Here is a 62,548-nt window from a genome sequence, read left to right as displayed (position 1 = left end):
TTTACGTCAAGGTGGGTTTTGCGCAGTGCTTACTGTAGATGCTGAGGACCTTTGTAACAAGAATGTGTCTATTAAAACCACTGGAAGGACTTGAGCAAGGAACTGAAAGCACAGAAAGTTATTCAGGAGACTTGAATACAATAAAATGACTGTTGTCTGCCAAAAAAGCAGAAAGCCTCTGCACATTGTTGTGAGTGGATGACTACAATTCCATGCTGAGAGTTTATGCAACCATTTATCTCTTATGAAATGAATTGTATTGTTTGCATGTTTGAAACGAGTTGCCTATATAAGTATACGAGTTTGAAATAGAAGCTAAATGTATTGCATCTCATATGTCCTTAATCCCTAGCAGTTCTTTACAAGCATCTAACAACCAGTGCTTGACAGATTTGTCAGTCACACTATTTAGTATTTCTGTTTATATGTCCAATATATTTTTGTACCACTGCAGTCTTGGCAACTCATGAACACACTCGAGCTGTAGAAGGCACAGTCCATGTACCTTGAGTTATTTTTAATAAATCCCCAACCAGGCAGTTTGATATTTCTCAAATCCATGCTTCAAATGCCATTTCATATAAAGACCAACATTTATCTCATTTATGATGGTTTAAATTTGATTAATGCTGAATGATGTGTGAATGAATAGCTCAACCTACATCAGTACTCTCTGTGGGTAGTGAAACAGCAACTTTAAATCCCTCTTACCCAAGTAATAGCCTGAAAAGCCATTAGAGCATGACTCCTGAGAGATGAACAAGACAGAAGCATTATGCCTGCACCTTTTCCGGAAGGTGAGAACAATACCAGGCTATTTTCACTCTGACAAGCCATATTAGTCGTGCCAGCTTTTGCCTGGCGGCAACTCCTGCGTGATATCTGTCTGGGACATTTTGTTTCCAGTCACAGTAGCTGATTCTTTGATTGAAAACATTGAATGCTGAGAGGGTGTTATCCCTGTTTGGAGTTTCTGATCCTGGATGTCTGAGGCGACTGCTGCACACTTTCATCCCCTGCTGCAACAGTTGATCCCTGGATCTTTGTGGAAAACAGAGTGGATTGCATTAGTGAGATGGAAACCTGAAAAGGTCAGGGATGTGTGCTTGCTATAACCCCTCCTTGAGAATACTTTTCCAGGTGTGTAACTGTTTCATGCATCAATTCATAGGTGTTAACACAGGTCTAGTTTTCTAACGTTTCATGTGTCATCGAGTTGGTGGCATTCACATTTACAGATTTTTTTCATGTCTCTTTTGTCAGTGGTGTGTAAAATGCTGAAAATTAGATCAAGCCCTAATGAATTACTAATAGGCACCAAGAGAGCCCATTAACAAAGCCCCAGATGGATGAAAATCAACCGTGCGTGTCCGCTTTTTGTTTACACTTCCATGTGTGGCTTGGAGTGGCCCTTCACTTATTATACTTCATGGACACCAAAGATGGAGATGTCTTTGCAAAACAGAAAAAGTTTATTGGAGGCTTTCCTGTATCAGATCATGAAGCCTTGTGAGTCTTCTTCTATTCTCCAGTCTCTCTCTCTCTCTCTCTCTGCAGGCCAACCCTTGGCACAGACTATTCCACTGGGGAAAGTCACTTTTTACAAGCGTTGCCAAGATTTCTATTTGATGGCCAAAATGTGTAGGCAGACAGATGCATCCGTCCACATTCTGTCTATTCCTCTATTTCAAACTTTCTCTCCGAGGTCTCTATCAGTTTTTGTCTCCCTCTCTTTCTCTCTCTCTATCTCTAATACACCCACATGCAAGCACACACACATATTGAGCTGTTTTCTCATCGTTCACACTGAGAAATGCCCTGTAAGGACGTCCTTATCCTGCAAACCAGACACTGCTGGATGCTCTGTAATAACAACTCCAGCCGTCCACCATCCAATCAGCCTGACTCACTGCTGTGTGTGTGTGTGTGTGTGTGTGTGTGTGTGTGTGTGTGTGTGTGTGTGTGTGTGTGTGTGTGTGTGTGTGTGTGTGTGTGTGTGTGTGTGTGTGTGTGTGTGTGTGTGTGTGTGTGTGTGTGTGTGTGTGTGTGTGTGTGTGTGCGTGCGTGTGTGTGTGATTTTGTATTTGTTGTTGTGTGTCTGTGAATATGCATGATTTACTCTTAAGATCTTAGACCACAAAGAACAGAAAGTATTTATATTCCTGACAAGAACAAAGACATAAACACCTCACACATTTAAAAAAAATGTTTTATTTATTTAAGCTCTTGTTATTTTTCAGGGGCTATTATTTAAAAAATAAATAAGCATTATATTTATTTCATAAATAATGCTGTAGACATTGGCATAACTGTTCTGAGAACTATAAATACAATTACAAAAATAGAACTTGTATTTTATAATAATAAGTGCTGGGAACATGTCAAACTGTTTGACTCTTGGCAAACTGCAAAGGCATTTCAGCTTCTCAATGTTCGTTTGGTTTATAATTTTGCTGAAGTAAGAACTTTCTTCTCTGTTGTATTTTGAAGTTTAACCTATTTTAATGATGGGCTGCCATTTTGACTGCAGAAAGTAGTTGGAAACACTTCACTATGTTTTCTTGGCAGATCTGTATGCCTATACACGATATTGTCATACTCTTAGGAATTACCACTTAAATTGAGTTGATGTGCAAGTCACGTCAGTAATTCTATAATTGTTGTAAGGTTATGCACAATTTTTTCATAATGCTAAAATATGATTTGTAACTTCCATATTATTGCAATATGTTACTTTGGTCAATACAGTAATGATAAAGGACAATGATACTTCCACAGAAGTAAGTGACACTGGTGACTTGGCACAAATAGAATGGTTATCAATTTTATATAAACAGTCTATGTATATGACCACAGAACATTATATTACTGACAATACACTACATTGTTTTAATGGTGAACATATTTCCATGCCATTTTCTAAAGTATTACCATTGTAGACACAAGTTACAGATGGCTGTCACAACAGTGTGCAGCTCCAGAAGTAAGCTTGCCTGACTGCATTTGCTCGAAGGGGTGATTTGCGGGCATCCGTCAGCACTAACTGGAAGTGACAGTGTGCAGAGAGGTCCTAATTACTGTCTCACTTGACTAATTGTCGTCAGTGAAGAATGTATTCCCACTGAGGTCCCCGGGATCTCAATGACAGCACTTCTCAAGACATATAGGCCAGCACTGACTCGGGCATGCATTTATGTTCGAGGCATTTGCTGAAGCAAAGCCACAAGTGGGAAATGTAAATATGTTGATCTCCAAACTGCCTGGGTCACTAGGCTTAAGTGAAGCCTGCATGGTGGGGAGCATTTGGACACACGCTGTTAATGCTGAGAAAAAGAGGTCGTTTATAGGTTTGTTTTTTGAGTGCAAAAGGGAGAAGTGTGTGTGTGTTGTTGTAGGGCCCTTCTTCAACTTGCCAACATGTAAAGACATCCTTAGCTACAGTCACTCTGACACAATGGGCTGATGAAGTGAGACCATTGTTGGCTTTCTGGAGCCAACCATGTTAGTATACACTTTTAGAATTCAGAATAATGCAGTAGAGTTGAGCCTTTAGTACAGGGTGACTGAATTGAATGAATGTCTTCTCTTTCAGGGTCTTACCATTCAAAGTGCATCAGCTTCTCGTTTCCATGGTTTCCCTCCCTGTGCCAATGCTATCTTTCCACCATGTCTGCCTGTGCGAGAGAGTGAACGAGGGTGGGAGAGAGGGAGAAACTGAGAGAGAGAGAATGACAGAAGGCTTTTAGCAGTGGTTATCTCTCCTTTGCATAAAGTCCCCTTTGCATTACCCAGTGCATGAATGGTCTCTGAATAAACACACCAGCCAGCTCATGTGGAAGCCTCCCTGGGTTACAAGCAAGTGGGTGTGTATAAAGTAATCTAATTTGTGGTCTCCTTCAAAAACGACACGGTTTGATCACAAGTAGAAAAAAAGGAAAACATCTCCCAAATGGTATTTTCCTATTTGTCACAACAAGCTAAAGGAGCAAGAGTCATTTTGACATCATAATGTAGAAATTCACCGTTCCCATCACCTCCAATTTTCTAACTGATTTACAAACTCAGTAATGTTACACTGACTGGCTTACCCGGCAGTGAATCGTTAAACTAATCTACAAACAAAAAAATGGAGACGTGAAGAATAGCTGATTTTTTTATCCTCACATGCCCAATGCTGAGGCACAGACAGAGAACAACGGTGTACATCAATATTAGAAAATTAAGTCGGAACAATTTGTGACAACCCTAATTCTATTCTGCAAATTACATTTGGGGAACATTGAATGTAGGGGCACCTGAGGGATTTTCGTGGTGCAGTACCTTAGCATTCAGCCAGAGGGTGCTGTGACTTTAAGAGGAAACCAGCATGCCTGTCAGCTGATGTCTTCTCCCTGAGCTCAATAAGCATTCCTTTCATGCTGTGTGAAGCTCTGCTGACTTATACGGGAACCCTGAATTTCTCCATAATTATGCTAATGGTCCAGATGGTGGCATGATGAGTGCCATTCTCTTTGATATTCTCACACTGCAGATTGCTGGTGTGCAGACCCACGCAAACTGACACACGTTCAAAGTCAGTGTTCGCACCTACTTGATCCCATGTAATTACTTTGTATTTCTTTTAGCTGACAAGCGTCCTCTTCACTATTAAATGCATTCACTTTTACAGTATTTGTGAACGGGGATTTGACAGTTCCGATGCATAATGGAGTATCACTCCAATAGCAGAGAGGGAATGTGTTAGTCATCTTGTACACACGTTTACTCTAATTTTTCACTATTTTGCATGCAGTCCAATTAAGACAAACCACACAGGCAGTTACCAGCATTGTAAAAAGAGAAATAGACCATGATATATGCATTGTCACTCAAAATATCTATTTAAATACACTATAAGGCCATGCAGGAATATTGTAGTGACTTTCAAAGTATTTCTACACACAGTCAATCCATTCACACTTTAGTCACACAATGACTGTGTTCATCCAGGCTTTGGACTCTGGTGCGCTGATCAAAGCCTTCCTTTCACGTCTCCGTTGGGATTAAATAGCCCTCTTGGGGGGCGGGTGCACCACTGTACATAGCTCCAGCTGATGCACTGGCCCATGAAGAGCTGCTCATTGGGGGTGGACGCTGATAAGGTTCATGTAGTGTTGAATCAATATCATGTAGACCCACGCTAAAGCTGCAGATATCCATCTTCTCGGCGCATTGCCTCCTATAGGATACAGCCTCAATTGAACTCGCTAATCAGATAGAAAGGCGGTAGGCCCATTTAAAATCTCGAGAGGATATCTTTCCCCGTGAAATATAAGCAACAGCGGAGCTTTGCGTGCATGCCACACACACCTTCATATCGGAGGATGGCTCTCACTCGAGAATAGTCTGTTGCTGGAAGGCTTTCATGTCTAAAGTGGAGTTATTTGCATAGGTTAAATATTCGCTTTTCAGCAGCCTCTGTCGATATGACGGATTTACTGTTCTGCCAATTTTAATTCCTTTCATCCCACTCCTCCCACATTTCTGAAAAGATGGTGGAAATGGTTGAAAGGTTGTTGCTTGAAATCCCTTAAAAGAGGTTTAGAAAGGAAATATAATGACAGAACACAATGTATCCTACTGTACGGGTGTAAGGGAAAAATAAAATCAGTGCAATGATATCCTGCAGGCATGAGATTATATCGCTATGTGCAGTGTGTGCATAGTTATTTCTGTATGAGCCTGTAAAGGAAAGTGCCTCTCGAATTAGCCAAAGCTTAAGCATCCTCCAGTGGGAACAATAAATCATTGCTGGCTGTTTACCCTGAGAAACATTACTTACAGTAGACTCCCATTCCTTTCTGCGGCTGACATGCAGGTTTACCATCAGTCCATGGTGCTGAAAAGACAATCGGCCATAATAAACAAGACAAAAATATGTTGTTAAATAGAGGTTGCACTTTTTACATGTCACTTCATAAGCAAGATGCCATTTGATCAATATCACAATAACTGTATTTCCCTCAATGTATGGATGCATCATGCTTTGTTTTGTTACTAAATCCGTATTGTGAACTGCAAGTAAGGCTTCACGTTGAAGTTAATGTTGTTGCAGTTACAATATTGCATCTTTACTGACAACTCTCTGAATGCATGCGAGCTTGGTGCAAGTTATGGGGGTAGCAGAGAAACTACAGCCTGCAATAAAGTTTCCCATCCTCCCTCCCCATTATTCTCTCTGTCCCGTCGTTCATCTCCCTCTCTTTTTCCATCCTCCCTCTTTTTATCTCTATCTATCTGTATATCTATCTCCCTCCTTCTCCCCCCACTCGCTCTCTCTGTCTTTCTCTGGTGCGTGCTCACAACACTAACCTTGGCTCGACGTCAGAGCCTGTGCAGCAGTGCAGTATAATGGGAGCGCAAGCTACCCAGAGCGCCTCATAGGGGGCTGTATATCGCTGCTGTATCCTCTGCTTGGCGCTCTCTAGCCCCTCTCCAACCCTCTCCAGTACCTCACCTACAGCCCATGCTCGTGCTCCCCCCTCCCCACTGGATCCGTACCCTTCGACATGGATGTCCCGCCGTCCCTCGACCCGGAGGATTGTTGTTTCTTGGCGCAGTGAAAGAGGAGAAGGAGAAGGGGAAGGAGAAGGAATCATGCCGGGACTGCTAATGGATTTAGGGAAAGCGCAAGTGACCATGCCGTGATCTTGCGCATCCAGGGCCGCCGTCACCCTGCCTTGCCCAACGAGCGTAGAAGAATTTCGGGGGAATCGAACCCGCGCACCGGGGGGATTAAACCACTGTGCATTTTTTAAAAACAACATGAAGATTACCTCCCATCATCTGATGATAAGCAGTCTCGTTTTCAGGTCCAACCTCAGGCTGATCCCGCTTCTGCTGCTGTTTCTTGGTTACTCTCGCGGGATGCCACACGTTTTAAGATTTGGTAAGATATATGTTTGTTTGTTTGTTTGTTTGTTTGTTTGTTTGTTTGTTTGTTTGTTTGTTTGTTTGTTTATTTGTATTGTATCTTCTGCAACGATGAAGTGCCCGTAGGATTGTCGACAGCGAGTGAATGAATCACGGGATGCAGAAGCAGTATAGAGACATGTTATACTCTCGCCTTTTAATAGTTTAACAATTTCAACCCTTCTCTAAACAAATTTACATTCAATCAATTACTGTGGCATCTTTTATTTTTGAAGTATTTTTACCGAGTGCATATTATCATTAATCGTGTATTATACGAACCTTAAACACAGTGTTACAGTAACTTTATAATCCCCTGCAGCCATGCAACCTTAATGAAGCAGTTCTCTATATGCAACAGTTTATAGATACGGGCAGATGAAACTCGTAAAGAATTAGCTGCTCACATCTCTTCTCAAGACTTGTATCTCCACGGCCCTTTAAACTGCTGACACCCAGCATGTCCTCTGCAGTAAATGTTTACATGTAAACATTACACCCGGAGTGCTGATCAATCACTCTGTCCTGTCAAGGGCTGATCGATACGCAGGGAAGTGCTTTTCATCCTTAATCCCACTGAACTGCTATTCAATGGGAATCCCCGAGATTTTGCTTATTTACCGTTATTGCCAGATTAAATTTATAGTTCCGGTTCAGCGGCTGAGTCACGTTATAAACCACAGCAACAGTTAAAGGTATTAACCGAAAATCTTCTGTGGAGCTTATAAACCTAACGATTGATTAGACATTTCTCTCAACACCGCCTCGAGGAAAGATTATAGCCACAGCCAATTGTGCTTATTAAATAAGTGCTTCAACATGTTGCCATTGCTCCAATCATAACTTTAAAATAGTGCTATTGCTGCCGTGTATTCATGCACTCATATCACTGGATCAGCGTCCTGCGGTTTCGCCTGTTTCTTAATAAGATCCTGTGTTTCACCGCTTTCTGTTGAATGCAAACAGCATATTGGAGTGACAGAGGACCCCCACACCCCCACCCTGCCAGCGGATGTCATCAAATGTTGACAACACATCCTCACAATCCTTAAATTCCCCCGAGGATCCTGTTTAAGAGTCAGACCGCGTCCGCGTGAGCCGCCGCTATGGCAACGGGATGTGCTTGCTTGTCTTCCTGCTGCATCCTCAGCCGCCCGACGAGCCACTTCCGTCTCACACGTTGTCTGACAGACGCCGGTCGTCTTTTCACCAATGATTGAGATCCCCGTATAGAAGCATTTGACACGAACATTTCCAAGCCGTCACCACTTGAATATAGCCTACCTCGCCATGATAGCCAAGGAATCCGGCATTAGTAGCACGACAGACACAACCATGCAAGATAAAAGGTGATTCATGTCACTGCAATCTCTTTCCTCTAAAGTAACGCTCATGTTTGATTTTGACGGTGTTCTTGTGGCAGTGAAATGGCCGTGGCGTCTCGAATGAGGCTCAAAAGGCGAGTCTCTGTCCTTTGTGCTGAATTAGCTCTTGTTCAGAACCACGGACAGAGACCCTGGCAGTGCAGTCTGCTGCCTGTTGCTCAACCAAAAAACGTTTTTAATAAGCTAGAATGAGTCCTGTAAGAGCTTGGGTTTTGTACAGCATATCTCTTTAAGTCTAGTAGCAGCCACTTCACATATTTGCTGTTGTAATACTGCTCCATTTCGTGTAGTGCAATTCATTCTCTTTAGAAAAATATATATTTTCATCTCTCTGTTTTCATTTAAAGGAGCAGAGTTTCCACAAAAGTAGATGAAGATAGATTTTATGAGTGGGATATTTTTATCAGGAAAGAAAAATGTATGTCAGTGTGTGCAAGTGTAAGAGAAATACAAAAATGCCCTGAGAGAAGACGTAGCACATTGGTTCTTTACCCCGTGCATTTCCTGTCCTGCAGGAGATGATTGCTCAGCAGATAATCCCAGCTGCTCCCGGCTAAATGAGGAGGTCAGCTCCCCCGGGGCGGTCTGTTCCTCCTGCCCCATCTCCCATTCTGCCCTGACAGGCGGCTCACATTGTACAACCGCTGTTCTCCTGTCAGGCTGAGACCTTTACATACACACAAACATGCACACACTCATTGTAACACCAAAGCATAGTCATCCCTTTGTATTCACGGCATCGGCCCCTCCATGTAGAGCGACAAGTGTCAGAGAGTGTTGTGGCCACCAGCTGCAGGCAGCCATGCTGAACTAACACACGCACAAATGACATATCACGTTCAATGTTCCTCATTTATAAATATGATATGCAATGCATGTACTTTGATACAGAAATTGTCCCGGTGCAGCCATTACAAAGTGAAATAAGACGAGATAAGATTCTCTTTTTAGAATACGTTTTTACTTTCCTTTCGGGAACACTGAAAGAGACTTTGTTCAAATCCCAGAATAAAAGTATTTTTGTATTATTGCCACTTTGGTTTTCTCTCGTAGTCCACCTCAACAATGTAGGCCAAATACAAAGCTGTTAAATTTCCACTTCAAACATGGAAATTAACAGCTTTGTTGAGTGGAATGAAAAACCGAATTTGCAAACTGAACTATGGTTGACCAATTTAATTTGTTCCCCCTCAGTTCTCCTAGATGACTTGTTAGAATTCAGTGAAGTGGAAATTCAGGGTTGCATTCAAGTCATTAGCATTATTTGTCAGCTAACTGTTAGGCTAAGATGAAAGCTGCTCATTTTACATCATTCCATACAAAAAGCGCAACATGTTCAGGATCTTATTTGGTAGTGCTCGTAACAAATACTCACAAGCAATGAGTCATCACATCTGCCTTTCTATCAAAGCTATTTTGGTTTGAAAAAAAGGCCTCAGGAAGAATTTAGGCAGAAGCAGAATCAACAATGAAATAGGGAGACAGTGTTTTAATTCTGATGACCGTAGTGCGACTGAGTGATGGCATTATCACCGCCATCTTCAATCCGCATTGGCAGACGCAGTATATCCCCGGGCTGTCAACATGCTGCTGGAAGCATTGTGGACTCAGAGAGGTTCATTTGGTTTGTTTGTGTCCTGGTTATATTTGTATTTCCCTCAACACTCTGGGAATATTTATGACCAAAGCACAACATTGTTTTTCATTTTGAAAGGAAGCTTTCTTCCCCCAGTCCTCTGGCAAAAGACACTTCTCCTCTGGTGAAAGCTATGTTTATGTAAATACTTCCACAATGTTGTGCACCGATAAAGGCGCTTTATTACACACACTCATTTCCTTCCCTCATCAGTGCTGTGGTGGCGACATTACAGTGTCGTCAGGAACGAGCAAGGCAAAGCGAACAAATTCAAGGGGAGTTTGTCGTTAATTGACTTTATTTGCTTTTGCTTTCCCGCCAGCGTGAATTATCATCATGGAGTTTAGTTTGGGATTGCAGGAATTAAGGATAACACCCTGTGCCCTGGCCCACTGCCAGCCCGTTCACAGCAAACACATTTAAATAGGCACAAAGCTGCTTAAAATATTCATGTGTCACTTGGCCGCTCTGTAGCTTATAGAAATATGAAACCATCTCCTCTCTACTGGCAAATGATTTCCACGGTTTAAAAATACCAACCGTGGGTTTCAAGAACAAAAAGGAGATCTGTCTTACATTAGCATGCAGAACCACACATCGGCTCGAAACAGGGAACTATCTAGATGGATTTTTTAAAACATGTTTACATTCCTGAGACTTTGAAGGTCTTGCTGTCATGCCTCGGTTACAAAAGGCTCAATGGTGATTAATTCAGGGGACAAATTTCTTGGTATTTTGTAATGGGAAATATCTGTGAGGTATGAAATTAGTTTTCTGGTTAGCATTTAGTAAATCTCAGATTTACCAGCTGTATTGGAAAAGATTATTTGCATGAAGGAGGCTTTAGATGATTGACCTTGTTTGCAGGGCAACCCGTTCTAGCTGCCTCTTAATGTTTCTTATAAAAATAAATCTAATACATCTGATTCCTATTCTGCTACTGCCTTGTGAAAGGTTTGATCTCTGCATTTGGTTTTATTATTCACTGCCTTTCACTCCTTGTCCTTGTCAATCAGGCTCTTCCCTGCGTATCAGGAGAGTTAGGGGTTGTATGTGCAATTGTTCTGAGAACGTGTCCCTTGAGAAGAGCCCTGCAGCATTGCTGCCTGGTCGTCTGGCTCAGAGCTGACTGAAGGTCAGGGCTGGAACGCTCACAGTGAATAACATTTTTTTGCATACACATGTGGAGATGTCCTTCTCACAATCCCACCAGGGGAGATGGAAGAAAATTTGAAGTCAATGAGAAGTGCAAGAAAAACAAGAGTGTTTGTTAGAGAGGGGGGAAACAGAGAGATATAGAGGAGGAGGAGGAGGGGGGGTGTAAAGTGTGAGCGAGAAGAAAAATAGTGAGTGTTGGAGCCAGCAGATATCAAGTAAAGATAGATTAGTTTGCCTCTGAGCAGTCCACTCTCAGCCCACTCTCAGTTCTGGTCTTTTATTACTGTTTTCTGATGGCTTTTGTGAAGAGAGACAGAATGGACACTGGAGTGTGTTGTGGAAATGTAGTGGGAGGCCAGGAGTCATGAGCTGCAGCTCTGAGTACATGCCAGCAGTATACTAATAGAAGGACAGGACTACAAATCTGCAGGAAATAGCTTTTGCAACAAAGATGGTTATACAAATATCCTCATAGGTAACAACGTAGTACCTTGGCGAACTAAACCCACAACAATTGTATTAGGATCTAGTGCATTTATCTATATTGTCTCATTACATAGTTGGCTGTCTCCACTCACAGTAGACTGACAAATGTTGGGAATCAATACAAATCAATGTGGTTGTATTGTATTGCTAAGGGGAACAATGAGAAAGAGAAGAAACTGGCAGCAGTGCACATACCCAGAGCCAAGTCCCCCCCCCCCCCCCCCCCCCCCGTCGTGTGTATCTATCACAGGTTACCATCTGTGAGAATGCAAACACGTAAACAAAAACAAAAAAACACCAAATGTGTACCATAAGAACGATATGTGGGAATACATGTACAATACATGTTACTGTGCATTTTTTAACGCCATACACAGTCACTAGCTTTTCTAATGCCAACATTATCATATTTTTATTATAGATCTGACACAATCCAAAGCCCATTTTCTCTCTGTGTGATATACATTCTGAGTTGTGGTGCTTTAAACGGTGTGATATATCTGCTGCAATATCGCGCAACTGTTTGCATCATGTGTAGGAGTTACTTGTATCTTCATCGGAGCTTGCCTCTTGTAATTAACTATGAAGTGTTTCCGTCATAAAAAAAAGCAACATGGCTTGTCAGTGGTTTGCTATGGAAGCTGGGGAGAGTTCCGATTGGGAGTAAATGGTTACTGTGGTTTTGCTGTAATTATGTATACATGTAGGAAGTCATTAGTTGGATGTACTCTTAGTTGTTAATATCACTTCATGCATGCAGCGTTATATACATGTTATAGTGTTTCTTAATGTGTTCCGGTGAAGAAAAGCAATCTCCTGTGAATTCCGAGCGCGCAGTGGGAGGCACATTCACCGTAAATGAAAGCACTGATGTCCAAACTACATGGGATTCAGAAGTCAATCGATTACAGAAAGCCCTCCTGTGTTGCTGTGATCAGGTTAGGATGTGGTGATTCACCTTCATCTCCAGCCAGCTGAATAAAGGAGGAAGAGGAGGAGGGTTAGCGACTGACTGAAAGAGAGAAGGCAGAATGCCGGCTGCCATTGACAGCACAGCCGGTCGGATGTACGAACGTTTCTCTGTGTGAACCAAGGACACGGGGGGAAATTGTCTCTGTGGGAGGACGTATTGAGGCAGGCTTACCTAACATCATGTGCTTTGAATCAGCATGACACTCTATTGTCCGTGATCCACCAGGGCTATGCAAAACCTCTCCTCCTCCCCCCCCCCCCCCCCCCCCCCCCTACAACGTTGAATTTCCTCTTTCTGTCCTTCCTCTCCTTTCACTTAGCGTTTCTGATTGTTTGTTTGGCTTCCTCTGAATCTTTCCTGCAATCTTTTTGTTCTAAAGGCATTTTAGCAAACAAAGGTGAGAAGAGAGAACATATATAAACAGGAAAGAAAGCCTTTGTGTTTTCGTATGCTAGTGCAAACAGAGAAGAGGACAAATGTGGTGTCTATACAGTAGAGTGGTTAAAAAGCTTTAATGATGAACTGCATTTCTTGGCTGCAGTAGGCTCCGTCTCATGTTAGCCGCCCACACTCGAAACATCGCACTTCCTTATTTGTTTGATATGACCGTCCAATCCCTCTCCCATACGCAAAGCATTGTGGCGGACTGGAACAGACTTTGATTGATTTTCCCATCTTGTGCAATCTGTTTTAAGATGTTGACATAATGAAGCCAATCGCCTCCATTTCTCTCGCACACCTACCGCTGAGATACACCCAGTGCCCGTCCATCACTGTTGGAACATGACAAAAGGAACTGAATTAATTTCTTACGCAGCAGGGTGTGAACGAAAGTGAGAAATTGTGAAATAAACAGCAGACTGCAGATCAGAAGAAACATTAGAACATAGCTCTTGATTTCCCGCCAATTTCACCTCTATTGTCTTTTTACATTCATCCTCAATAGAGCTGTTCTTGTTTATTGGGGACAAAATTAGCAAGATTGTTTGCGGAACTTCGCAAAGCCTCTGGCAATTTTCCGTCTCAAAAAGTCAGTGCTCATTGTGCTTTCTCTCTGCTACCGTGCAAATGTTTGTGTATGTTTCTAAAATAAGCAAGAACAATCGACACACCTTTGCAGCTGACCGTATGTTATTGACTTGTACCTGTAGCTCTGATTATCAGCTCGCTTGTGTACTGCAGTGGCTGATGGGAGGCTGATGAACCCAAACCAGGAGTTGACATTTTGCTGCCCTGTGTCTGGAGGAGGAGGGGGGGGGGGGGCTGCAGGTGTCCGTTCAGGTCTAATAGGCCATCCATCCAGTCATTTAATTGAGTGTCTTTTATCTGCCTCCAGTGACCTCTTTTATTCTCCATTTCTTTCTCCCTGTGTTTCCTTCGCTCACCTGCCCCACCATTCCTCCCTTTCCTTCTTCCTTTCTCTGTCTCTAAACTATCTCTCTTTTGGTTATCTATCTACACATTCAGTCATCTGCATATGCCACACAGCTGACTTTGACATTAGACATCCCAGCCAACCATTTTTATTTTTAAACATATTCTACGTGCTACAGGAAGGTGCACTTTCAGCATGAGTTCAATATGCAGAATCCAAACGAAATGTCCACTTCCTCATTCCATTCTCTGCGTTTCTTTCCCCTTTGTCCTCTGCTGTCCTCCTCTCCATGTCTCCTTTGTCTCTCCCCGGCTCTCCTAATCCTTCTCCTCTACTTTGTTCTGTCTCACTACTGTAGCATCAAGTCTAGCTTCCCCTCTTCCCCAGGTCTCAGTGTCCTTGCACACAAAGGCACACATTCTCATATGGCCTACACTTTCCAACCCTTTTGAATTTCAAAGCAAAAAGCCTTTCAGTCTCAGGTTTATTGAACTTTCCCCCGCCCTGGAACAGTGCTGCAATGCAATGCTAAAGTGTTCCACGGATTAAAACCATCCCTTATACTGTCTCCTATTAACCTGCATATTCTTTTTGTATACGTACATGGATTTTATGAGACAATATAGATGCCATATGAATTCACCGGGGAGAAGTAACTCTATTTAATGCACTGCAAACCACTAGCAACGAGTGTGTGTGAGTTTGTGAAAAAATTATTGCCCTGTCTACTGTGTATATGTTTATTTTACTTTATATATTTATAGCATATACTAAAGTTAGGGTTTACCAGCTTCTCATAGCCTATCCGGAAATAATAACCACCTTCAGTGCAAGTATCTCTACATTTATGAAGATTAGAAATGATTATAATCAGATTACTGAAATCCTGTAAAACACCTTTCCCCTCGACATGGCTCTGCTGTGAGCATTAAAGAGCCGGCTCCTGAATTAATTCTCGACCTTTGGTTCCAATGGAGATAACATCTGACCTTCTACAAGAAAGACAGTCTAATTTTACAGCCATTTTGTTCAAAATTACGTGGGAAAGAGTGTAATACAGGGCCATTTTGATGAGCAGGGGAACAGTGAGAATGAGAATGAGAGCGACGAAAGGGAGCAAAGAAGAAGATAGTCTCGTCTAATTTGCTGCAACCTAATTTGCAAAATTAGAAATGAAACTTCTCTTATCCTTATTCCAAGGTCGGCTGTGTATAATACATGCAAAATGATGCAGAGGAATTGTAAGGTTATCCTCCCACCACTCGTTTTGTGGTATTTTGATGCGAGGAATGGTGTCTTTTTGGCAAGTATCCCGAGAGACAGTTGGAAATCCCTTTACTTTCGGAGAGTTAGTCTTAAGACCCGTAGATTACTGTTAGTCAAGTTCTCATCAATATTTATTTTGGTGAGCGATACAGCTTGAGGGTCGAGAGTACCCAGGGACGCTTGAGACACTAATAATGTGTTTTTAACACAATGGGGAAAGTGATGCATAGTCACAATGTTCTTGAGGATCGACTCCTGCCTGTTTTCGCCTGTAGTGGATAATTAGCATCTCTCACACGTGCTTAGGCTTGATTAAAACTCAGTTTACAGTGAGCAGTGCTGTGAGGGCGCCATCTGTCACTTGCCGAGGCCACCATGAGACGTACTTTAGTCAGTGGGAGAGAGGAAGGCGGTGTGTGACTCTTTGATAAAGGAGAGAAAAAGATGCGAAATGGAAAGAGAAAACGACAGAGACGGGTGAGGTATGAAGCATGAGGAAGCGTTGTGTACAGAAGCCGGTCCCACTCTCTCCCCACGGCCTGTTTATGAGAGACAAATCACATCTTTTTTTTTTTGTGTTGGCTAGGAAAAGCTCCTGACTGCAGTTTTGGGATTTGTGTTATTTACTTGAACTTTTATGACCTTGTGACGGCAGTTTTGGGAATACTCGTGTTTGTACTTGGAAGTCAGATGTGAGGTGTGAAAGCTCCAAGGCTCATAAAACCCACGGTGTGTGAAAGTCATATTTTCTCCCTTTTTATTAAACACTTTCCACCCAAAAACAATGTTTTCATGCCACATCTTCAATATATCAGCATGGCTTGGTGCATATGTGTTGTGTTGATGACCAACATTAATTGATTGCATTAACATATTGCATGGTATTGTGGTTAGCACGATAACATTGGCAGTTATACATTAAAAGGCTTGTTTACCTGTTATTTGTATTCATCTTGTTTCCATTGCCGTGTTTTATTTCATACCCTGTTAAACATGGTTAGGTGAGGAAGATGCGTTCAAAATGAAAAAAAAATATTAAAAGAAGATTAGCCTCGGTATCTGTCAGATAGATTGGGAAAACATTTCCAAAGTGACCCGCCGAGAGACATAAAATAGAGACAATTGGAAACTCTTTGCTTGCAAGAGTTACAATATTTATTGAAGTTTGACTGCTCTTCCTCAGGCATTGCTGAACGAGGCTTCAGTCTGTCTTCCGCTCCGTGTACGAGTGTTGATTTATGTGCATCACAAGCTTTGATAGATATTCTTACTCTTTACAAGCGAGGAGCTTACAGTATTCTTTATGTTGTGACGGGTGTATCAACGCATGGAAAACGTTTGACAGTAACAATAAGAAAGACATTTTGGAACAACATTTATTATATTTTCATTTCCGCACAGACAAAAACGCATCAATCTTCCGCCAAGGAAATGATGTGATATATTAATTGCATTTTTGAAAAGATAATTAATTGAACTAGTATATTTATTGCATGCTCATATCTTGACTTGCAATGAAGCTCATGTTAGTATTTTCAGGTAGTAGTGAATGAGTTTGTAATGAATTCAACACATGCACCTGTTTCTCAAAAAACAGGAAAAGAACATTGCTCCAAATTGAGCAAAGTAGATACTTTAGTAAACCATAGTTGTGACGGTATTATGTTTTGTAAGTAATTGCGGGAACAGCCTGCTATTTCTGTATAATGTGTGTTTGATGATACTACAGAACTGCCATTGCATTTGACTCTAGCTGCACTCCTGTGTTCCTTTAAGGAGCACATATAGTCTCAAGAGCTTGGTGTGTGTATGCATGTACATCTGTGTGTGTGTAGGCGAGCGAGTGCGATTAGCTATATCTTATTTTCACAGAGCTAAGTATTTCTTTTCAGTGGCATTCACAATTTGAGAGCAGTGGAGAGGTTGGAAACTGTGAGACAGAAGTCATTTGGGACCTCAGCAATTCAAGGCCTGTGAAAGTGTACTCACAGTTTGGCACAATTAGTACCAAAAGGGGTCCCTGCTTGACAAATTAGCACACAAAATGTCACCCGGTAGTTTAGCACATTCACAATGAGTCCTTGCAAATTAGCACATATTTTGAGGAGGGAGCTGGCACATTATAATGAATAGAGAGAGAGCCTCGCAAATTAGCACATCTGTTGCCAGCGCTCAGAATTAATACATGTTATATGATCACTGGTTTCCTACTTGGAAGTGGGTCAGGGACGGGGCTGGTGGCACACATTCCTAATTGAAGACTGTGTGTGCTCGTTATAAGAGATTGATTAAATTGACCTTTTTGGAAAAGATAGAGCTAATTGTTATTGGTGTAACTAAACTTAAGTATGTGTGAATGCCGCACCCGCATTTTCACAAAGACTCAGTTGTTTCTTACCTGACAGATTTATTTAGGCTCAATCTCAGGGGTGCGTGATGGTACGCACAGTTTGTGCGAGTGTGTGAGTCAGCCTGGGGCTTAGCGTCGAGCGGTGGCAGGTGACAGTCCAGTCCAGTGTCAAGAGGCTTTAGGGTGACAGGAGTGTTTCTATCCCTGGGGAAAAAACACACAACGAGCAGAACAAGTGAGATAACAACGACTAAACTGTTGTTCATGTAAGCTGCTTTCTGTTGGTATCATGTTCAATTTCCATAACTCTAATGGAATTATTTATTAAGTTACTAATCAGTCACTTTTTATTGACTGCTTTTGTGCGTTTTTACAAGAAGTTTTTATAGCTTGGTCTTTCATGCAATACCTCAATTACAAGTATTTTATTCTATGCTATAGTATTTTTACACTATTGTTTTTATTCTCATTTCTCTAATAAGATTCAAGATGGAGTTTGTCTCTCCTTTTTTAACTTTTCCTCAAGTATATTCTTAGAAAAAAACAAATCTGATTTTACCAAGTTCACTGCTTCCCTTATCTTGCTTTGTGAGATTGTATCTGCTCTTATCACTACTAAAGCAATGGTGAGCAGACTGTATTAGATGGTCAGATTTCCTGGGGATTTTCTGCGTGAGAGAAAATTGGCCCTTGTGCAACACTGGAAGGTCAGTCTACCACTGGGGGATCTTCAGATTAATGACCAGGTGCAGTGACTCTCTGTAGGCCTTCATGCATCATGTCCCATTCACCGCCAAACATGTCAGGGAGCGTTCCCTTTGGGGAATCTCTGGGATATTTACGGAGTGTTTTCATCACTTTTGCCTCCTACCTATTGGCTCTGAGCACCTCTGCTCACCAGCTGAATGACGGAGGGAGACAGAAGCAGGCCAGGGGTCCTGGGTGTGGTGGGTGGAGGTATTAAAGACTATCTTCCCTTCTTACCTGGGCCGATTGCACCGTGACATGGTTTGCTCGCTGGTTGCCATGGCACCCACCCTACAGCCCACCACTATCCCGGCAGCTGCTGGTCATTAGTCACAGAGACAGCCCTTCCTCAACCAATCAGCTGCTCAGTCTCCAAAACGGCCGATGCCTCTCAGCCATAGCATAGATGCATGAGTCTCCATGGCAACTTATCTGACTACCATCTCCCGGCATACAAGAGCATCCTTGAGTAGAGGGGGCTGATTGTGTTTTCATACATGGCTTAGTAAGTAAGCCCTTTCTTTGAGTAGTAGTATACACTCACCCTGCTAGTAATCACAGCGCAGTGAAGAGACGGAAATATCCTGTCAGTTTCCATCTTTCAGAGCAGCATGTATAATATATATTTACCAGAAGTAATACAAATCACAGATCACCGCTGCAACGATTCTTAAGGTTTTTTCTTCATTACTCTTGTTTGTAATGTATGAATGATTTCTATTAACAGAAACTCATTTTAAATGGAGTGAATTTCTATCAGAAATAAAGCAAAATGACTAAGTTACTTTACAGTGATCAATGCAAAATGTGCTTGGTTAACTGAGAACAAATATTAAAAGGGAGTCAAATCCCCCCCCCTCCCACACACACACACACACACGCACACACACACACACACACACACACACACACACACACACACACACACACACACACACACACACACACACACACACACACACACACACACACACCCGTCTTTTCATTTCCACTTTCTGTTCAAGCTTTCTCTCTCACACACACACACACACACACACACACACACACACACACACACACACACACACACACACACACACACACGGAGAGACAGAGGCACTCAGATCAGCGGCAGGCCTGTTTTCTCGTCAGGGTGATTATCCAGCTCATAACTCACTCAGAGCTTTCATTTGCACTATAATTCACACCATTCCCAACGATGGCACCACTATAATTCACACACACACACACACTGATTATCTCAGCTGTAACTCACACACCTGCAATCAGACGGACCACAACACAGAGTATTGAGAAGAGGATGGATGGACAGAAGATAACAGCAATAAATATACGCAACAACCAAAACAAGTGTGTGCGCGTACTTTCCAAAATCTAGTTTCGGAAAGAAATCTCAATTGGGTTTTTATTATTCAGCGAAAACGATACTGGAGATGCATTCTCATCCTATCAGAGCCTAGTGTTCTGTAATGTAATGCATGGAATCCCCTTGGAAATAAATTGTGAATCTTTTTGGACTTAATGTAATATCCCTGTTCAGTGTTCTCAAAGGTATGTGATTAGTTTAAAATCATTTTTGGGTATTTCTCTTTCCTGTTAGTGTCCCTAACCCTAAATGGTCTACAAAGAATAAAATCCTAAAGCACCCTCTCGAAGGAGTTTCCCCCCCCCGACGACAATGCCTCCATTGGACTCCTATGTTCACTTCCATAACATAATGACATCTATGTAACACTCACGCTTCTATTGGCTAGTGCTCCCACACATTGTACGTGGTAGATATTGGGGCAGGACATCTCTGAGTGGTTGACCAATCACAACAAAGCCAGCCAGCTAACCAATCAGAGCAGACTGGGCATTAAAGCATGGAGACAGGTCACAGAAGAGGAGCAAAATACAAATATAAACCTGAGCATCAGCATACTAGGGCCCCTTTAAACCAGCCCCTCCACTCCATACAGTGTGCCAAAGAAATTATGAGCATAACTTAATACCCTTATGCCCATTTTACAAACCTGATGATCAGGCTGATGGCAGTCTGCTCCCTCGAGGCAAAAGGGTAATCATTATCTTTCGGGTCGGACTGACATGATTCCAATCATCTTTAATGGTGATTCTCGGTTATTCATTCTTTTGCAGATTAATGTGAAGTTTCAGACGGATGAAATGCCATGAATAGAAGCATGTTCACATCACATATAGCAGGAGGACTCACACATGAAAACCTAATTATTTTCACTCAAAGGCGCACAAAACATCTACTAACGTGCGTTTACAGATTTACTCTCGACTCCCGCTGCGACATACGTCTCTCTCCGCCTAATTTCACCTTTCATTTTTGTACTGGGGTATAAGAGCTCCCACATGAAGTAAAGAAGCACAAAGTCTGGGTGTGCTCTGGTGACAGTGATGAAGCTCAACTTAATGACATCTTTTTTTCCTACTGCACTCCTCCTCTATCACTCCCTGTCATTGCCAACCGCTATTAATAGCTGCTGTCTGCTTCTGTTACAGCTCTCACTCTTTCTCCACTCGTTCTGTCTTCTTTGCTTTCAGACTTACTTTTCCCTCACTTTCTGTAATCGATAAACAGGCTTTCAACTTTTTTCCGTTTGGATTTCGTCAAACCGACTCCCTGTCCTCCGAGAGGATGGGAGATGGACCGCTGAACTCTGCTCGGAGCTGCTCTCACAACCCCCTTTCATCTTTCCTCCCCTCATCCATTCTCTTTTAAGTTTGATTTCTGCAAAGCTTTCTCAGGATTTAGTCCATCCTCAAAGGTGTACCAGCCTTCGTAATGTGGGTTTGCCCTTTTTTTGTATTATGTTTATTTGGAAAGTTGAAAGTAGTTGCTAGAGTCTACAGCTGTCTCCGCTGTTTGGCATATAAATATTCTCTTTGAAAATGTTATAGTACACACTCTGGCATACTGCACCACCCACAACATAGCTTCACCTCTTTCTAATGATGAATGTGTAGAAATGATCTTATCATTCTCAATGACCCCATTTATAGTTGAAATGAAGTATGATGCAGCTTGTAGAAGAATCCAATAAAAAACATTTGTTTTATTAAAGGCAAGGCAAGTTTATTTATAGAGCACTTTTCAACACAAGGCAATTCAAAGTGCTTTACAACAATGAAAGACATTAAGAGCATAACACACATTAGAAACATTAAAAAGCAAAGATAATGAAACATCAATAACAGAGGTATGAATAAAAGTCACAGTGCAGTGTAAGAAGTGAATAGTTCAATTAAATAAAAGTCAAACTATGTATATTTAATTGTAACTGTAATATGCATTTTTGGCGACCGGCCAATAAATGCAGGTAAATTATGTCTCGACATAATAATAAATGATATAATTGCCTTGGTGGAAGTAGATGGACAATTCAAAGAAACTTTAATTGTCTTAAAATTGAAACAATTGAATGGAGCTATTATTGTTGACAACAACTTACTCTGCATTAGTAATTATATTATCTGTGCAGTGCTGTGAAATAGTTTTTTAATTCATTTTGTTTAGAGACTTTGATAATTAGTAAGCGTTGCGACTCACATATATCCAAAAGGTAACAAGATATCTCAGGGCGGTCACGGCATGATCCTCCCTTCAGGAGGCCCTCCGATTAACAATCAACCAAAGTAACAGACAAGTATGATGCAGAGATAATCATTGGAACTTCTGAGACGACTTGTTTTTAATGAGGGTAATTAAAAGCTTCCTGATGTTTTATCTTTATTCCTGCGTTGATTTGCCTTCTCCTTTCTCCGTGTCAACGTTTCTGATCCTGTCTCTCTTTCTATACCTCAATAAATATCTTACAGATTTCTCCCATGGCTCTCTTTCTCCTTTCCGATACCTTTTTGTCTTGTTGCCCCTTATTTCTCTGCTCAATCTGCTATCGCTTGTCTTTGTTCTCTCATTTGAGAGTTGCTGAAATCAATGGGACAAAGTGGAAGAGTGAACCTTTCTGTCAAGGCTGAGCGAGGGAGTTGAAGCAGGGCACTCACCCCTGAACTCACCCCCCGATGTAACTAATTGCCTATAATTACACCGACAATTGCTACAGAATGCAAATCATCTGCGATCGAAACGCCTAATCGGCACTGTAAATCAGTTTCATATGATCGTCTGAGCCGTGGAAAGCGTTCAACAATAACTCCTTTGAAGAAGAAAAAGTGCCACACAGCTTGAGCTGTTATTGACTGCATCATATCGATCATTTACTTAAATGTCATTTGTACTGAGGAATTTATTGTGATTTTAAGAGAAAGAATTCAAAAGTCATTTTCTGAACTGTTTATTTTTTTCTTAACCACATTTTTCTCTATTTTTCTTTCTTAGGAGGAATATTTGAATCCACTGAGAGCGGCCCTTCCGGAGCAGAGGAATTAGCCTTTAAATTTGCCTTGAACACAATCAACAGGAACCGCACCTTGCTTCCCAACACCACGCTGACCTATGACATCCAGAGAATAAACATCTTCGACAGCTTTGAGGCCTCCAGGAAAGGTAAGTCCGGAGATACGAGGACATTTTAAAAAAAAAGCCTCATTATGAGTGCTATTTTTCTATGTCATGGATTTATTTGTCAAGATCGATTGTTTTGGATGTATAAAGAAATGTCAGGAATTAAGAAATACAAGTCTTTTCATAGGGCTCCAATGCATTTAAGAAATGTATGGAATGTAAGCAATAGAAATTACAACATTTCTTTAAAAAAAATTGCCAAATCTGGTTTACATCATTCTGTAAATGAATAATTAAATGTTTGCTATTGACAGTGTGCTGTAATAGCTGACAGATTATGTGGGGTGAACATTAACTACCAAAGACTGGAGACAAACACAAAAATCAGTCTCTATTTACTGTCCACAATTTTATTGAGGTCTGAAAGGGATTGACTGTACTGGAATCACTGTACTCTGACACCATCTGGGCATTGAATTTCCAAGCCGGATTGACAATAAATTAATAAAATAGAATTTCACATGTACAAAGATCTTTATTTCTATTGCCTTGTAATATTAATGTTATCCGTGTCTTCTTCCATTCTGCCTTTGCTGACACAGTAGTGTTTTTGGCACATTACAAACAGTTTAAAACCACATAACTGTGTATCGCATCATCCATATGCTGTCCTTGCAAACCAAACGGCTCCGCCTCCCTTGGGTAGTGACCATTATGAAGCATCTGTTCTGATTGTTTGAGGTGACATGTGGACACACACTGAAAACAAAAACATTTAGAAAACAGTAAAAATGAAAAGTCCAACATTGAAACACTAAGCTAACTTGCTGCTTTTTCTGCTTGTTCTCTTTCCAGCATGTGATCAGCTTTCCCTCGGTGTGGCGGCCATTTTTGGCCCCTCACACAGTTCCTCTGCCAACGCAGTCCAGTCCATCTGCAATGCTTTGGGAGTGCCCCACGTCCAGACCAAGTGGAAGCATCAAATCTCAGACAACCGGGACTCGTACTATGTCAGCCTGTACCCCGACTTCTCGTCCCTCAGCAGAGCCATCCTCGACCTGGTGCACTTCTTCAAGTGGAAAACCGTTACCGTGGTGTACGACGACAGCACAGGTACAGGTACAGTCGGTGTCTGTCTTCCTCCTTCTGTAGTGCTTCTGTTTTGCATGCCAAGTGTGTCCGTTTTGTTTTTTTTAAACCTGGCTCCTTTGGCCCTTAAAATGTCCAGAAAAAAACAAGAGGTACAAGGTGAGCTACAAAAAAGCTGCACTGCTGCTCAGAGTTCACTGAGTGCTTTGTAACCTGTCAAGTTAATTCAGAAATCAATAGCTTACTGTTCTGCCTTAGTCCTGCAGGTGCTGCCCACGTCAGTCTTCCAGGAGAGTGAGCAGCAACATTGAAAAAAAGAGACCACATTTCCCAGAATGACCCAGTGTCCCTTCAGATTAATGCAAACCCGAATTGCAGTATGGCAGCGCTGGCAACAGACGTTAATAACATGCACAGACACTTGATCTCTGAGGGTGACGATTAAATGTGTCTGTGAGTCATTTCGTCTATCCTCTGACTTTGTGGAGTGGCTCATAATATGCATTTTAAAAGACGTGTCACATTTTTGCCGGAGCGCGGTGATATTTTCATGAGGCGAAGTGTAATCGCTCCAGAGAACATAACAATATTCTAATGCTCATTCGCAATTTACGAGCTACTTGGCATGATGTGGTTGACGCTTTAATGTAGGTAAATTAGACAGGGTTGAAAGGGGGCTTACATTTTTAGACAGGTTGCATAATGAATTCACTTCCTACTCAGAGCAAATGGTTATTGTATAGTTGACATCTTAAATGTTGCCACTGAATAGAAATCTAAATGCCCTTCTCTCTTCCTTTTACTGTCACTTGTTGCCTTCTCCATCATTCCTATTGCAGAGATTTCAGGAAACAACCATTCCTTCAGCATGCTAGTGCCCGTACGCTAACCTCGGACTGTATCCCAATGACTCGTCTCACTTGCCACATTATTCTGACTCATCACCTTGACCTACTTCTTGCCTTGGAGCTCCGAACGTTAACACCCTGATTCTCCAACAAAACTGCCCCAGTGAGATGTCAGGGGTGACCTCTCGCCTCTTTCTCTGTCAGAGAGGAGCGGCGTGGGCCTCCTCTGTGGAGCATTTTCACCCGACGCCCTGAAAAGTGTGACAGCTGAATAGCCGCGTAGCTTCCCCCCCCCCTCCCCTCCTCTCCCCTCCCCTCCCCTCCGCTTCCACCTGGTCCCAGACTGTAATCACACAGCTTCATGCTCCAGGGCCCCGCTCTGCTGATTGGAGCCTATCTGACGGCTGGCAGGGAAAACTATCGGAGGAGATAAAATATTCACACACAGCCGTTAGAAGATCCAGAGGGAAAGTCTTAAGGCATTAGCCAGAGCCCACAAACATCTACCCTGACAGTGTTTCCCAAACGTTGAGCTCCCTTGACATATTTTTTTTTTCTTGCTTAACACCTCCCAAAGTGTCGGTACGAACAAAAACAGGGAAACGCGGACATGCCCTAGAGAAGGGATCTATTGGGATTACCTGCAAAGCTCTAGGTGGTTCAGTATTCCTCCCTACAATGGGACAATTCACAACAAGACCTGCATGTTCCTATTTCACACCAATCTTTGTATATGCCTCAGGGAGACCCAGCCCCACTCACAGTAAGACCATTAAACTGCTCACACAGCACTTCATTTCAAAATAAAAAATAGGCTGAGCTATCTTTAAGTGGTTCCATGAAAAAGAGAAAAAAAAAATCCTATCTCTCTCTAGTCCCCTCTCAAACTATCCTCCCTGCTCAATCCATTTTTATACCCATGACAAGTAATCATCTCTCCCATCAATCCAGCCTCTTTCATCCCAGCACTCTGGAGTTCTTTACTGAGGGAGAAACTCATTGTAATCTCATCGCAGTATCTCCCGGAGAGCTTTCTACCTGAATGTGTGGCCGAGAAATGAAAGGTGAAGATTGTAGCTCAATATGTGACGGAGGCGCCGGGCTCCCTACGGGCAAGTACAAGCTGGGCAAACAGAGGCCCTCTCATCAGAGCACATCTGAAGTGTGTGTGAGAGAGAGTGGAGAGGCACGATTGACAGCAGCTTTCCATCAGGATAAAAATGAACCTATTCCATGCTGCTCTGTGGTATCGTGGAGGACGAGAGCGAATCAGCATTTGGGAGGCTTCTGTGCGATTGGAAGTCTCTGTAGGAGGGTGCAGATTGTGGTTCTTTGCATTTTTCTGTTTTGTTATAAAAAAGAGTGCTGGGTTGGTGTTAAATTCTCTTGATAGGTGCTGGAGCAGTCTGTTTGCCTGCCAAGCTTGAGTGGGAGGATCAATAGACGGTGGATTAGGAAGGCATGCATATGAGCCTTTTCCTGCTGTGAAAACCTGAATCCAGTTGTTTATTGTGGCCTCCTCAGCATCGGAGATACTTCAAAATGGCAGCAGATCAAACCCATTGAAGCTGCGTCTTTCAAATTCATTTGTTCACGCTATATGTGTCCTCTTTGTCTGCAGGTCTTATTCGACTGCAGGAGCTGATCAAGGCACCGTCACGATACAACATTCGTTTGAAGATCCGACAGCTGCCCACCGAGACCAAGGATGCCAAGCCACTTCTGAAGGAGATGAAGAAGGCAAAGGAGTTCCATGTCATCTTTGATTGTGGACATGAGATGGCTGCCTGGATCCTAAAACAGGTATGGGTATTGAGCCACGATAGGGTAATCTATGGAGTTGAAGTGTTGGATTAATCCATGATAGTTATTTTTGATAAAGTGTGTAAAATATATAAATGGAACACGAATATTTCAATATTTCAAAAAAGTAAAATAAAATACCAAGTGAGTTTGAAAATTATTAAAAGTCAACTCATTATCATCAACAGCCACTTAATTGTTCTAATTGCAATAATAACAGAGTTTAATACGGTTTTATTCAAAAGTCATTTCTATATTCACGATGTCTCCTTTGCTATTGCCACTCTTTATGACACCACCCTCTTACCTATCAACCAATCACATGCCTCCAGCTCAAAACCCCGATTCTAGATCTAACCATTTAGCACCTCTGGAGCAACACCATTTCCAATGTGATATTGAAGAAGGTAATCCACTTAAAGGTGAGAGGCGACTATTGACAACTCCATCGGCATGAAAGATGACAGTTTGAGATAAAAGGTGACATGGAGTGTGATTGGAAAAAAAAATCCAATATGAAATAAAAACACCTTTTGAAATCGTCTATAATTAAATAAAAATGATTCCCAATCTTGTTACCAAACTGAAGGAATAACATATACTATTAATATACTTTTGTTTCAATTTTCAAGATTAAAAGACTTTGTTTTACACATTTAATTAATATAATTGTTTATTTCACAATGTCTTTATTATGTATTGTGTACTCCATCCAATTTACCTTTAGGTTCAATATTTAAACCGAAATGTTAGATAAGGATATGAACCAGTCTGCTACATGTATTAATAGGATGGTTGAAATCATTTGTAAAATTCATTGAGTTATTAAATAATAATAGTTAAATGTTAGGTTTTCTCCTTGTGAAAACATAGACTCAGCACTAAATACATAGACTCATAGTTAATTGATTATGTATAAGCACTAAAATAATAAGCCAATACAGTATCTGTTCCCCTTTATTGCTCATTCTCTCTGAAAGCACTGAAGCAAATTATTTGGATACCTACTTTCTGCTCCATCTTTAATCTCTTTGTAGAATATTAGATCTCTCCAACTGTCCCTCCATAATGGAAGCTCTTCGCCGCACAATAAAGGTTTTTTAATTAGAAAATCTAACTCTGCTCACAGGCATGTTAAATTCGTTTTACAGAGGCGCGTTACTTCTGAGAATAGTCTGGGTTTTCTTTTACTGAAAAGAAGTATTCTCTGAAGCGTATCGCACTGCTTGAATTCTCTATACAGCTGTGTGTCTACGCGAAGCAACAAGAATGATTATTTATTGATGGTGAATACTAGGCAGAGGAAACCATGAACTGTATGTCAGCAGCTCAACTCAGTTCCTTCTCCAACACATGTCCTACCATTGTTTTAAAGGTAGAGTGAACTGTCCAATTACTGCTATGTTTTATTGTATTCGTGATGGTTATACAGTGTAATAATGATTCTACTTATTATCAATTACCAATCCCACCATTTAAGGATGTCAGACTATACAGGTTCAATAAAAGCTTGATAAAGAATTACATTTAATTACATTAATCTTTACATTTGTATTTACTACCCGATGTTATTTTCTCCCTGTAGGCCCTGGCCATGGGTATGATGACAGAGTACTACCATTATATTTTTACTACCCTGGTGAGTACGCTGCCATTTCTGCTTTTATGTTGACAAATTGCTATTATATAGGATATGTCATTTTTTTTGCGGAGCCTTATTTACTTAAAAATGTGTTCAACTGTACTTTCCCTTGGCGTCTTGCACTGCTTGAGCGAAATTACATCCAGGTGTCTCAAAAGCAGTTTATTCTTCTTCTCTGAAAATCAAATTAAATATGACTCACCCAGGAGCGTGTCAAAATAAAAATAAAACATTAATTTGTTCTTGTGTGTAAAGCCTTGTGGACCTGAACTACAACCTGCATTTGTGATAATAGACGGCCTTGAGCTCACTCATTGTAGTTGGTTACAAACAAACTCCTCGCATATTGAAGTTGTGAAAGTTTACCTCAAGTTTATTTCCTGAATACAGCACATACCTTTGCCCCCCAATGCGGCTGTCCACAAACCTGAAAGTAGGAAACACAAGCAGTTGGATATATTTTATTCTGACTCTGGCAGCGCGATTGAAGTTCTCCCAAGTTCTTTGATCTAGCCACTACAAAGATTGCTTGCTACACTGCAGATGAACAGCAGCAAATCTTCGCAGAGCCCAGAGAACAGAAGACTGAGAGCTAGGATAATAGCCCTGAGCAGATGACTGGCACCCATTTGGTCCATTATAGCTAACAAACACACTTCACGCTGTGTTGTTTGGCTCACAATTGGAAAGTCTGAAGGAAAGGTTGGAGAAAGCTGACCTGAAAAAGACATTTGACAGTGCACAGGGCCTGCAACTATCTATCTCTTGTGCATCCACGGACGAACCTGGCTGGATGAAAGGGGAGTGAGTGGAAGCAGGTATGTCATTGGGAAAGAAAAGAGAATAGTGATTATAGGCTTCTGTCAGTGGCATGCTGCTGCTTGTCGGGTGGAAACATGCCTACTTTAACATCAGCCAGTGTTTGGCCGGATAGAGGCCACTATGCCGGCCAAAGCTGCTGTATACTGGGACCGAGCCATCCATGCTGGTTTCGGAAAAGGACAGCAAACATTGACCGTGGCACGGCCATTGTGAGTTCATCACCTGCTGTCGCTCTGTCAACTGTGTCGTCGCATCCCAAAGACATCTGCCTGGTGAGATGCCAGGCATGCTGTATGCAGGACGATTGGGTTGTCCTTTCCCTTCCACATGATAGATGGCAGTCCACCAAAAGCCGGCCTGTAACCTTGCAAGCCTTTCCTTCATCAAGGCTGCTGCCTCAGCATGAGATAATACAGCTCTTGAAATACCTTCAACTGCACTCTTCTGCTCCCTCTTGCTAAAGCTGCAACTCAAATGGCTGCTCTTAATTATTGAGGACAGATGAGATTAGTATTCAGTGCAGAAAAAGTTGAGGAATTAATTATTGTTGGCAGCTTGAACACATCTAGATTTTCATCTTTATGTATCCAGGACCTTTTTGCCCTCGACATGGAGCCGTATCGTTTTAGTGGAGTCAACATGACCGGGTTCCGCATCCTCAACACAGAAAACTCTCAGGTGTCGTCCATCATCGAGAAGTGGTCAATGGAGCGGCTACAAGCCCCCCCCAAACCCGACTCAGGCCTGCTGGATGGATTCATGACGGTAGGCTCAAACCTTTTTATGCTGCTTACGTAATGCAAATGTTATGCTGTGTTTGCAGAAAACATGCTCATAGCTGCACTCCATTCCTTCATGTCCAAATGACCAAATCAATCTGAAGCCATATGTAACGTAATGGCACCTTTGGGGGGGGGGAGGGGGTTTATGCTACAGTCACTTCAGTGAACATAAAAAAATGATCTTCACAATGCAAGGTGACTGTTCATTACAAAAAAAAAAGGTTTTGAACTATGCTGTTTTTGAAGAGAATAAATTAGCGCCTACTGTCAATCACAGGTTCCATGGCGCAGAGCTCCTGGGGCGGGGGGCATGGGGGCGGGGCATAGGGGGGGGCATGGTGGCAGCATCAACGCCCTCTGCTTGGTGCTTTGGGGCTGGTGCCCATAGGTCTAAATGCTCAGTAATGAGGCAGTGTGAATGATAATAGCCGTTTATCTGCCCTCCTGCCTCTCACAGCTCTCCTCTGGGAGCGTGGCCAGAATATGACAATCTGTCAGTGTTCATGCAGAGAGGGGGAACAAATTGGATGGAAATTATGGCCTTGGTTTTTTAGGATGGCATCCAAAAAATCCTAGGATAAGGTGATTTGAAAGTGAAAAAGGGAATGGAGCTCTTCATGGACATTCAAGGTCCCTGTCTGGGTGTGGGTGTTGTTGTAAACAGTGGATTTACCGCACCTCCCTCACAAAGTCTTCCTTGCCGGAAAACATATTTTTTCCCCCCGCTTTCAGTCAGCCTTTTTTTCTTCTTGCCAGCTGGCATCAGATATCTGTGTAATGAAAGACATGTCCTTTCATCAAAGACTTAAGCACAGTGGTGTTTCTTCAAATATCAGTCACAGCAGTAATTCACACTTACATGTGATGAAATGAAAACACACAGGAGGAATCAATGTGTTTTTTCTTTTAGTTTCCAATTAAGGCCCTGCAAATATACAGCAGTTTGGTACGGATTGCAGGAACAATACAGTACAAGCAGTATCGACAAATAATAGTATGTGTATCCTTTCTCCCGAATGTGCACAAACGTTGCTGTATGTATGCAGAAAGATTAATGCAGCGCACAGAGAGGTTAAAACCCCTTAATTATTTTTTTTTCCTCCGCCGGAAATTAATGGATATTAGCAGAGAACGTTGAATTGATTAATTAGCATTGCATGAATCATTTTGTCAGATCCTATGCTACATATTGACATATCGCACTGGACTAGAACCACCGTAAAATAATGAAAAATGGTTCCGAAGGCTCATGCAGGCTTGATAAAGTACTTCATTAGAGTGCTCTTTTTATAAATCCCGGCTCGGATGTGCTTTATACTTTAGAGTGTTTCGCCCTAAGAGGATTCCTAATAAAGCGTCATTTGAGAAATAGAAAGAATGAATATAAAAACACGTCATTTTAATGGCATAATAAAGACATAATGGAGAAACGGGTCTGCTGGTGATTGTGAAAAGCCGTACCTGCATTATAAACGTATGAGTCTGAATAATATTTGGGTTATCTGCAACTTGAAAGTGTTTAATTCATTTTTTAGATCTGCCTGACATTTGTTTATCGGTGCTCTGGGCTGAGAAGCCACCTTGAAGGGTATCATTAAATGAAAGTGGGCTGCAGAAGCCAGAGTGTGACCTCTCACCCCCCTCCCTCCAGCCTTTTATTCCTCCCCTCTCTCCTACCTTATTTTCATTCTCTGCAACACTGAAGCCTTGCTGTGTGCCGGGCTTGTTTGTGGCACGGTGACCAGGCAACAGTTGTGTAGCAATGGTTACTAGGACAACGCCGTCCAGGTCACCTTGTGATTTCACCACGAAGAATTGATTGACTGAGATGGGAGGTGGACGTAGAGGAGTGGGGATGCGGGGAGGTGAGATTGTGGCAAAGGAAAAAATGCGGTTAGGGTGGGGAGGTGCATGGAATGTTTTTTTGTCACGCCACTAGACTCAGATTGTGTATAATCAAAGTGACATTCACAGCCCTGGGTGAGGCCGAGTGTTATCTCAGGGAAGGATGCATAATGAGAGCCCGGCTAGCTCGCAGCCACAAACACACCCGGCCCCTTCCTCCTAACGGGGGGTTTGTCCGAGGTGTCTCTGACGTCGAGGGATGCACACTGAGAGAGGGAATGCTAATTAGTGGGGGGGGCTCGTTTGTGTTCGGACGTGAAGTGCGTGTGATATTGTGTGTTTGCGTCGCCGCTTTATCCCTGAAGTAATTTGGAGCTTAAATTGTTGTTAGCCTCAATCTATATTTGGATTAACAGCAGAAAGAGACACACTGTGCTTAATGATAGATGGATAGATGGCTAGATAGATTGATAGGCAGATTTCTCTTATTTTGTCCCATCTGTGTATAATTATAGCCCCAAGCTAATGGGATATTTGGTTTTAATGCTCCATCGTAATTTGCATTCTTTCAAATCCCCATTCACTGAGCTAAGTATATACTTGGATTTAATTGAGGGAAATAAGAAAAATAAAACAGTTTCCCAGTTGTACGCCTCACTGAGGCTTTAGGGCCAGTTATTTTCTACATCTGCATCATTTCATTTATGTCTACATTTCAGTGAGCTATAATTACCACAACAGAGGGTGGGATGTTCTCCAGTGTCACCGATGCAATTCTGGTGTAATAGCTCATAATAATGACTCTTATTAATGGAGTGCGGTTGTTTGGGTAATATGTATAACGTGACGGGGCTGCAGCTCAAGTTCGCATGGGACGCTGTAAAAAGCCTGTTGGCATAACACTAAATTAATTGGAAAGAAAACAGACGTGCAAAGACACTGACAAACCAGTGAGGGAAATCCGCAAATGCAACATTTTCCTTTCCTTTCCTTTCCATCAGCAGCTATTGCTAAAATATCCTCGAGCAAAACACTTCACTTAAATCAGCTCAAGAACATGCATGCTCAGCAGATTTTCACAGGATACTGTATAGTAAATAATTGCTAATGACAATGATTTGAAGAAGAAGATCTACAACGCAGCATTTGTCCCCAAAACAGAAAGTAAAAATGTCTTTCCATTAAAGCTGTCCAGTCATAACAACTCTCTTTGACAGCACGTAGCACTCAAGTACAGCTAGTTGTGGTGACAAACACATCATGACAGACACATATGTATTTGGGCAATCAAAATTAGGATGTTGTATAATTTTCATACCTATGTCTTTTTAAAGATTGCCATGATATAAAGCTGTTTGTCTCCAGTGTTTCTTCAGCTTTGTTTTATAACTGCCATATTTACTCATTAATGGCTGTCTGTCTTTTCCCCAAGGGATACAAAATGCGTACCCGTGCACAAGGAAATGACAGGAAATTATGCATGCATGTGACTAGTCCCATCTCACCAAATGTGCAACTTAAGATCACATGCTCTCCTGTTAATTCTGACACATTTCGCTAATCAAAGCAAAGTCCATACCTGCAATGCGTTCCTGAGCATCTGAGTTCCTGAGCAAGGTTTTTTATCTACATTTGTGGAAGTGGACCATTTGCACGTGAGCAGAGCTAGCAAATAGCTTTTGTGAAACGGACCCAGATGCATGTATGCATTTCACATAAAGGCATCATGAGATCATAGGTTCAGTGCACTTAAGCATTCAAATTAATTATAGAAATGTCACAATGAATCTTCTAAGCTGCACTGTAAACACACTCACACACACGCTGAACTGTAAACACACACACACACACTGAACTGTAAACACACACACACACACACACGCTGAACTGTAAACACACACACACACACACACTGAACTGTAAACACACACACACACACACACACGCTGAACTGTAAACACACACACACACACGCTGAACTGTAAACACACACACACACACTGAACTGTAAACACACACACACACACACACACACGCTGAACTGTAAACACACACACACACACGCTGAACTGTAAACACACACACACACACACGCTGAACTGTAAACACACACACACACACTGAAATGTAAACACACACACACACGCTGAACTGTAAACACACTCACACACACACACACGCTGAACTGTAAACACACACACACACACACTGAACTGTAAACACATGCACACACGCTGAACTGTAAACACACACACACGCTGAACTGTAAACACACACACACACACGCTGAACTGTAAACACACTCACACACACACACGCTGAACTGTAAACACACACACACACACACTGAACTGTAAACACACGCACACACGCTGAACTGTAAACACACACACACGCTGAACTGTAAACACACACACACACACGCTGAACTGTAAACACACACACACAAACGCTGAACTGTAAACACACACACACACACACTGAACTGTAAACACACGCACACACGCTGAACTGTAAACACACACACACGCTGAACTGTAAACACACACACACACACGCTGAACTGTAAACACACTCACGGGCTGCTCTTCTTTCACTCGAGGCGTGTTTGTTGTCCTCGCTGGTCGATACATGAAATTATGAACCGAACTCTTGCACCTGTGTTATTAAATCCCACCATCCTTTACAGGCAGTAGCACCAGATCAATAAAGACCGAAATTATATCTTTTTATCCTGTAGATGGTTTATTGACACAAGGGTAAAAGAGTGCGTCTTTAGGATGTTTATAGAAAATGACAAAATTGTATCATTTTTCCACAAATTAGGGATACTACAAAGGAAGGGAAGAGGGAGGTTGCAGAGAGTGTGACGGACTGACAGGCAGAGACAAAGAGAGAACGGGGAGAGAACACAAACACACACACACACACACACACACACACACACACACACACACACACACACACACACACACACACACACACACACACACACACACACACACACACACACACTCACACACAGCTCTGAGCCACCCACACACTGAAATCGTGATACAGGAACATATGGTTAGAAGATGCTTTCTCCAGGTCTGTTTACACATAGGTGTTTGCTGTAGGATGTCTGATTCATTTCACATTTGGTCGGGACATGGCTCAGGTTTGTAGGCAGCACAATCTGACAATGGGAAGAGAACGCGGACACATGATCCCCTCGCCCATGTGAGCGTCATGCATGCAACATGGAACCAAATGAGGGGGTGTATGTTGAGCCTCATTTAAAATGATATTAAATAGAGGATACGTGGTGTCATTATGCCTGATACAAATCCCTGCACAAATAAGATTTACTGGAAATTAGATCAAGCATTTTGTGATACATTTTTATTCTAAAGTGAGTTTTCTCTCTGCATCTTAAAACATGTTTTTCAGGGCATTAGCAGTGATTCACATTCAGCTAATTCTATTTGATTAACCCAACGCATGCATCTCATGACTGATATTATCCACTATAATTCTAGGTCATCAGAGATTGGTATCATTATATGAGACAGTTTATTAAGGAGCTTAAGAGAAGATGTGGAAATTGAATCTATTTAAATGAATGTTCCATGTGATTTCAAAAACTACCATTTTATCAGATCTTAAATAAAAAGTGTAAAATAGTAAAGGTCACATTCTTATTTCTTGTTATTGCAACATGCTTCCCAGCGCTTCGATAGCACACATCATTTGCAGCCTAATGAAAAGCATGAGGCTCTGATGTTGCATCTGATATCCAGAGCTAACAGACTGCACTCCACACAGGTTCACAGGTTGGTTGCGTCCATTACAGCAATGTGATCTGTCTCCCTCTGATCCCAGTTGGCAGAGGAGAGAGCCTTTTAAAGACAGCAACTGTGGGGAGCAGACACTCGATGCCCTGTGCCGGGCACCACCAGCTGGGCTTGGCACAGCATCAACATTATTAGCACCAGTGCTCCCTCGGTCCATAGAAGCCTTTTGTGAGCGAGAACAGGCAGCGGGAGCGAGATGGAGGTGGAATTTAGAGGGATGTATTTCCTTTTTTACTTTGATTTTGCTTAAAACTTAAGAACATCCTTTGAATTTTAAAAGCTTTTTGACATTTTGGGAAGTGTATCCAGCTGATTGAGTGTTGTGTAATGTTCACCTACTTTAGCTAGACGTAGCCGGAGGCTGATTAAAGACGAGGAAAGGCCATCGTGTTAAACAGCCACTTGATCAGATGTAGGTTAGGCAGCGAGGTGCTAATTAGGCAGGACTCTGAAGAGACAGTGCTACCGACAGCACGCTGCTACCTGAAGGCTCTGAACCACAGCTTGGAGCCTTCACAACCTTTTTTTTAACTTAAAGAAATAATGAGGTACTTATTTGATTTAATTTTTCTAATTTGCTGTTTCTCATTATATCAATCTGGGACATTTAAAGGGATTCATCTCAAGGGATAGCAGTCTAGATCTGTCAGTCAGATGGGCCACCACTTTGGATTAGACTTTGGAAATAATCATTTCTAAAAAAAAAGAATCATGTATGCAAGTGTAACACTGTATACTTAACCAATTATGAATTTACAGTGTACTCTCAATCTGAGATGATACTTGGGCCTATCTCCTCTAGGTAACAACTCGGAAGCCAATGACACACAGCTAATAAAGGGTTCATTAGAACAACACATGTATTACAACACAGGAGAAATAACAGGGGGGTAACATTTTGATGTTATCCAACTTAAACTTGGTTGAAATACCTGCAAAACAAATCATGTTTGCATCCGCCTCAGCTGGGCTTGAGTGTAGTTTTGCCTCAAATGCAAATAGTTGCATGCCAACATGCTAGAGATGATACCTGCTGAACACCATATCAGCAACTCACATTAGATTTGACCTCAAGGCATGCTGTTCATAAACACAGCCTTATAAAGCTGCTACTGGACTCTGGACCTTCAATCTTGCTATATTTCTAATTTATATATTCTCCTTTATACTTTAGCTTTCACCCAAAATTAGAAAGAATTGTATAGGGAGAAATCTGGTGTGCAGGAAGTGTTTCTGGCAGCAGCATGAGGGGTTTGTTTGGAACAAACAGGAGAGGGACTATAGTCAGCTTGAGCAGTCTGTGCGTGTTTGAACTGCTTTTCCCATTTAGCTATGTCTACACATTGTTTGTCTTCAACATTTGATGAGGTCGCTAACTCTCTCTGCCCTTGTAACCTTCATTCCCAAGTTCAAATATACTATATGTATAGTCGTTAGAGGGGGAATTACCTGCAGTGATTAGGCCTGTTATTCTTGAAATAAAAAGATCACTTAGACATTGATAAAAGTATAAGGTGAGAGTGAAGGTTGCATCAATATTCAAGCATCTGTCAGTATTTGATAAGATGGGATGCTTTAATAGCTCCGCATCAATACTGAATAAATACATCAGAGTGCAGTTCACTTTCTCACTCTTCCCGTAGGATCCTTTCTTTAAAATAAAATAAACTCTTCAGTCTACTTTTTTTATCCTCCTTTTTAAAGTGTGCTTAAATCTACAATAAAACCATGAATGTGCTTTCACATAAATCCAGCGCCATCAATAGATCCGCAGCCCAGGGGTCCTCGTCGGAAGAAGCCAGTCTTACTTCCCTGTGAGAAAGAAAAAAGAAATTAATTTAAAAAAGAAATGTAACAAGTCTGCTCTGTTGCCTCAGCATGTGGAAATGCAATGTGAGAAAAGGGATTAAACCTCCAACGCAAAAGAGAAGAGGAAAAATGACAGTGACTGCATTGGCAAAGCCCTCCATATACCCACACTCTGAGCTCAGTGGAAAACTGTAGAGAGAAGGCGGGGAAGGCAGAGGGAAAGACACAATGAGACGAAGAGAGACAGAGAGGAAAAGTTACGGACAGACAGAGAGATGGCACTACTGAGCTGCAGTCACCCCAGGGCGTCTCCCCACCAAAATGATCTGACACGGCCTGCTTTCCCTTCTCTGCTACGCGGCCTGAAACAGCCATAATATGCCCCATAAATCACATATGTCATATTTCAGTGTTTTTCAACCCTTTACTTTTTCATTTTTGTCCTAGAAGTGAAAGTTTGCACAATTCTCTTTGCACTGATTCATCACCCAGGGTCTCATGCAACACACCAATGCTAGAAATACTCTGGCACATGTTGCATTATATTTGAACTTGTACTAGAATGAGAAAAAACGTATAATATTGGGAAGATTTGAGGCTTCACAGTCATCTGGAAACTGCTTCTTAGACTTTAAATGAATATTTAAATATGTGGGAATAAGGCATATTTGCTCTCTTACTGAGACCTAAACAAGTAGTTTGACAACACACTCAGTAATATTAATCTCATCTAACTTTCGCCAAGAAAACAAATATGTGTATGTCCCACAATCCTCATTTTAATTGATATTAGAGGAAGCGTTGTGGAACCTCATCGATTGGATTCAGATCGCTCACCAACGAGCTGCTCTTTAAAAGGCTGCATCTCTTGCCACATTTGAAATTCATCTCTAATTATGTACAGACATTTCCCTCCAGTGTCCATCCTCCTCATGAGGTTTTCCCCTTGGCAGATTAAAACAAATGCGGTATCTCACTCCGTGGGGGTTGAGAGCGAAGAGAGCTTCTTGATTAAAGTAGACATCATGAATAATCGTGTAGCTTTCACCGAAAACTCCTCTTGACAAGTGAAGATTTAATTGCTAAACATAACAAAGTTTAGAGTTGCAGTAATGTGTCTGACAGCGGAAATACTGAGTCAAATACTGGCACCGGCTGCGCACTGAAGCAGCACAAATACATATAGAGTGAATGAAATGAATAATTACCTTCTTCTTCTATCAAATCATCAAACCCCATGAGACTGTCTGTGATCTGAGGGCAGAGTGACTTTGGCTCCAATGAAACAATGAGCTTCTCTCTCTCTCCCACTGACACGGTGACTCTGATGCTGATGGCAATGATGCCTGTTTGTGTGTGTGTGTGTGTGTGTGTGTGTGTGTGTGTGTGTGTGTGTGTGTGTGTGTGTGTGTGTGTGTGTGTGTGTGTGTGTGTGTTTGTGTGTGTGTGTGTGTGTGTGGGTGTGGGTGTGTGTGTGTTGCTCTGTGCCTGGCAGCTGCAGCTTAGTGATGCATGGTGAGTAACAGGTCAGTGCTAATCTCATTAGGGCTAATCAGATGTATATGATACGTATAAACAGCGGAGTCCTATACTGTACACAAGCAGCCGCGGAAGACGTCCATCAAAAGCGTGTGTGTGTGTGTGTGTGTGTGTGTGTGTGTGTGTGTGTGTGTGTGTGTGTGTGTGTGTGTGTGTGCTGGGGAGGGGAGGGGAGGGGACGACTGATTGTGACGAGGTGAACAGAAAAAGAGAGATTTTTCGGGGTGCAACATTGACAGAGGAATTATGCACATGGTGGGGAGCTGGAGTGAATACTGATGCAGGGAAAAGGAATATATTTTTGTGAACACACATACAGTACACACACACACACACACACACACACACACACACACACACACACACACACACACACACACACACACACACACACACACACACACACACACACACACACACACACACACACACACACACACACACACAGACACACAGCAGCTACAGTTTGCTCCTGTTCTAAATGAGGAAACTGCATGCAACTACAACAAACGAGGCATGCCTTAAGGAAGCTTGAGGTTTGCCACTATGTCTGTTCCCAGTTATTAAGTGTGGTGTGCATACATTAATGTCTTTCTGCAAGTGTGTTAATATGTGTATGATCCTTACCTGTTTATGAGAGATGGTACATGCAAAGGTTAAAGCAGACATCAAGGGTACGAAAGGAAGATTTGAGGTGTTGAAACATATGAGTCATGAAATGAAGGAAAAAGGCTGGAATTGTACTTTTATTGAAGCAGAGGGAGACTGCGTGATTTCAGATGGTTATGTGGGTGTTTGTGTGAAAAGAGAGTGGAAAAAAGACAAGGCAACAAAGGTTTTGGCCATCTTGTTCGAAACCCTTTCCCCTCGGTCTCTTGAGTGTCAGATTGGTTTCACTTAAAGCACTTAAAACACCCCACAGGACCATCGCTTGGCTCTGAAATAAATATCAAAATCGCTCTTGGATTGTTTCTAAATTGAATGCAATCTGCCAGAGTTGCGAGCCATCTTTTTAGGTTTTTTTTCCTCCTCACTCTTGATCTCTGCTGCCTGCACTTGATGCCAGCTTTCCTTTGTTTCCATCACAAAGGGGTTTTCAGGAAGTGTTCTGCTCCAAAGACAAATAGTAAAAAAGTCTTTGCTGCATAAATCATAGACAATACATCACGTGAAAGAGAAGTTAAAAGATTGAGTCAATATTTCAGGGAAAGCTAATAGAAGGACATAAATCACTTAAACAAAGAGGCTGATGGGGGATTTTGTGCTAGAATGCAAACACAGCATCGTGTACAATGAGTTTACATTGCAAAACATCTAATGAACGTTTTGTATTCAAATAGAAATATATGTCTGATTGATAAGATCAATCTTTATGTTGAAATTAACAAATGATGTTGTCTAATGTTGCCAAGATTTAAAAAATAAATAGTTTAGAAACTCTTATTGTGGCACTAGCATGTTTGGGGCCTTTTCAAATCTTAATTTTGGACACTGCACAAAGACATGAATTGGTCACACTTCCAAGGTTTTGCTGAAATATCCCGGCTGAATTTATGTTTGGGCATTAATCAGTATGAAACGTAGAATAAAAATAAACTTCCAAGCAGAACTTTGAAGTGGTATCTGTTTTAAGTAAACAAGTTGTCAGATTATTTTCCCAGAGGAGTTCTTCACAGAATATGTTTATAGTTGTAATGTTTCATTAGAAATGAATGTGCATGCTGTTGAGTTTGACCCAAAGGAATAAAGTGTTTCTAGATGGAAGAATAGGAATGTGATATTGACTGTTCTTTGAAGGTCAACAGCAAGAACTAAAATAAGAGGCAGGCATTTATGAGAGAAAGATTAGCAATGCATGAATTCAACCCAGTCACTTTAAAACAAAAGCGAGTGTATTTGAAATGAACCATTTGTGGAATAAATGAATTCAAAATGTATCATTGTACTTCAGGAGTGGGCTGCAACAGAAAGTGATTATAGTTCAACTTTTATCAAATCAGATTGAGCTGTTTGGAAAGTGCATCTTTAAAATAAAGACAATAAGCCAATAAGTCTTACATACAATTGGTACAACAAGAATTGGATTATTGGACATGATGAACTTTCCCTTCAGTGAGAAAATAGTGTTTGGATACGGATTCCTCTCCTAATCAGTATTTACCATGAACACCATGACACTCACACACACACACACACACACACACACACACACACACACACACACACACACACACACACACACACACACACACACACACACACACACACACACACACACACACACACACACACACACACACACACACACACACACACACACACACACACACAAGCCGATATGGCGGTAGCTGTCCTCCTTTCCCAGGGAGGCAGTGGGGATGAAAGAGAGCAGAGATGGGTCTCCCACCCTCTGATCTGCTTTTGCCTTTGACACCAGCAGTCACCAACTCTAACAGCACAGGAGAGCGAGGGGATGGGCTGAAACCCGACTATCTGCCCACCCTGAAGCCGCTCCCTGCTCTCCTCTCTATCTCACATTTTCTCTTTCCCTGCTGCTGGAAGTCAGATGTCTTTCTTTAATTGACCTCTATAAATATAGGCTGGTTACATGTAGCATATTTTCCGTCCTTCGTAGAACCGTCTTGCATTCCTTTCCTATACGACATGGAGGGTAAGGATGCTCCACTGCGCCTATAGGAACGACATAGGGAACTGAGTTGAGCTGAACAGCAGCTCACTGGTCTCCTGCTGTGCACCTAGCTGTGCAGGACCCCCGCTCATTCTCCCTGACAGCCGGCACATCCGAACAGACCCTATAGCTGCAGGATACTCTGTGGTCTCAAAGACATCTTTCATACTGCCTCGCAGGTTGGTCCTCCAGGACTCGTCAAATAAGATCACCACAGTGTATTTGAGCCTGTGTGGGACCATGGAAAGAGGATCTAAGCTAAGCTGTAATGTGTTGACCTGGGTGACTGGAGAGTGTCTCAAACTGTGAGGACAGACGGCATGAAAGGAATTTGTGTGTGCCAGGCAGAGAGCAGAGATAAACTTCAGCATCTCACAGTCGGTGTGAGAAATGTAGCCTGAGCCTTTACTTCCTTTGATGGCTTATTACTGGGGTTATATGGATGGCCCTAATACGTGCTTTTCAATGCACTTCACAATGTATGTCGGCTATTTTTTGTCCTGTGTACTTAGCGTGTTACACGGAATATGCCAGTCATAGTTGTCCCGAATGCACTGGTGACTGTTTTGCATTCCCTCTCTCCGGAGAACAGGCACACCCATCAGGACTCATTAGTCTTCACAGTGACAGGCCGGCCTTCCACTGAGAGACTCTCCCTGGCGGAGCTTTCTCATCGCCTCAGACAGTGGTCGGGTATTTTTACTAACAGGCTGAGACACCGTGCCATTTGTGCGGGGCATTAACTGCTGGCTTTACAGCAAATTTATGTTCTGACAAAAGAGTAAAGCAAGTCACCCACAATTTCACACGGCTTCTTATGTTCCTCCCCAGGTGAACAGCTGAGCGGATTAAAGGTCATGTGGATAGATGTATTGGCAGGCGTTGTAAAAGTGTCTAATGATTTGTCCTTCCTGTCCGCAGACGGATGCAGCGCTGATGTACGACGCGGTCCACGTGGTGGCGGTGGCGGTGCAGCAGTCGCAGCAGATCACGGTCAGCTCTCTGCAGTGTAACCGCCACAAGCCGTGGCGCTTCGGAGGGCGCTTCATCAATCTCATCAAAGAGGTACAAGGCCAACAGAGCTATCAGTGTGCACCCTGTCTTCACCTCTGACCTGTGGAATCTGCTGAACACAACATGTTATATTGACCAGTGAGATCACATGTTTGCAGCATCCTCTCTGAATTACGGTAGCAGCTTCTGGGAACTGAGCTGCACATGTTGCATTGTTGTCTGTTCTTTTGTTGTAAATCATGTGAAAACGCAACACATTTGCTGCTTAATGTGAACACTCTCAATAATGTTATTGATAATGTGATCTAAATAACCATCTTATCCGCAGCAACTCCATCCCTGTATCCCACTTTCTCTCCGCTCATTACTCCACCCGTGTTTGTTTCAAAGCCTCTTTGTGTCTCCTTCACTGTAGTCGGGGTCAGCCATGTGCTTTGTTCTACAAAGCTCTTTCATTCTGTGGATGGTATCATTGCAGGTCATTTTCCGAATGAGCCATTGTATTAGCGGGCGCCTCCCCCCCCCCCCCCCCTGTGTTTCCTATCGCTCGCCATGCCCGTCTGTTCCTCCAATGGCTTTGAAGTGAAACTTCAAGCACAATGAACCACATGCATAATGAACTCTTACCTGTCACTCCTGCTATTATTCTGGATGCTTTAGTATTTCTTGTTATTTTGTTGAGATAGACAGACAGTGAGGGAAGAGCCAGACAAAATTAATAATTGGGACAGAAAAAGTTTTTTCGATAAGCTGACGATGTCTTGACGTTAATGGAATCAGTGCGCTGAGAATTTAGATTATTATGCTGTGTGCTTCTGTCTGCAGGCTCACTGGGACGGGTTGACAGGACGTGTTCTCTTCAACAAGACCAATGGACTGAGGACAGATTTCGACCTGGATGTCGTCAGTCTGAAGGAGGAGGGGCTGGAAAAGGTGTGTGACACATTGGTGCAGTGGATGATGTATGACTTTTGAGTTTAAAGAAAGAAAGTGTGTGTCTGGATGCTTTGAAATCTTCTTGCAGACAGTCAGATAAACTTGATGCTGAATTGTTTCACAGATTGGAACATGGGATCCTCCGAGCGGTCTGAATATGACCGAGTCTCACAGAAGCAAGACGTCCAACATCACGGACTCTCTGGCTAACAAGTCCCTGCGTGTTTCCACCATACTGGTACACGCAGACAAACAATAACACACACAGTTGTCAAATACACACAGAAAGAAACTACCGCTAAATGTATTTTCCCTGCACAGGAGGAGCCATATGTGATGTTTAAAAAGTCGGACAAGCCTCTGTATGGGAACGACCGTTTTGAAGGCTACTGTATTGACCTGCTGAGGGAGCTCTCTGCCATCCTGGGCTTTCGCTATGAGGTGCGATTAGTGGAAGATGGGAAGTACGGCGCGCTGGATGAAAGCACCGGCCAATGGAACGGCATGGTGCGAGAGCTAATAGACCATGTAAGTCAACTCAACGGGGCTGCGCATTGTAATATGCTGAAAATACCCGGGGGGAAAAGGAAAAAGTAGAAATGACAGTAAACTGCTCCTAGTACTAGACTCCTTTCACTAGGATGGGTTAAAAAGCAGAGGCCAAATGTCACTGTGTGCTGTGTGCTCTGCATGTGTGACCATTAAAGAGGGGTTTCATCCGTCCGATTCTATTCTATAAATCTCCGAAAGCAAAGATTTTCTAGCCAGCGGTTTCACTAATAACATCCAATCCAATGCCCAATTGGTGGCTGAGATGTTAATTGCATTGCTTTGAATAATTTGAATGTTGCTACTTCAACCCTAAATGACTGTTTGTTAAAAGTCTTAAGCAGCAGAAAAGGAAAGGCCTAAGGAATCTCAAACAAGAAAAAAGACTGTAAAAACCGCCACTGTTGGAGGGGTTATGTTAAAATATTCAAAGTCAGAAAAAGGCTAATCTTCTGTTCCACTGGAAACACAGATTACTTGCCCCTGATTTATCTAATCCCAAAATGATCTCTTTGGTGACTCATCCTCGACACCACATGAGAAGGATTAGAAACGTTACCTGTCATTTCCAGAAAGAACTCAACCTCCTACCTGCTAATCCCTCTGAACTACTGACCCTAGCAATTTTCCCTCCTCCATCATGACTCTTCCTCCTGTACATATTGAACAGAACAGCGGTTGACAGAAATCAGATCGTAATGAGATTGCTTGTCTTTTATTGTGTGACTCAAACACCCGCCGCTTTTATCACGTTGCAGAAATCAGACCTGGCGGTGGCTCCTCTGGCCATCACCTACGTCCGGGAGAAGGTCATCGACTTCTCCAAGCCCTACATGACGCTGGGGATAAGTATCCTGTACCGCAAACCCAACGGCACCAACCCCGGGGTCTTCTCCTTCCTCAACCCCCTCTCACCTGATATCTGGATGTATATTCTGCTGGCTTGCTTGGGTGTCAGTTGTGTGCTATTTGTCATAGCCAGGTAACATGTCAAGCCCTTCTTTCCCTTCCTTCCTCCACGTACCTCTTCTGTTTCCCTACTTTGGCTTTGACACAGACTCCCTCTGGGCCTAGAAGTGGGGAATATTACACAGAAAATCATTATCATGCTTCGACTGGTGGCAAAGCACAGCCATAAATGTCTCTTTTTTTCTTAGACTACTTCAGTGATGTAGCTATAGTCTACAACACAAGAATATGAAATCAAAATACATTAGTCCAACAGATCTTCCCAGTGTTCTTCCATGATTGCTTATATTTTTCACTTCAACTGTAGCTTTGAAATGATTTATTTTTGTCAAGAGTGGGACTTTTAAAGCCTTAAAATACAACTGGAAGTGTAGACTGTTTTACAGAAAGAAGCGCAGCGCCTGCCAGAACAACAAATCTCCGACTTCTACAACCTCCCACGAGCACTTTAACCAACCACCCAGAAAAGTTCACATAACAAACGTTTTAGCGTCATTGCCGTGCATTGATAAAGAAGCTTTAATGAAAAGAATAAAAAAAGGTAATAAAAAAGGATTAACGTTATCTCGGATTTCATTACTCGCTGTACTTTTCAATTAATGAGCTAAACAAGGAAAAACACTGGTGTAGTCATTAAAATCAGCTGACTGCTAACACTGTTTCAGGCATCTTTGCACAAGCATCAGCAGCTGTGAAACCAGCTACCCGTTATATATCTCTTAAGCTGCCGTAAGGAATGTACAATTCTTACAAATATCTCGAAACACTCTGAAACCCTCAAAGCATGACTGAAAAATGTGTGTTAACCCCAGGGCTCCTCTTCCTCTGCTTTCATCCCGAGAGGTTTGGGTTTAATGCACATTTCATCAAATGTTACCGGCACAATGATCACATAAGAGGAAAGCGGCAACTGTCACCTAAGTTTGTTCAGAATATGCAAATCATATCCGTAGACCTTTGTTTCCACGGTTGGTCAGGGTAAGTGATTAGCATGCAATTACATTAATATGCTTTCAGTTGTAATGAAATGGCCTCGGTACTTTTATTAAATTATAATTCTCTTGTCTGCATGCAAGCATTGGGCACGTTTTTTTTGCACACCGTGGCAATAAATACTGCTTGTCCTCACACTTTGTGACCAAAATTATTCAGCAAAGTTCAAATCTGAAGTACAGTGTTTTTCTCCTTCAGTTAGCTGAGCTCTCATAATTGTAGTATTGATTGCATGGCCACCGAGTGATTGGTCAATCCCCAAAATGCACAGTATATTATTTTTTCTTTAATTCCCTGCAAATAGAGTGAAGTGAACACCTCAACCTCACCTGGGATTTCACATCTTTGAAATTCTTCCCACACACACAATTCCCATACACACACCTTTTTCTGACTAAATAAGCTATCTCATTTCAAGCTCCCGAGTAATACATTTCACTCAGTGGTTTCTTTCAGCTCTGTTTGTGGTTGGATTGATTTCTCTCTTTATTAACAAAGAAATGGTATTCACTCAGATTGCAAAAACCTTTTTCCAGTGCAGATCCGTCTGCCAAAAGATTGTATGATTTAAATTCCATTATGAAATGTTTACATGTAATTACAGGATGTCGCAGTTTGGCTGTCCAACTCCCGGAAGCCTATGATTTTCACACCCCCCCCCTAATACAAGCCTCTTCATTTGGCCTGAAAGAAGAAAGGCAGCCGATCTATAATGCCAGCCAGAGTAATTGAATCCAACAGACAGTTAATGGAAGGAGCGTGTTTTGTTATTGTGGCCGGGGACGGATGAAGGAGAAGAAGGACGGGAGATGGGGAGAATCTTTTTAGAATTCTGCGTGCTATACAACATGTCCCTTGTGCTCGGTGTGAGGAGGTGACCTTACGTCCACATGTTCCTCGTCCCCTTCTTCCTGGTGATCGGTGTGCAAAACACGGCCCGCAGGAATACAGGCCGGCTGCAGGCAAAGGTCATACAGAGGAGCCATCCAGAATACACATGTCGAATACACTGATAGGGACAATCCAATCAAGAGGGTCTTATAGATGTACACAGATTTACACCACCTCACCTATGGCACATATGGGATGCTACCCAAAAATGGCCTCAGGCTGCAGCTTACCATAATGTGTAACAGAGACATAAATAAATCCTCATGGAAAACATTTTGACTTTGAGATGGATTCTATTGAGAAAATGCAAATACGCAGTTGCTACCACGGACAAATGCACACCCACACAGCCATAAAGGCACATGAGCAAACATCCATGTGCCAGGGGCTTGATGCACACAGCCATAAAAGCCTTACACGAACACATGCGAGCGCACACACTGCATCCCGCACAGCTCCACAAGGCCATTGTGCCGTCTGTTGCCTGTGGTTCCAAGGAGACCGGGCTCATTGACATTCCAGCAAATTCCCACATCCTGATGGAGTTGACAGGAAGAATTATAGTGTGTCATCACAACCGTGTCCATGTACATGACTCTCAAGGGGACGGCATAGAAAATAGTTGTAAAGGAGGGAAAACCTGACAGAAATGATGCCACTTTCATGATTCTTGTAATAATAAAAAAAGGCTGTTAATTAGGCTGCTGCAGCAACAAGGAGGGGTGGGATGACATCTGTATGCAGATCTACAGCAATCATGTCGTCTCTGTGGCAAATAGCGCTGCCATAAAACTGCCGTCATATAACATTTCGTTTGGTAATGTGAAATGCTGCTCTGTGTCTTGTGAACACGGTATATGTACAGCACATGTCCCTGTGCGTCTGAAAAAGCTGCAGCTGACAAATTGCATCACATTTCTACGCAGTGAGAACCTTTGAGACTCTTCCCCGGGCTTGTTAGCATGCGGCTTGTTGGGGGGGGGGGGGAAGCTGCTAAACAGCCCTTACCTGATGGGTCCCTCAACTCTGCATAAGCAATGTTCCCGCTATCACCCACTTCAGCAGAAACTCAATCAGCTCCTGATGCTTAACACTAACCCAATCACCCTGCACTAATGCCATGTCACTTTTGCTTAGGATAATACATGAGAAATGTCCACAACTGACCTGAAGACGCTGACAATCAGCCATGGCAGGCAGCAGCGGGAGGACAGGGGGTGAAAGGGGGAGGTTCATAGGGAATGCAAGGCAATCGGGGTGAAATGAGGTGTAGGTTGTGAGGGTGGGAAGGAGCAGGATGGAAAATGAGAGATGAAACTGTGTGGAAAAAGAGGAAAGGCAGCTATAGGAGGTGGGAGAACAGAGAAGGTTGTTGGGAAACAAGAAGGAGGGGGGGTGAGGAGGATGTGGCATTCGTAGAGTAACGTTGATTGCAGTTGCTGGGTGTAACACATAAAGGCTCCTGAGTCAGTGAATCCTAATGAGCTCCAAAGATCATCACGCACTGGGACATTATCACCGGTGACAGTGTTATTCCAGCATATTGATCTGTTCTCACAATAAACTGATGGCATTTGAATATGCCGATACGTTGATCTCGGCGAAAGCCAGAATGATTTGCTTTGGTCTCTGCAGAAGCTCCGACCCTGAGGCCACAACACAACATTCCCACACGTTTACTTTGTTCTCGCTCACAATATTATAAAATGTATGTGTTATGTGCCGTTTAGTCTGCAGCGGGGAACACACTGTGCTTTGCTTTCTGCTGACATTTCTCTCTTTGTGCTTTCTCCTTTTGTAGGTTTAGCCCCTACGAGTGGTACAACCCGCATCCATGCAACCCAGACTCGGATGTAGTGGAAAACAATTTTACGCTGCTCAATAGTTTCTGGTTTGGAGTTGGGGCTCTCATGCAGCAAGGTAGTTGCCTCAGCCTGTGGCTGCTGTTGCTCTGTGGAGCTGGAGCTCTTTATATCCCACTGTCTCTGAGGGTTGGCTTGTTTTGTTTGCCGGCGGCAACAGAGAGAGACCGCTGGGGGTCCACTGCTGGGAAGACAGGACTAAGAATAAATGTGCATTTAATGTTTATTTTATTTAATCAATTTAGGAACACATTAAATAGAAGATAATGTGTATGATGATGATGTGTATGTGAGAGGGATATATTTGAATGCAACTTGAGATAATTTAATCTCCTTTGATTTAAGACCCTTAATCAAAGATTACAGTTTGTATATCTATTTTTTCATCAACAGCAGGTTAAATAGCATGTCTACTGAAATGTATTCCATAAATATACAGTCTATTAATATGCTACTTATCATAGTAATGCTAGTAAAACAATACCCAGGGTCATTTCCTCTTGCCCTCGGCACATCAGCACCCAGAGATCAGTGGGGTGTGGAGTCAGGATGTGAGGTTACCTTGGGTACATGACTCTCTGGCCCAAACAGCCTGTCTCTTCTCCACGCTGTTCTGAAACATCCATATAAATGTGTTTGATTTGAAGGGATTGATTTATGCAAACACCTTCTTCTCAGGAGACGTTTTATAGTGTTGTTCCTGCATTATTTAAAGCACTTGATAGCTACTTGATAATTGTACTTGTTTGAAATCTAACAATCATCCTGTTCAGAGAGCTCTCACAAGTGATTTATCTTGAAGTGAGTGGTGCGTCTGCCTGAGCTGAAACACTTGAAGAGAGCACTTGAAACAAGTTTGACTGTTTTCAAAGAAACTAATCTTATCTTGTTTTTAACATTTGAAAATAAACACTGCCACCTCCCTCACACCAGGCTCAGAGCTCATGCCCAAGGCGCTGTCGACTCGAATAGTGGGAGGCATCTGGTGGTTCTTCACCCTCATCATCATTTCCTCCTATACGGCCAACCTGGCTGCCTTCCTCACGGTGGAGAGGATGGAGTCGCCCATAGACTCTGCCGATGACCTGGCCAAACAAACTAAGATCCTGTACGGGGTGACGGAAGACGGCGCTACCATGACTTTCTTCAAGGTAGTTCTGAATGTTTACAGGCTGGCTTCATGAGAAATGTTCCTTTCTCCCTAATTCCAATGAATCCTTTAGATTTTAAACACCTGTGGTTACAGCAAGTGTTACTTGTAGTGGTGCACGATAATTATCGGGCCGATAATTATCGGTCCGATATTAGGAATTATGACGTCATCCCGATAAACCCGATAAAAGTATTAATAGCCCCGATAATATACAATATATTTTTTGGGTAAAAAATAATAATAATAATACTGTGGTGTGGGTGGATTGGGATGAGGGGCACTTGTTTTTTACTCGGCTCCTCCCGTTTTGCCAGTACTGTGGTATTAGTGGTTTAGGAAGAGGGGAGTTTTTCACAAATCGAGCGCTCCCTAATTTATGCCTGGCTGTGACGTAAATGGTGTGCGGCCGTGAAGCCAGGACAGTAAACAAACATGTCATCGGTAGTATTGGGACTATTTCAAAGTTTCAGAGTTAGATAGTTCGCTTGCTATTTGTATTAACAAATGCAATGCAGAAGTTCCACGAGGAGAGAAAAAGGCAACGAGCTATAATACTTCCAACCTGATTAGTCACCTGAAACATCGCCATCGCTACGATGGTGTGTTAAAAGCGTACGAAGACGCCTGCGCTGCTAAACTAGCGGCGAATCCAAAGCCAGCTGCAAAGGTACCGGGGCTTTTACCTATCGACGAGGCTTTTGAAAAAGGCATGCAGTTTGCCAGAGATGACCCCAGGGCTAAAACGAGGAAAAAAATACAGGTACATTTAATATATATATATTATATTATTATCGGTTATCGGTATCGGCATCGGTCTTGAGAAGCAGGAAGTTATCGGTATCGGTTTCAAAAAACCAATATCGTGCATCCCTAGTTACTTGATACTTGAGCAAACACCATTTTAGCAGCTAGGTTGTTGGAAATTCATGACTATCTGTTTACTAAGCAGCTTATGTTATTTTAATGAAGACGTCAATCAATAATAATTGCATTAGTGGTATTTAATACAGCTCTGATGTCATGTAATGAGAGAGATCCGCAAACAGTGAGGCTGATATCTTCTTGTAATAATGATTCAAACATAAAAGCTAGATTACAAACACGCATTGGACTACTCCAGTAATAATGAAAGTTATTATTTAAAGACATATTTACAAAATCGGTTGCTAAAAAATAACAAAGCCCAAAGCAGAGGTTTCTAAAGACCCCTTACGACAGGGGTGTCAACCTCAATTTCAACTCGGGCCACATTAGCATCATGGTTGCACTCAAAGGGCCAGTTTTATATATAAGACTATAAAAGAATAAATATATAAATATTTAATATATATAAAATCATTTATTATATAACATTATTTCCTCTGCATTGGATTATTATCGGATAGGTCACTTCATAATTAACTACGTCTGAAAGCAGAAGTCTAGGGCAAACAATTGCAAGTCTCTTCAGTGTGCATGTCACAAAATGATTTAAAAAGAAAAGCCAAATTCTGGAAAAAATAAAAAAGTGAAATTGTGAAAGAAAATTGACATTTTGAGAAAAAAATGTCAAATTCCGGGGGAAAAAGTCATATTTGAGATGCATTGTGGGTTTATGGGCAATGTGCTTCTGTAAAGAAGCATGTAACCGTATAATAAACATATTATATTCTTTGCTCTGGTGGGGCCACATGAAATGAAGTCGCGGGCCGGATTTGGCCCCCGGGCCTTGAGTTTGACACCCCTGCCTTACGAGATAGACTATATACTGTATATCTCGGAGACTGGTACATATCCAATTGTTTAACACTTTTATTGTCATAGTTATGTAAAAGAACAATACAACAAAAAGGTACTAGAATTATATGAGACACGTATTAAACATTGTTGCAGATACTAAGAGTTTTAGAGATTTGAACGTAATCGATGAATAACTAGATTTAGAAATGGAAAAAATATGCGTTGCAATATAAAGCCTTTTGTAAAAATTAAAATACATCGTGATTATCAACACGTATACTAATTATATCATTATAATTTAAATCAATTGATCTAAAAACATTGAGAAAAATATATATATTATCAAAATCTAGTATATTTTTGGAAAACATAGGCTACGAAACTTTAACGTGCTATTTTTTTATGCAAATGTAAAATCATTAAAATATTTTATTTATCATACAAGTGAGGTCTTAATTGCAATGATATTCAATAAATAGCCTGCATGGTTAAAGGTTACACCCTGCAACAAATGACCATAGCACTGGGTAGAGTTGGCCACCACCTCATTCTACTTCTTTCCTCTGGAATCTTGTAGAAAACTAAAATCTCCACCTACGACAAGATGTGGGAGTTCATGAACAGCAGGAGGCAGTCTGTGATGGTTAAGACGATGGAAGAGGGAATCCAGCGCGTCCTGACCTCCGACTACGCCTTCCTCATGGAGTCCACCACCATCGAGTTTGTCACCCAGCGCAACTGCAACCTCACACAGATCGGAGGCCTCATCGACTCCAAAGCATACGGAGTGGGAACACCTATGGGTAAATGTCCTTGAACGTCTTTATGCCTCTGTGTGTGATAAACGTTTGAAAACATTGAGGTCGGAGAGAGATACTGCAGATACTCTGTGGCTGATAAAGGTATATAGTTTGGATGATTGATAAGCTTCATCAATAAAAGGTTGACCTTTTATTGATGGGGTCTCGGGAGTAATAGTTCAGCAGCGGGAGGTGTAAAAGGTTTCTCTTAATGAAAAGCGAATGGCTGAAGAGGTTGAATTTATGGATACGGTTCAAATGTGCCCAGGGCCAGGAAAACCAGCCGGGGGGGATTTTTGAAAAAATAATTGTAATCATGTGTTTTGGAGCCTACTTAGCAGTCGTATAAGGCAGCAAGGGCAAGACTTCAAAACAATCAGGGAAAGTCGATTTAGTGCAATTCGCTGTGACTTCACCATTTCAATTTCGTCTGAGGATTAAATTCAAACAGCAAAGCACTTCAGAGAGTTTAAAACAAGCACTAAGACTTTTTCCTCTTCCTTATTTCAGCTCCTGTCAGAAAGATTGCATTCTGACATTTAAAAGCGCCATTATCCTACGATGATACAGAGAAACTAAACCCTGTTTTTCAATTCCTGCGGTATATTAACAGTTTTGTTGCATATAAGGCGACCTTTTGTAGGGTTAATATTGTGCGTTTTACAACTCTGACTCCAGGGTACCCAAGCAGAAAGCTGGTGATACTTCCAATCCTCTTGTTACAGAGGTGATGGCGGTCATGACGAGGCCACGGAGAGCACTGCAACCAGCTGTAATAGCCACATATATCATCAGTGATATGAAGGCCATGAAAATATGGCGGATTAATTCTGGCCATCCACATCTGGACCCGGCTCCCGCTGATGAGTATGGGGCAGTTATAGATCTGCAGGGATGCCATTATTGCCATGGCTGTAACAAAGCTGAGGTGGTTCTCTGGAATATAGTCCCACTGTGGCCCCATAAGTGCACGAGTACTTACTCTGATGACCTTGACATGGACACATAGACCTAGAATGTGTATCAGCCCCATTTCCATTCATGTGGTGATATAGTGTGTACGACTGCAGAATATATACCCCGAAGCCCTCGAATTAAGCGATAAGTGGTTCAGTGTTTGAATGCATAAAAAATAATGATTTAAAGTCTTCCGCTTTCAAATTCGTTACTGCCGTCTAACTCATTTCAATCTCTAATTCAGATGTTCATTGCTCAATATTTCAAAAATAAACTTGATCACAGCCTCTTATTATGTTTCTTCTCTAAAAGGTCTTGAGATGGTTAATTGCTTCGTTTATCTTGAGTGAGTTCCCTTTTCACGCCACAACCCTCTTGATAGAAGAAGAACATTTCATCTTTTGAAATGGCTCCTTGTTTTCCTGACACAATTAAGTCCTCAGCCTTCACGGTAGCCTCTAGCCTCTAACGTTGGCCCTGCTAAACACTGTTCAGAGGCTCATTCCCTGTAGGGCTGTTACAGCTATAAACCAGAGCCAGCCGTAAAACACGTCTTAACCCCTTAGTGCTTTACGGTTTTCACACCTACTCTTCCCAAAACCCAAATGCGTCATCAACGGCTATCGACTTAAACTGTGATCACATTAATACTTGAGGCCAGACAGTGTGGGAGTGATGGATGTCCTCTGGTGTTGAACATCTGTCAGGTAGTTGTGTATGCACACAGTGTGTCAAGCAGCGAGCTTTTCCATTTGCCCGGGCGCCGCTCTCCATATCCTCCTCTCTAAGGACTCATCCTATTAGCATTTATCCAAGGCCTGCTTTGTTAGGCCATCATTAATCATTTGAAATATGAGGGGAGCAAGAATCAGGGGACTCGGATACTTGATAGATTTCTCATCTTCGAGTGAAGCAAGCATATCGTTTCCACATGGATATACACGGAGAGCAGTACATACATGCACAGAATTGATGTAACGTTTATGTGCCTTTAAACACTGGGTCACAAAGATGGACTATTTATGATCAAAGCCGTAAACACTGATGTGCCTTTTCAAACTCAGCGATACTTTGTGTAATTTTCAGTTTTTGTATTTATGTCCCCTTTGTTGGTCTAACGACGCAGAGAGGTGGAGATGAAAGGATGATGTATGGCAATAGATAAATGATGGATGAGACGGAAAGGTAATCATTTAAGGGGCTGACAGGCAAAACTGTAGGGGAGCGGCAGACAAAGGGATGCTACCTGCTACCTGGAGCCATATTTAGTTCATTCCCCCTCGAGGGTTCACCACAAAATGTTTCTACTATTACTTCTATTGTGTGGGGATTATAAAAATGTTCCGTTTTGAACACTGTTTCATCTCTTTTAAGTCTCTCCGAATAAGCAAATGGAAATGTACAAACAGGCTTCATTATGCGTGAGCTCTGTAATCATATAAATACAGTAACAAGCCTTTAAACCAGTTTATAAATTAAACATTAATGCCCACATTATGTATTAATCTTCCATGGCCTGGTTTTGAGTGTGTGCGCTGCGCCTCGCTCGGCCGTGTTTTTTCTCACACACGCTGTGGATGGCGGATGAACACGACCCCACTCGTACTCTGCAGCGATTACTCCTCCTTTGATCCAGCCCCCCTCCCCCACCACCGCCCCCGCTGCGCCTCAATGCCATGTCGCTAATTCTGGCGCCTTCCCGCTATCTGTGGATTTGGGTTCTTTTACTCATCATGACATTAACATGCATAAAAAGCACACTGATGGAGCAATCCTATCTCACATACACACATGTAATCCCAAACACATATGCACCCCTGTAATAGACTCCACTCTGTTTTCCCTCTTTATATGCACCATTTATGACATAAGGAAGCGTGTGCAAACTGCAGCTAATTCGTCCAAATCAACAGCAGCTTTGCTCCACAAAGCCAAGTCTTTGTTGCCAACTCCCTGTGTATTCTAATTCACACACTGCAGAGAGGAGTGAGCATTTAGGAATCACTCTATGAATGTAAGGATTAGTGAGATTTAAAGAAGGACTAACAAAAAAACTCCCGCTTAGCAGACGAACAATAACATGACAGGTTTATATGATCGCATGCAGGCCAGAGCGTGTTGCATACACCCACCACTGCTAGTTAAATACATACACTTACACTTAACAATAAAGCAGGATTTGATCATATCCTGTTATTATCCACGCTCGCTAATCTCATGTTGTCTCCTCGCAGGCTCTCCCTACAGAGACAAGATCACGATAGCTATTCTGCAGCTGCAGGAGGAAGGGAAGCTGCACATGATGAAGGAGAAGTGGTGGAGAGGGAACGGCTGTCCCGAGGAGGAGAGCAAGGAGGCCAGCGCTCTCGGGGTGCAGAACATCGGAGGGATCTTCATCGTGCTGGCTGCAGGACTGGTGCTGTCCGTGTTTGTGGCCGTAGGGGAGGTGCTGTACAAGTCCAATCAGAACGCCCAGCTGGAGAAGGTACTGCACTCCTTTTATATCCAGTGTTAAGAACAAAATGGTTTTGACACATTTTCTTTGCCTTTAAGATTTCTTGTTTCTACGTCAGAATAACATTCACAAATTCGAAAGAAAATCACAATTCAAAGTTTTTATTCTCATATGCACAAAGCTACAGTGTAGAAATGGCATTCTTCTGACCTGAGCTCCTCCACAAATACAACATATGTAATAAAATACAAAATAAAAAGTAGTCTATATGTCAATAGAATATAGGATATGTACAAGAACGTGACCATGTTCAAAGGTAAACAAACTATAAATGTAAGAAATCAATAAAACCATCCACTACAACACAACATACATATTCAACATAGTGTTGTTTTAGTTTGCATGTGTTTTCCTTTTTGCAGGTTTGGGAATATGTTAAGGATGAAACAATACTCATATGTATATATTCCTCATATAATTACTCATATATTGTAAGCGCTTTGAGCACCAGGAAAAGTGCTTTATAATGTATTATTATGATGATATGCACACAGGCATGTGAGTCATTGGTCGCTGTCATTATGACTCCTGTTCATAGAGGCTGGGCTTTTAGCCAAATCAAGTGAACATTTTACAAATGCTGCACAGCATTCCTGGGTTCAGAACCTTTTTACTTGCGGAGCTGTACTAGAGGGATAACAATCAATGACATAATTAAGTACTTTAAAGATTTCAACTTAGCTAGTGTACTAACTTCTTTGTTTAAATAATGATATCCTCCGCTGAAATAAACGATGGATGGAGTGCATTTTGTCTCGTATCTCTTAATTGCAATTAAATCAGGATCTCTGCAGAGGCAGTTTAGAAGAGAGTAGCCATGAAGTGATCAATTACTTTTTTTATAATACATTTGATCTTATCCTCTGATCTCGAGTGAAAAGACATTCATACAGCATTTTTGCAGCCTTTTTCTCCCCCCCCTCTGGTTATGTTTCTTTCTAGCAACAGACTTAATACATTTCAGACTGTTCTCTCTGTGCTCTATTTTAGTACTGAGTGCACATGATTCATCACACAGTGTGGAGCATGTATTTTAGTGCTCTTTAACTCTCTCAATGATGTTTCCACATAATTGTGAAAGTCCTTTTGATAGCGTGTTTTAATTATTTACATGTACAGAATTAGCTCAGCGCAGCAGCCTGTTACTTTATTGCAACAGTAATTAGTTTCAGGCTTTTTTTTGTTCACGCTCTGCATATGTTTCAGAGTTCATCTCGGCTATCATTAATCAAGATCCGCAAGACTGGGTCACAATATTCAGATGATTTGCAAATGCCACAATCTCTAGCCTGCCAAGGTGCTAGTCATTTACATGCACACAACAAACACCCTGACATCTCCAGCCTTCTTACCCCCTTCACTCTCCTTCATTTCTCCTCTATTGTAATCCATATCGCTCTTTTTCTCCAACCCTTTGTTCCCCTTTCTGCTGTAATCACTCATCTCCCCGTGTATACAAAATATCTCATTCATGCGCCAGAAAAAATGAGAGAAACCAAAAAAATACCTGTTGCAAAAGCCACCTACAGATATCCATCTCACGCACCTACGCACATACACAAACAGAAACATAATGGCTCTCTGCTCTCCCTTTTCTTTCAAATCTCCTCTCCTCCTACCCTCCAAGAATTTAAATTAGGTTTATTTTAATCAGAGGGAATGTATGTGAATTTGTCTTGGCAACGTTGATGCAGGCATATTGACATTTTATAGGATTTCACACTACATAATGCAGCAACAAAAAGAGGCTCATTTTGTACTGATGTTACACAACACATGTCACTCTGTGAGGGGGTGATTGATGTTTTAGAAGAAGGTACAAAGTATTTTTGTATTTAATCTGCTAAGGTTTTCCTTTTTTCAATATCTTTTCATTTTCTACTTGCACACCAAACAATGCAAGTGTTTTTCTTTACTTCCTGGCAGGGTGCAAAAGGCTCTAAAAAAACATTTGGACTTTTGTTTGACATTGAAGCAGTTTTCGGGAAAATCTGGGACACATCAGACCTTTTCAAGAAAAATACAAATCCCAGTTTGTGCAATAACAGCTTAACATAAGAGTTCCAGAAATACATAGGCCTACTATATATACGAAACAGATAAAGATACATGAACTCAATTTTAAAGGTCACCTATTATGAAAAATCCACTTTTTCATGTCTTTTATAGATAAACATGTCCCCTCTGTGTTAAGAGATTCTGAAAGTTTCAGGAACAAAGATTCTCTCACTTTTTGTTTCTGATCCATTTCTATAAAAACCTGTGTGAAAATGAGCTGATCAGATTTTGGCCACTTTATGATGTCATAATGTTTTTTTGGCTTGTGTAACCATTAGCCAATCACCAACCAAGGTAACACCTGCCCACCTTATCACCTGAATCTCCTCTTCGAGCACCATTAGGCGCTTTCACACCGGAGTAGTTTTCCCCGTACTTTTCCCTTTTAGTTCCGATAGTTCCTGGGATTTTGCGTTCACACCAAAAAGAGAACTTAGTTCAGAGAAATTGTATGCCCTTTTTAGTGCCTGCTAGAGAGGTGGTACTTTCCTGGGGAGAAAAAAGTTCCAATTTCTGATTGGCTGGGTGAATTGAAAACCACGCCCCGTAAAAATCTGAAAAGTTTTTTGAAGCCGCCATTATATTTGCTGGCATTAGCATTATTAGCATTAGCCCCGCGCACCAACGGAGAGAGACTAACTTATGGCAACACAAAATAAAACATGGGAGCGGTGGAGATGAGGAGGTATCGGCGTTCTGGCGATTTACTCGGAAGGCTTCAGTAGAAGCTGCTCGGAGTCCCAGCAGCTTCTACTGAAGCCAGTCCCCAACTCCGGGGTCTTCCGGCCGGGGTCTTCTGGCCGGGGACTTCAGGCAGCAGAGAGGCGCCGTGTTCGCGGCCTGCCAGTAAACCCAAAGCAGAAGAAGAAGTGAAGTCAGCGGCTTCATTTGCGTAATCTTCCCTCAGGGAACTTATTCCGGTGTGGACGCGATCGGCTCTTAGTTCCATGGGGGTACTAAGTGCTGGGAACTAAGTACGGCAAAGTACTTGGTGTGAAAGCGGCTATTGTGTTCTTTTTAACCAAATATCTCTCAGAGGGGCGTGGGGAGTGGCTCCTTATTTTCATCTAAAGTAACAGACACAGAATCAGCCCTTTTGAAACCGGGCTGAAACAGAGGGGATTATGGGATGCTACAATCAATGATCTGTTTCGAGCCAAACACTTTAGAGACATGTTTTGTATTTATCTGAGACCTATAATATATGGATGAAAAACAGTATAATAGGGGACCTTTAAGCCACTTTTTGCTAATGGTTGTATTTTGCACATTAGGGATGTATAGCTTGCAGCAGCATGAGGAACAGCATGGTGCCAGCTATAACTCTTCCCCTCTTTCCTGTTGCCTTCTGCAGCGATCATTCTGCAGCGCCATGATGGATGAGCTGCGTGTCTCTCTGAAGTGCCAACGCCGCCTCAAACAGAAGCCTCAGCCGCCCGTCATCGTCAAGACGGAGGAGGTCATTAACATGCACACGTTCAACGACAGGAGACTCCCAGGAAAAGAAACCATGGCATGAACGCCGAGCAGACCCCGAACACACCCCTCGATTAAAACCATGGAGGGGAGACGGGGTCAAAATAACGCTGACTTAACCGCAGACTGAGGTTAGCAGCCAGGACAGGATTCCTTTTGAACCCACTTGCCTATGTAGACGGATGTTTCCTGTGGAAATATAGATACCTGAGCAGTGTCACCTCACTGTGACGTTCACTTTTTGAAGGGAGCTGGAAAGGAAGGACTTAAACAAAAAAATGTAAATTGATAAGGGGATCCAAGCAGTGTTTGGGTCAAAATATAAGTCTGGTCCACACTAGAAGTGGACTTAAATACATATCAGATGAATGCACACACATAGGCACAGACACACATATACACACACATACACATACACACTGTCATCTGACACACTTTAAACCTGTGCAGAAGGGGCAACTCTATTGTGACAGTAACACCAGATGTAGTTTTTCTGTTGATGTCAATGCCCTTTTGTCTTACCTCCATGTGTGTTTGACTCCCTTCAGTGGCTTGAAGTTTCTTTGAAATGATTTAAACAAACACTAATCTCACACCAACAAAAGGGACCGGTAGTCAGTGCCAAATGGTTTGCTATGAACCAATGTATAAAAGTGATATTTAGTTTGGAACCATCTACGCTGACCTTGTCGAATACTCCTCTTTTTTCTTCTGTAATGCCTTTTTCTCGTGCCAAAGTTCTGCCATTGTGAAGAACTTTTTTTTTTTACCATGCCTATGATTAAGTTCAAAGCCTCTACAAGCAATGTATACTGTCAACGTCCTTATTCATGTCCGCCATTACACGCAGTTTTCACTCTGTATCAGTTGTTGTTTAAAAGTGCAGGATTTCTACAAAAATGTTTGTTTTTGTACAAGAACAAGAAGTTTTGTAGTACTTTGTATCATGGTAGCCCCTCCTGTGGACAAAATATGTAGCAGATGCCTACTCAGCCCTCAAATGATGTCAACTGGTGGCTGTGGGGCTTCAAACTCTGCTGTGTAGGGTTCATTTCTCTCATCACTCTGAGATCCAGTCTTTTGTCTGTCGGTATCATGGGGCCAGCTGTACATACTGTCTGGGGACAATGTGCTGGGGTTGGGTGGGTAAGAACAATACAATTATAAACTAAATGGTGTTCAAAGTAGGAAAGGCTCATTCTGGAAATTCTAGCTTCTGTTGGTTGACCACTGTAGTTATGATGAGTCACCATGAAAGACGTAGTGTGTTGAAGATACACATAGCTACTAAGCTACGATGTTGTTACCAGGCTACATGGCAGCTGTAGTAGACCGCAAATGGTTTGAAAGTAGGTATTTTTTAAGACATATTTAGGAAAAGTGCTGCACTGCAAAGAAGAAAGAAAAAAAATCCTCTCTTGATCTTAGAAAATGATTGAAACTAGTGGATTTCATTGATAAGGAAATGATTCCAATAATCCCACAGCACTGACCAATTCTGTTATTGAAAAATAAGCAAAAAAGGCAGTACAAAAGTATATTTCCCTTTGAATTAAAAAACTTAACACAAAGTCAATTTAGTCCCAGTTCTGGAGCTTTTTAACATATCACATTATTTTCATTAGCACCTTGTTTTTGCTCAGTTGCCATTTCAACTTTCAATTGTCAGCTTCTTAAGACAACATGTTCTAAGTCCTAAAAGTGCTCATATAAAAAGGAATGGTGTAATATCCATCATTCAAAGTGGGAAACTCTGCTGAGGAAGATCGTGTGATATGATCAAAAAGCTCCAGGGTAGCTACTAAGTGGCGTAAATGTTTTCTCGACTGTTGTTTCCAAATCCAGGAATGAATTTTGAACCTCAGTGACGGGCGACCAGTGAATGTATGTAACGGTACAACTGCAGTAAATGTGATGTGGGAATATTAAGCAGCTTCGAGGCACTTCCTGTATGTTTCCATAGTAAATGTCTCAACTTGGCTAACTGCGTCATTTATGTTCCCCAAAGTAGTCTCGAGCGACCCAGGGGTGTTGTTGTTAATGATATCGTGTGGGCGGAGCAGATTATTTATCCACTAATTGTCTCCAGATTCTCGTCACAAATCCCATTTGGCCCCACGACACTTCTTATCTGTTAATTCTGTCCCATGTTGTGAAATGACAAGCATACTTGGTAGGTTTCTTCTTCACTGCCCCTGTCTTCTTACACTATCCTGTTAAACATTTGTTATTCCAGGAAAGACACCGAAAAAAAACCTAGGGCTGACGCTAGTGATGACATCTCTGCTGTCCATGAATGAATTTACTCAAGGTTTTATTGAAAACAGCCACATATACACATTATGAAAGTTGACAGGGAAGACATCAATCCTGAAAATGGTTGGCGTTCTACCAGTGTTGCTTGTCATTTTCCACACAGCTAAATCTAGCGGTGCGAGCTGAAGTGATTGAATACCTTGAAACATTTATTAAAAACAACTCCGAAGGCTTGGCTGTCCTATCGGAAAAAGAAAAAAAAAGAAATGTGAGCTCATGGAATTTGACTCTGATGCAAAGTTTTACAAATAATGTCATTAAAAATGTCATCATTGTAGTTCTGCTTTTTGATATTCACTTTTTTTCATATTCTTTGGGTAACAAATGAACTGTAGACAGGAATCTCATTTTCCTAAAGCCATCAAGCGTCATGATGAGTATTATGACTTGCATTATGTTGAAATGTCAAGCGGTTCTAATTGATTAAAGGAACACATTAGGTAATTGGTAAAGCGTTAATCAATTCAATTAATTGTAAAGATGTCAAGCAGCTTTTTTTTTCTGACCAACTCACTCTACTCGGCTGTGTGCCTGGCTCTCTCTGACCACAGAGTTTTATGAAACACCCCTCTGAGAGCCCAGATATACAGATTACTGTGAGTATAAAATTCACAATGACACGCGGGAGACTGCACAGCCGGGTGGAAAAAGGTCAAGAAAATGTTCCCCCGCGTTCTGACTCTCTGATTCTTCATTGTTTATTGTTATTTCACTCCCACAGGCGGAGGCAGGCGGGCTTTCAGACAGCTCAGGGTTTCTGACACGGTTTTCTTGGAGTAATGATGAAAAGTGTTCCTTCAGCTCGAGCTCTGCAGCCACAACACAAATGGCC

At 42.0% G+C, this 62,548-nt stretch overlaps 1 protein-coding gene across 2 annotated transcripts; it reads left to right on the top strand.

Moving 5' to 3' along the window:
* Window positions 1-6,350: 6,350 nt before the first annotated feature.
* Window positions 6,351-61,724, top strand: LOC307014248 (glutamate receptor ionotropic, kainate 2). Of its 2 annotated transcripts, none has more exons than XM_079642109.1 (16): window positions 6,351-6,928; window positions 22,679-22,846; window positions 23,660-23,923; window positions 26,363-26,544; window positions 28,130-28,183; window positions 29,600-29,773; window positions 42,430-42,573; window positions 43,348-43,455; window positions 43,583-43,696; window positions 43,780-43,986; window positions 44,766-44,989; window positions 48,662-48,780; window positions 49,656-49,873; window positions 52,172-52,397; window positions 55,586-55,836; window positions 59,279-61,724. In XM_079642109.1, the coding sequence occupies exons 1-16, from the start codon at window positions 6,805-6,807 to the stop codon at window positions 59,441-59,443; spliced, it is 2,742 nt and encodes a 913-aa protein (XP_079498235.1). In that variant the 5' UTR covers window positions 6,351-6,804; the 3' UTR covers window positions 59,444-61,724. The 2 variants fall into 2 exon arrangements, with proteins under 2 accessions (XP_079498235.1, XP_079498236.1); XM_079642110.1 differs by having other exon boundaries at window positions 6,352-6,928; window positions 23,660-23,917.
* The last annotated feature ends 824 nt before the right edge of the window (window positions 61,725-62,548 follow it).

Source organism: Notothenia rossii (assembly GCF_949606895.1).
Source record: "Notothenia rossii genome assembly, chromosome: 8".
In the NCBI taxonomy this organism is placed as follows: domain Eukaryota; kingdom Metazoa; phylum Chordata; class Actinopteri; order Perciformes; family Nototheniidae; genus Notothenia; species Notothenia rossii.
This window is presented reverse-complemented; position numbering and strand designations above follow the sequence as displayed.

Coding starts and splice junctions, on each gene's coding strand:
- LOC307014248 (XM_079642109.1), top strand. CDS start 6,805: ATGAAGATTACCTCCCATCATCTGATGATAAGCAGTCTCGTTTTCAGG. Junction 26,545..28,129: donor CTGCCTGGATCCTAAAACAG/GTATGGGTATTG, acceptor TTCTCCCTGTAG/GCCCTGGCCATGGGTATGAT. Junction 43,987..44,765: donor TGCGAGAGCTAATAGACCAT/GTAAGTCAACTC, acceptor ATCACGTTGCAG/AAATCAGACCTGGCGGTGGC.